The following is a 72,089-nucleotide window of genomic DNA, read 5'->3' as shown; positions in this document are numbered from 1 at the left end:
CCCCCTTTGGTCCCCAAAGGGCCTCTTTCCCTCCATCCCCCCTCCCCACCTTCCCCTCCCCCTCCCCTCCTCCCCCTCCCTTACTCCCCTTCCCTCCCCCATTTTTTAATATTTTTTTTGTGCGTTGAGACACAGAATGACCCCCTCCCCTCCCCCGGCCCCTTCCCCGCCTCCCAAAGGGCCCATGGCACCCCAAAGGCCTGATTTTTCAAAGTTCATTTTGAATTTCTTTCGTTGAAATGCAAGAGTTGGAATATTTCACTAGTGTTTTGTTGTGGTTTACCTTGTCACAGTTACATTTTCTTGATTTTTAAAAGTTCATTTAGGTTTTGTTTCATTGAAATGCAAGAGTTGGAATATTTCAGTAGTGTTTTGTCGTGCTTTACCTTGTCACACTTACATTCTCTTGATTTTTCAAAGTTCATTTTGAATTTCTTTTATTGAAATGCAAGAGTTGGAATATTTCAGTAGTGTTTTGTTGTGGTTTACCTTATCACAGTTACATTCTCTTGATTTTTCAAAGTACATTTTGAATTTCTTTAATTTAAATGCAAGAGTTGAATTATTTCAGTAGTGTTTGGTCATGATTTAACTTGTCACAGTTACATTTTCTTGATTTATCAAAGTTCATTTTGAATTTCTTTTATTGAAATGCAAGAGTTGGAATATTTCAGTAGCGTTTTGTCGTGGTTTACCTTGTCACAGTTACATTCTCTTGATTTTTCAAAGTTCATTTTGAAGTTCTTTTATTGAAATGCAAGAGTTGGAATATTTCAGTAGTGTGTTGTCGTGGTTTACCTTGTTAGAGTTACATTTTCATGATTTTTCAAAGTTCATTTTGAATTTCTTTCATTGAAATGCAAGAGTGGGATTATTTCACTAGTGTTTTGTAGTGGTTTACCATGTCACAGTTACATTCCCTTGATTTTTCAAAGTTCATTTTGAGTTTCTTTCATTGAAATGCAAGAGTTGGAATATTGCAGTAGTGTTTTGGTGGGGTTTACCTTATCACAGTTACATTCTCTTGATTTTCATAGTTCATTTTGAATTTCTATCGTTGAAATGCAAGAGCTTGGAAAATTTCAGTAGTCTTTTGTTGTTGGTTTACCTTGTCACAGTTACATTCTCTTGATTTTTCAAAGCTCATTTGAATTTCTTTCGTTGAAATGCAAGAGTTGGAATATGTCAGTAGTGTTTTGTCGTGGTTTACCTTGTCACAGTTACATTTTCTTGATTTTTCAAAGTTCATTTTGGATTTATTTCATTGAAATGCAAGAGATAGAATATTTCAGTAGTGTGTGTAGTGGTTTACCATGTCACAGTTACATTTTCTTGATTTTTCAAAGTTCATTTTGGATTTCTCACCTTGAAATGCAAGAGATAGAATATTTCAGTAGTGTTTTGTCATGGTTTACCTTGTCACAGTTACATTCCCTTTATTTTTCAAAATTTATTTTGAATTTCTTATGTTGAATATCAGGAGTTGGAATATTTCAGTAGTGTTTTGTTTTGGTTTACCTTATCACTCTTACATTTTCTTGATTTATCAAAGTTCATTTTGTATTTCTTTTGTTGAAATGAAAGAGTTGGAATATTTCAGTAGTGTTTTGTCGTGGTTTACCTTATTAGAGTTACATTTTCACGATTTTTCAAAGTTCATTTTGAATTTCTTTCGTTGAAATGCAAGAGTTGGAATATTTCACTAGTGTTTTGTTGTGGTTTACCTTGTCACAGTTACATTCTCTTGATTTTTCAAAGTTCATTTTGGATTTCTTTCATTGAAATGCAAGAGTTGGAATATTTCAGTAGTGTTTTATCGTGGTTTACCATGTCACAGTTACATTCCCTTGATTTTCCAAAGTTCATTTTGAGTTTCTTTCATTGAAATGCAAGAGTTGGAATATTGCAGTTGTGTTTTGGTAGGGTTTACCTTATCACAGTTACATTCTCTTGATTTTAATAGTTCATTTTGAATTTCTATCGTTGAAATGCAAGAGTTGGAATATTTCAGTAGTGTTTTGTTGTTGGTTTACCTTGTCACAGTTACATTCTCTTGATTTTTCAAAACTCATTTTGGAATTTCTTTCATTGAAATACAAGAGTTGGAATATTTCAGTAGTGCTTTGTTGTGGTTTACCTTGTCACACTTACATTTTCATGATTTTTCAAAGTTCATTTTGGATTTCTTTCATTGAAATGCAAGAATTGGAATATTTCAGTAGTGTTTTGTCGTAGTTTACCATGTCACAGTTACATTCTCTTGATTTTTCAAAGTTCATTTTGGATTTATCACGTTGAAATGCAAGAGTTTGAATATTTCAGTAGTGTTATGTCATGGTTTACCTTGTCAAAGTTACATTCTCTTGATTTTTCAAATCTTCAGTTTGAATTTCTATCGCTGAAATGCAAGAGTGGGAATATTTCAGTAGTGTTTTGTTGTGGTTTACCATATCAGTTCATTTTTAATTTCTATCGTTGAAATGCAAGAGTTGGAATATTTCAGTAGTGTTTTGTTGTTGGTTTACCTTGTCACAGTTACATTCTCTTGATTTTTCAAAACTCATTTGAATTTCTTTCATTGAAATGCAAGAGTTGGAATATTCCAGTAGTGTTTTGTCGTGGTTTACCTTGTCACACTTACATTTTCTTGATTTTTCAAAGTTCATTTTGGATTTCTTTCATTGAAATGTAAGAGTTGGAATATTTTAGTAGTGTTTTTTTGTGGTTTATCTTATCACAGTTACATTTTCTTGATTTATCAAAGTTCATTTTGAATTTCCTTTATTGAAATGCAAGAGTTGGAATACTTCAGTAGTGTTTTGTCGTGGTTTACCTTGTTAGAGTTACATTTTCATGATTTTTCAAAGTTCATTTTGAATTTCTTTCATTGAAATGCAAGAGTTGGAATATTTCACTAATGTTTTTTTGTGGTTTACCTTGTCACAGTTACATTTTCTTGGTTTTTAAAAGATCATTTCGGTTTTCTTTCGTTGAAATGCAAGAGTTGGAATATTTCAGTGGTGTTTTGTCATGGTTGACCTTGTCATAGTTACATTCTCTTGATTTTTCAAAGTTCATTTTGGATTTCATTCCTTAAAATGCAACAGTTGGAATATTTCAGTAGCGTTTTGCCATGGTTTACCATGTCACAGTTACATTCTCTTGATTTTTCAAAGTTCATTTTGGATTTCTTTCGTTGAAATGCAAGAGTGGGATTATTTCAGTAGTGTTTTGCCATGGTTTACCATGTCACAGTTACATTCTCATGATTTTTCAAAGTTAATTTTGGATAACTTTCATTGAAATGCAAGAGTTGGGATATTTTAGTAGTGTTTTGTCGTGGTTTACCTTGTCACACTTACATTCTATAGATTTTTCAAAGTTGATTTTGGATTTCTTTGATTGAAATGCAAGAGTTGGAATATTTCAGTAGTGTTTTGTCGTGGTTTACCTTGTTAGAGTTACATTGTCATGATTTTTCAAAGTTAATTTTGAATTTCTTTCATTGAAATGCTAGAGGTTGAAAATTTCAGTAGAGTTTTGTCTTAGTTTACCTTTTCACACTTACATTCTATAGATTTTTCAAAGGTAATTTTTGATTTATTTCATTGAAGTGCAAGAGTTCGAGTATTTAATTAGTGTTTTGATATGGTTTACCTTGTCACACTTACATTTTCTTGATTTTTCAAAGTTCATTTTGGATTTCTTTCATTGAAATGCAAGAGTTGGAATATTTCAGTAGTGTTTTGTTATGGTTTAACTTGTTAGAGTTACATTTTCATGATTTTTCAAAGTTCATTTTGAATATCTTTCTTTGAAATGCAAGAGTTGAAATATTTCACTAGTGTTCTGTTGTGGTTTACCTTGTCACAGTTACATTTTCTTGATTTTTAAAAGTTCACTTCGGCTTTCTTTCATTGAAGTGCAAGAGTTGGAATATTTCAGTAGTGTTTTGTCATGGTTTGCCTTGTCACAGTTACATTCTCTTGATTTTTCAAAGTTCATTTTGGATTTCTTTCATTGAAATGAAACAGTTGGAATATTTTAGTAGTGTTTTGTTGTGGTTTACCTTATCACAGTTACATTTTCTTGATTTATCAAAGTTCATTTTAAATTTCTTTTATTGAAATGCAAGAGTTGGAATATTTCAGTAGTGTATTGTCGTGGTTTACCTTGTTAGAGTTACATTTTCATGATTTTTCAAAGTTCATTTTGAATTTCTTTCGTTGAAATGCAAGAGTTGGAATATTTCACTAGTGTTTTGTTGTGGTTTACCTTGTCACAGTTACATTTTCTTGATTTCTAAGAGTTCATTTCGGTTTTCTTTCGTTGAAATGCAAGAGTTGGAATATTTCAGTAGTGTTTTGTCATGGTTTTCCTTGTCACAGTTACATTCTCTTGATTTTTCAAAGTTCATTTTGGATTTCATTCCTTGAAATGCAATAGTTGGAATATTTCAGCAGCGTTTTGCCATGGTTTACCATGTCACAGTCACATTCTCTTGATTTTTCAAAGTTCATTTTGGATTTCTTTCGTTGAAATGCAAGAGTGGGATTATTTCAGTAGTGCTTTGCCATGGTTTACCATGTCACAGTTACATTCTCATGATTTTCCAAAGTTCATTTTGGATTTCTTTCATTGAAATGCAAGAGTTGGGATATTTTAGTAGTGTTTTGTAGTGGTTTACCTTGTCACACTTACATTCTATAGATTTTTCACAGTTCGTTTTAGATTTCTTTTATTGAAATGCAAGAGTTGGAATATTTCAGTAGTGTTTTGTTATGGTTTACCTTATCACACTTACATTTTCTTGATTTTTCAAAGTTCATTTTTGATTTCTTTCATTGAAATGCAAGAGTTGGAATATTTCAGTAGTGTTTTGTTATGGTTTACCTTGTCACACTTACATTCTCTTGATTTTTCAAAGTTCATTTTGGATTTCTTTCATTGAAATGCAAGAGTTGGAATATTTCAGTAGTGTTTTATCGTGGTTTACCTTGTCAAAGATACATTCTCTTGATTTTTCAAAGTTCATTTTGGATTTATCTCGTTGAAATGCAAGAATTGAATTATTTCAGTAGTATTTTGTCGTGCTTTACCTTGTCACAGTTACATTCTCTTGATTTTTCAAAGTTCATTTTGGATTTTTTTCGTTGAAATGCAAGAGTTGGAATATTTCAGTAGTGTTTTGCCATGGTTTACCTTGTCACAGTTACTTTCTATTGATTTTTCAAAGTTCATTTTGAATTTCTTTCATTGAAATGCAAAAGTTGGATTATTTCAGTAGTGTTTTTTCGTGGTTTAACTTGTCAAAGTTACATTATCTTGATTTTTCAAAGTTTATTTTGAGTTTCTTTCGTTGAAATGCAAGAGTTGGAATATTTCAGTAGTGTTTTGTCGTGGTTTACCTTGTCGCAGTTACATTTTCTTGATTTTTCAAAGTTCATTTTCAATTTCTTTCATTGAAATGCAAGAGTTGGAATATTTCAGTAGTGTTTTGTAGTGGTTTACCTTGTCGAAGTTACATTTTCTTGATTTTTCAAAGTTCATTTTGGTTTTCTTTCATTGAAATGCAAGAGTTGGAATATTTCAGTTGTGTTTTGTCATGGTTTACCTTGTCACAGTTACATTCCCTTGATTTTTCAAAGTTCATTTTGGATTTCTTTCATTGAAATGAAAGAGTTGGAATATTTTAGTAGTGTTTTGTTGTGGTTTAGCTTATCACAGTTACATTTTCTTGATTTATCAAAGTTCATTTTGAATTTCTTTTATTGAAATGCAAGAGTTGGAATATTTCAGTAGTGTTTTGTCGTGGTTTACCTTGTTAGAGTTACATTTTCATGATTTTTCAAAGTTCATTTTGGATTTCTTTCGTTGAAATGCAAGAGTGGGATTATTTCAGTAGTGCTTTGCCATGGTTTACCATGTCACAGTTACATTCTCTATGATTTTCCAAAGTTCATTTTGGATTTCTTTCATTGAAATGCAAGAGTTGGGATATTTTAGTAGTGTTTTGTCGTGGTTTACCTTGTCACACTTACATTCTGTAGATTTTTCAAAGTTCGTTTTAGATTTCTTTCATTGAAATACAAGAGTTGGAATATTTCAGTAGTGTTTTCTTATGGTTTACCTTGTCACAGTTACATTCTCTTGATTTTTCAAAGTTACTTTTAGATTTCTTTCATTGAAATATAAGAGTTGGAATATTTCAGTTGTGTTTTGTAACGGTTTACCTTGTCACAGTTACATTCTCTTGATTTTTCAAAGTTAATTTTGGAATTTCTTTCGTTGAAATGCAAGAGTTGGACTATTTCAGTAGTGTTTTATCGTGGTTTACATTGTCACAGTTACAATCTCTTGATTTTTCAAAGTTCATTTTGGATTTATCTCGTTGAAATGCAAGAGTTGAATTATTTCAGTAGTATTTTGTCGTGCTTTACCTTGTCACAGTTACATTCTCTTGATTTTTCAAAGTTCATTTTGGATTTTTTTCGTTGACATGCAAGAGTTGGAATATTTCAGTAGTGTTTTGCCATGGTTTACCTTGTCACAGTTACATTCTATTGATGTATGTTGAAAGACCCATCAATTCAAGAATTTATTTCGCTGTAATTGTATTTTTTTTCAATGCTGTAAGAACTGGAAAAGAAAGTGTTTGTAACATAATCCGTTTTCAGTTAAGCGTCAATGACGCACTAGGCTTTTGGTTTTTATTTACACTTAGGAAAGGAGGCAGTATCCAATCACTTGTTTGTAGGGAAAGTATATTCGTCTTTAACAACTTTAAAAAGAGCTAATAAATTAAACTGAATATTTGATGAATAAGGATATTAATTGCTGAAAGCTCATCACTTCAAAATGCTACTATAATTTTTTATTTTTATTTTTTAAGAGATAAGTACAAAAGAAAATATTTGTCACAAAATTGATTTTCAGTAAAGCGCCAATCACGCAGTAGGTTTGAGACTTTTACAGTGAGAGAAGGAGGTCATATCCAAACTCTTGTTTGTGGTGATTTTTGTTCGTTTCAAGCTTGATTTGCATATTCAATTTAAGTTTCACTCGTTTTAAGATTTATTTATTAATTTACATTAATATCTGTTGTATGTTTGTTTGCATTGATTGTTTATTTAATTTCTGTTCGTTTTAAGTTTCATTTGTACTTCAATAGGAAAATATTTTTTTCGTCTTAAGCTTGATTTTCATTTTCAATCTAAGCCTTACTCGCTTTAGGATCTATTTATTCATTTATATCATTGCTTGTTGTTTGTTTGTTTGCAATGATTGCTCATTTAATTTCTGTTTGTTTTGGGTTTCGTTCGTCATCCGATCGTGATGTCTGGCCGTTCTGAGTTTAAATTTCGAAAGGTATTTGTATCTGATTATAGAAATTTTAATATTGGCTTTAAAACTAAATTAAGAACTTATTTTTCGGGATTTTTTTTTTAAATTAATAGCTCATTCAGAAGCTATTTCTCATATCTACGTGATTGTTATAAATTTCACCATACGCAAGTAACATATGGAACTAAAAGTGACACTTTTATGCCATTTCTTAAGGGGTAGGGCTAGCGGGCTACCAGAACATCGTAGGCCATCTTGATAGTATTAGGACTATAGATTAGTTTTATATTATCATAACTTGAAATCCTCTGTTGTATAGAGAAAAATAACCGGATTTGCATAGTTCATAATATGGCTTGTTTGATCTTCATTTCGAGCAATACTAAAGCGAATATCGTACAATTTAAAATTGTATATATCCTTCTATCGGTATTAAAGCCGGCGAGGCCAAAAACACTTGAGGAGTGGCGCCCCTCAAGGAAATTATAGCCTAGTAAACGACACAACATTTACACGGGCTTCTGACTAATGGACAATTCATCTGGGCTTGGTATGTTTTGATGGGCGTCTTCGGGCTGAAAAACTTCTTCCTAGCTAATTTATCTATTATGGGCTGCCTCCCTGTAGTAGCATTATATTTGTAGGCATGAATACATAATGAGCCGGAGGTAATAGGCTTGAGATAGTCTGTTTAGGATTTCGACTCTTGTTGATAGAAGAGCATCGCCAAGTGCTGAAAACCATGTTGTGACCAAGATGGGCCCAGGATTACACAAAGCTTGCATTCATGAAGGTCCCAGGGACTTCTTGCTATCCGGTTCTAAGCCGGCTTAAGCACTTCGGCAGTAGACTAGAACCTTATACTTTTCCGGGACATATAGCAAACAGGTTTTTCTGGTAGGTATTCTATTCTACAGGGGCATTACACCTTTCAAAGAGATTTACGCAATACCGGTCCTATGGGTAATCCTTCTATGACGTTGATTAAGTACAAGTTTTTCTGACGAAATCAGTATTGTCTATAACTTAATTTACGTAGGTTAAACTTCCGATGGTTAAGAAAGCGTAACGAGTAATTAAAGCATGAGGAATGGGATGATATAATTAGAATGGTTTTAAGTTGAAAATTGTGACGTAAAAATAACTAAGTTATTTGCTTGCGTGTATAGGAATTCCCATGTTATTTGCTCGCCTGTATTTTGTGTTAAATAATTAGTTTTTGTATCTTTTAAAAGAGCTTTAGGGGGATTGAGAGACTCAGTTGCCTGATTCCGTGTGGTTTTTCAAAAAGGGGTAATTAGTACTTGGAAAATTTCTTAATGCTTTTACAATCGGAAATGTTTGATTAACCTTTGCAAAAAAAGGGGCAATGGGATTTTGCGAATTGGAGGAGATGCTATGATTATGTATTGTATAATACACAAGTGATGTTTTGGAGAGCATTGTCAATTTAACGAGATATGACTGAATGCAAAAAGGGGTAATTAGTAATTGGAAAATTTTTTAATGCTTTTACAATCGGAGATGTTTGATTATCCTTTGCAAAAAAAAGGGGTAATGGGATTTTGCGAATTGGAGGAGACGCCGTGATTATGTACTGTATAATACACAAGTGATGTTTTGGAGAGTATTGTCAATTTAACGAGAAAAAACTGAATGCAAAAAAGGGGTAATTAGTAATTGAAAATTATTTTAATGCTTTTACAATAGGAGGTGTTTGATTAACCTTTGCAAAAAAAAAGGGGTAATGGGATTTTGCGAATTGGAGGAGATGCCGTGATTATGTACCATATAATACACAAGTGATGTTTTGGAGAGCATTGTCAATTTAACGAGAAATGACTGAAAAGTGTTTTGAGGGAGATGGGTTGCATGGAGGGTTGAGTTGCATGAGAGTTCAGTTAAAGAAAGGTTCTCCGGGCTCCCAAAGGGCCCCCCGGAGCCCCAAAGGCTCCTGAGCCCCCATTATAATACTTTTTAAGGCATTATCATATCTTTTCAGAACAAATTATTATTTTAGGGAATTATTTGGGTGAAACAGTTAGAGACAATTTAAAAGATGATTTAAAAGATGATTTTAGAAGAGGATTTGAGGGTGAAACAGGGAAGGGGGGGTAATGGATGGATGGATGGATGGATGGATGGATGTATGAATGGATGGATGGATGGAAGGATGTATGAATGGATGTTTGGATGGGTGGATGAAAGGATGGATGGATGGATGGATGGATGGATGGATGGATGGATGGATGGATGGATGGATGGATGGATGGATGGATGGATGGATGGATGGATGGTTGGATGGATGGATGGATGGATGGATGGATAGATGGATGGATGGATGGATGAATGGATGGATCGATGGTTCTTTCAATTATTTCGGCGAGAACAGTTAAAGACAATTTAAAAGATGATTTTAGAAGAGGATTTGAGGGTGAAACTCTGCGGTCGTTATAATACACAAGTTCCATTTGAACAGTGTTGTGAGGTCCCCTACCACAACCCAAAAGGTTTCCGATCCCCCCACCCCTATCCCGAAGGAAGACCGCGGTCCTCAAAGGTTCTCCGGGCTCCCAAAGGACCCCCGGCGCCCCTAAAGCTCCTGAGCCAACATTATAATACTTTTTAAGGCATTATCATATCTTTTCAGAATAAATTATTATTTTAGGGAATTATTTCGGTGAAACAGTTAGAGACACTTTAAAAGATAATTTAAAAGATGATTTTAGAAGAGGATTTGAGGGTGAAACTCTGTGGTCGTTATAATACACAAGTTCCATTTGAACAGTGTTGTGAGGTCCCCTACCACAACCCCAAAGGGCTCCGATCCCCCCTACCCCAACCCTGAAGGAAGCCACAGGTCCTCAAAGGTCCCCCAAGCTCCCAAAGGACCACCCAGCCCTCAAGGACCCCCTCAGACCCTCAAAGGCCCTCCCCGGGCTCCCGTCTTTCGTAGGTGAATGTTGTCTGAAACTTATGTTTTAGGGTGTATGGGTTGCTATTTTTGACTTTTCGGAGTTGGATTTCTAGTCTTTCATAGGTATGTGTTGTCTGAAATCTATGATTTGGGATGGGTGGTTTGCTATTTTTGACTTTCCTGAGCTGGATTTCTTACCCTTTCATAGGTGTGTGTTGTCAGAAAATTATGATTTGGGATATGTAGTTTGCTAGTTTGACTTTTGAGAGCTAGATTTCTTAGTCTTTCGTTGGTGTGTGTTGTCTGAAATCTATGACTTGGGGTGTGTGGGTTGCTATTTTTTTTACTTTTCTGAGCTGGATTTCTTAGCCTTTCATAGGTGTGTATGATATTTTCTTGATCAAACATAGCCGTGACTACATCAGATGGTTTTGTGATGCTACTTGAGTGAGTTGTTACTAGTAGTAGCACTTTCGTGTTTCTTGCAAGTCATTCATACTATACCTTAAATGCATTCAGATATTACATCAGGTTAAGTGGCGCGCCACTTAACACCTATGAAAGGGTAAGAAATCCAGCTCAGAAAAGTCAAAAATAGCAAACCACCCATCCCAAATCATAGGTTTCAGACAACACATACCTATGAAAGACTAAGAAATCCAACTCCGAAAAGTCAAAAATAGTAACCCTTACACCCCAAAACATAGGTTTCATACAACATTCACCTACGACAGACAGGAGCCAGGCGAGGGTTTTTGAGGGTCTAAGGGGGCCCTCGACGACAAGATGGTCCTTTGGCGACTTGGGTGACCATTGAGGACCTGTGGCTTCCTTCAGGGTTGGGGTAGGGGGATCGGAACTCTTTGGGGTTGTGGTAGGGGACCTCACAACACTGTTCAAATGGAACTTGTGTATTATAACCACCACAGAGTTTCACCCTCAAATCCTCTTCTAAAATCATCTTTTAAATTATCTTTTAAAGTGTCTCTAACTGTTTCACCGAAATAATTCCCTAAAATAATAATTTATTCTGAAAAGGTATGATAATGCCTTAAAAAGTATTATAATGGGGGCTCAGGAGCCTTTGGGGCGCCGGAGGGGGGCCCTTTGGGATCCCGGAGAACCTTTGTGGACCGGGGGCTTCCTTCGGGATTGGGGTGGAGGGGATCGGAAACCTTTTGGGTTGTGGTAGGGGACCTCACAACACTGTTCAAATGGAACTTGTGTATTATAACGACCGCAGAGTTTCACCCTCAAATCCTTTTCTAAAATCATCTTTTAAATCATCTTTTAAATTGTCTTTAACTGTTCTCACAGAAATAATTGAAAGAACCATCCATCCATCCATTCATCCATCCATCCATCCATCCATCCATCCATCCATCCATCCATCCATCCATCCATCCATCCATCCATCCATCCATCCATCCATCCATCCATCAATCCATCCATCCATCCATCCATCCATCCATCCAACCATCCAACCATCGAACCATCCATTCATCCATTCATCCATTCATCCATCCACTCATCAATCCATCCATTCATCCATCCATCCATCCATCCATCCATCCATCCATCCATCCCTCCATCCATCCATCCATCCATCCTTCCATCCATCCATCAATCCATCCAATCATACATCCTTCCATCCATCCATCCATCCATTCATCCATCAATCCATCCATCCATCCATTACCCCCCCCCCTGTTTCACCCTCAAATACTCTTCTAAAATCATCTTTTACATCATCTTTTAAATTGTCTCTAACTGTTTCACCGCAATAATTCCCTAAAAAAATAATTTGTTCTGAAAAGATATAATAATGTCTTAAAAGTATTATAATGGGGGCTCAGGAGCCTTTGGGGCGCCGGGGGGCCCTTTGGGAGCCCGGAGAGCCTTTCTTTAACTGAACTCTCATGCAACTCAACCCTCCATGCAACCCATCTCCCTAAAAACACTTTTCAGTCATTTCTCGTTAAATTGACAATGCTCTCCAAAACATCACTTGTGTATTATATGGTACATAATCACGGCATCTCCTCCAATTCGCAAAATCCCGTTACCCCTTTTTTTGCAAAGGTTAATCAAACATCTCCGATTGTAAAAGAATTAAAAAATTTTCCAATCACTAATTACCCCTTTTTTCTGCATTCAGTCATTTCTCGTTAAATTGACAATACTCCCCAAAACATCACTTGTGTATTATACAGTATCATGGTATCTCCTCCAATTCGCAAAATCCCATTACCCCTTTTTTTTGCAAAGGTTAATCAAACATCTCCGATTATAAAAGCATTAAAAAATTTTCCAATTACTAATTACCCCTTTTTGAAAAACCACACGGAATCAGGCAACTGAGTCTCTCAAACCCCCTAAAGCTCTTTTAAAAGATACAAAAACTACTTATTTAACACAAAATACAGGCGAGCAAATAACATGGGAATTCCTATACACGCAAGCAAACAACTGAGTTATTTTTACGTCACAATTTCCAACTTAAAACCATTCTAAGTATAGCATCCCATTCCTCATGCTTTAATTACTCGTTACGCTTTCTTAACCATCGGAAGTTTAACCTACGTAAATTAAGTTATAGACAATACTGATTTCGTCAGAAAAACTTGTCCTTAATCAACGTCATAGAAGGATTACCCATAGGACCGGTATTGCGTAAATCTCTTTGAAAGGTGTAATGCCCCTGTAGAAATGTTTACCGATATGACCGGTATTGCGTAAATCTCTTTGAAAGGTGTAATGACCTGTAGAATAGAATACCTACCAGAAAAACCAATTTGGTACAGGGGCCCCAGCAAATTCAATATAAGCATTCTACTGGTATTCACGTGATGGTAAGACAGCAAACCTTATTGATTATGTTGTACTAAACAGAATACTGGCAGGATCAATACAACATATTAGGGTATATAGGAGTGCCGTTAGTGATGTTAAAAGTAAAAATCACCATCTAGTAGTGTCAAGGATTAATATAAAGCTGAAATATCAGAAGGGTAAATTTTACCTCCCGGGGAGTTATGATGTTGGTAGACTCCAGGATGAGAATTTGAGAGAAACTTTCCAGGAACAGTTGAATACCAAAAATGAGAATTTAAAATTTGATAACGTTAAAGATGGTTGGAATATTTTTATAAAAAAAATTTGTGAACTTGCTGAAAGTGTCGAACGGATGAAAGCTAGGACTGCAGCTAAGAATATTATTGAAAAAGCTTTATGTTTAATAGAAAGGAGAAAGGACTTGTACAAGAGTTATCTGAGTGATAGATCATATGAAAACAAAAGTAATGTAAAGAAAGTGGAGAAAGCATTAAACAATGAACTAAGGAAGTGTGAAGTGGAGGCCAAGGATAAAATTACCAAGGATCTGGAAGATGCAGCTAGACGGCATAACAGTAAAATATTGCGCTAGCATGTTAAAAAATTGAGAGGGAGTAGTCATTCCGAACTTGGTCCAGTTAAAGATAGACATAGGGCCGCAATCAGCGATAAGGAAAAAACTAAAGATAGATGGGTCGAACATTTTGAGAATTTTCTTGCAGGAAAAGATACAGAGGAAAATAAAAAAGTTTGTGATACCTTGGATGTGAAGGAAGATTTGTTTTGTGAGGAGGAATTAGCGACAGTACTAAAAGGATTAAAAAATAATAAGGCTCCAGGTGCTGATAGTGTGGTAAATGAGTTTCTTAAATATGGTGGCTCTGATGTTAGAAATAATTTACTGAAGATTCTGAATATGATTTTTGAAAAAGGGGAAGTACCTAACGATTTTAGGAACACAGTAATTAAGCCACTTTATAAAATAAGTAATAAAAGTGAATGTGGTAACTATCGAGGCATTAGTCTGGTCTCTGTAGGTAGCAAATTACTTAGTAATACAATAGCTTTTAGACTGAGAGATGCCATATACAAAGGTTTAAGAGAAGAGTAATGCGGTTTTGGAAAAGGTAGAGGAGTTGTCGACCTAATTTTCACTCTTAGGGTAATAATTGAGAAGTGCCTGAGTTTTCAAACACCTTTTGGTCCTCAGTTTTATAGATTATGAGCAAGCGTTCGATTTTGTTGATAGAAGAGCTTTAGTAAAGGCTTTATCCTTGTATGGTATACCAGGCAAATAGATTAAAATGATTAGTACTATGTACGAGAATAACACTGCTGCGTTTAAGGTAGGATATGAGGTTAGCAGCTGGTTTTGTATTAAATCAGGAGTTAAGCAGGGTTGTGTTCTATACCCCTTAATACGGATTATTTTGACGGATTTTGTCGTAAGGAGCACATGAGAGGCAATGGGAGACCACGGAATCAAATGGGGAGGAAAACGTTCCCTGGACTTTGATAATGCTGATGATTTAAGCATCCTAGATGAAAGTGTGAGCAAAATGAATGAAGTTTTAGAAGTTTTGCGATTTCAGGGGGCTAGAATAGGTTTGAAAATTAATGTTAAGAAGACTAAGTCACTAAGGCTAGGAATAAGTGAAGATGAAAAGGTGACGTTGGGTAATGAAATGATTAATCAGGTGGGCAGCTTCACTTACCTTGGTAGTATTATTAGTAAAGATGGTGGGAGCATTGAAGATGTTAAAAGTAGAATAGCCAAGGCTTAGGGTGTTTTTTCACAGTTAAAAAATGTTTGGAAGAATATGAAGATAAGTCTGCAAATCAAGATTAGAATATTAGAAGCTACAGTGATGACAGTGGTCAAATATGGCTCTGAAGCATGGACGCTCCGAAAAGCGGATGAAGATTTGCTGGATGTTTTCCAGAGAAATTGCTTAAGGATTGTTCTGCGTACCCGGCTGACTGGCCGTATTTCAAACAATAGGCTTTACGAAAAATGTGGTTCAATACCGCTTTCAAGCGCTATAATGAAAGAAAGGTTGAGGTGGCTAGGGCACATTGTGCAAATGAAGGATGACAGATTGCCAAAGATTGTCCTTTTCGGCCAACCATCTAAGGCTAAATGGAAAGCAGGGCGTCCTCGTCTGGGGTGGAAGGAGGTCAAAAAGAAAGATTTAAAGGAAAGGGGAACTTTGTGGGCGGGTGTAAAAAGGGAGGCTTTGAATAGATTGGTGTGGAGGAGGAGCGTGCGTAGCTGTGTTGGCCTCAGCCGGCTTGGTTCTGCGGTGAATTGTTAGTAGTAGCAGTAGTAGTAGCCCAAAATGTTACCAGATAAATATATTTGTATGCTGTTCGATGACTTTGCGGTTATTAAAAAATATATTAATTTTTATGCTTATGTTTTTAAGATAATTTTAATTGTATTCTGAAAGCTACCGATATCATAGATGGTGTAAGACTATGAAAAGCTTTATGGATTAGTTTGTTTTTGGCAGGCTATGCACTCACTTTTGACTCCTAAATCAATATTTTTGCTTTTTATACTTGTTTATGTCTTTTCAGTAACGCGCTACTTTTCTATAGTCCTACAAACACAGGGAAATATAATTAGTTGGTTTATTTGTGCTAGTTTTATTAATATATGTTAGAAAGACTGTGAAGCAATAATCATTGTTAGTTTTAAGCTTCAACTTCGGTTTTTACTTCCCTCAGAGAATCTTTGTTTTTTAAAATATTTGATTTTAAAAAAACAAAGTTTTTCCGAGGGAAGTAAAGAGCGAAGTTGAAACTTAAAAAGGGACTATTACTTCACAGCCTATTTAATATATATTAATATAACTAGTACAAATAAACCAATTAATTATGTTTGTTTATGATTTTATGATTATAAAAAACTACCATTTTACTGAAAACATAAAATAATATAGGAGTTTGGGTACGGTAAAATTAAAGCAACTAAGGATTCTTTTTATAGAATCAAAATATTATCAATCCCTTTTAGGATCAATCTCTTTTAAAATACAGCAACAATTCATTTTAGGATTGCCTTTATTTTCTTATGTTTAATTTGGTATCACTTTTGCACAATGGCTCAGTTCAAATACTGGCTCTCGTTTTGGTTCTGAAAAGGACATGTCATGATCAGTTTGTAGAAAAGTTTAAATTAAAGCCATCTTGATTGTACTATGACTATAGAATAGCTTTAGAATTTGTATTATGGCTTGAAATTCACTGTTGTATAGAGAGGAATAATCGGATTTCCAAAGTTCATATTATGTCTTATTTGGTCTCCATTTCAAGTGATACGAAAGTATATTTCTCACAATTTAAGACTATATATTACCCACTATTGGTATTATAGCTGGGGAGAGCAAAATGCTGCTTAATAAATCAGTCCAATATTTCTGTATGATGTTTAATTACTTCGCGGTTGTTATATAATATTTAGTTTCACGCCTATGTTTTTAATATAATTTGAATTGTCTACTGGATGTTGCTAATGTCACAACTGTTATAATACTATAAAAAGCCTTACAGGTTAGTTTAGTTTTGTCCAGCTACTCACTCACTTTTGACTCTTAAATCGATAATCATGTTTTTTACACTTGACTTTTGTGTTTTCAGTAAAGCGCTAGTTTTGTATAATTATAAAAGCATAGAAAAACATAATTAGGTGGTTTATTTGTACTAGTTATATTAATATATACTAAATAGGCTGTGAAGTAATAGTTTTTGTCCGTTTTATGTTTCAACTTCGCTCTTTGCTTCCCTTGGAAAAACTTTGTTTTTTTAAAGTAATCTTTGTTCGTTTTTTATTAAAATTTAATGCAGAAGCAACGCTGCCATGATCTTTTTTATTTATACCGAATAATGTATGTTGGTTTTAAGTTTTGATGGCATTCCTTAGTTTCAATTGAAATTTATTTTTAATATAGTTTCTATTTATCACTGATCTAGGGGAGATATCTCTAAACAATACTGCAAACAACCTTGAAATCTAAGACAAGTTTTAGTCTATAATAAAGTTCTTTATACATACTTCACAAAACAACATATGTTTTTCAGGAATGTTTTATTTTCAATGAGCAAAAAGCTGTTTTTACTTGGCCGACTTCACCTGAAAAAGCCATACTGAAGACAGTGCTTTATAAATCCCCTACTGTCTAGCAGAAGCTAGAAGGCTTCGGTAACAAAACAAAGCTGTTTAAGTGCTCATTTGAAAGCTTATATTTATACTTAATCGCATTTTATAAATTTGACTTGATAGCACATTCCCACAAAGTGCACTTCCGGTTGTTTCCCCAACTTTTTTAAATGAAACAAGTGCCTTTTCCAAAAAAAAAAGACCAAGAAAAGGTTATTTCAAAACCTAGGCAAGAGCAAAAACTAAGGGGATAAGGACGTCCCTTCCCCTCAAATACCGCCGTTAGAACTGACACAGGCTTCATCACAGAGTGAAGTTTGAAGGTTCAATTCAAAACTGTCGATCAATCAAGCTTAATTTTTGGTAGATGTTTTGTTGAAAAGTTTTTAGTTTCAGTTAATTGGCTTTCGCAATAATCTTTTACTATTTGATTTATGAAATTTACTAAAAGGGTCTGAATGGGGAGTATATGTGAGGGGATCTTACAAGCCTCCACTTACCGGCTATGATGCATAATTATTTCACTGGTACCGTTTTATAATTCCGAACTCCTTCACTTAAGAAGTGGTACTTAAAATGCCGTTTTTAGTGCTATGTGGCATTTTTGGACGGTAAAATTTATAACAAGCACGTAGATATGAGTAATAGGTTTAAAATCTGCCTTCCCGGGATATGCCTTAAAAATGAGTGCGATTAAAAATAACTTTAAAGTTCTGCTAGCCCAATAGCCCCACAGTGTAAAAAAAACGTTTGAGATTCAATAAAATTTTTTGTAATGTTTATCAACAGCAAAATTTGAATTTCAACAGCTGAAATTGAATATTGAGACCATTTTGGAATTCCATGGTCATTATTGAATTTCCAATTTTTTGACAAAACAACATGTTGGATTTTTAAGATCCTTGTTGGATTTTCATTTTGATTGCTTGATTGCTCATTCTCTTACTGGATATCCATCAATAGTGTTGTTCAATTTCCTAGGTCTACAGTCTAATATCTAGTTCTCAGGATTCAGTTTCCATTTCTTCTTTCTGAAGTATCAATAAATACCAAAAAAAATCTCGTTTATTTTACAAGAACAGAAAATTACAACAAAAAATTTCACCCAGATAATATGACACCTCTTAACGGCTGAATTTTTTCATGGTGGAAATCAGTAAATCAACGGCGTAGTAGTAGGCCGACAGAAGATACACGAGTCAGAAATATCTTCCAATCAGGAAAACAGTGACACTTGGACCTGAAGTGAAGATGAAATCAAATCGAGGCACAAATAAAAGAAAGACTTCCCCCTTTTTCCTACCTCCAGAGGTGTATGGTTGCAATAATAATGCCACGAATCCTGTCTTTTCTGAATACCTTTGACTTACTCATCAGATCTCATCAAATTTCTTGTTCGCCACCTCATAAAATCTGTGTGTTATAAAACGGAAACCTTGCAAAATAGATCTTCTGCTTAGATGAAATACAATAAAATTATTTTTAGCTTCACATTTTTGCTCAATCCCAATTTATAAGGTTTTAAAGATATGCAAATACATTTCCTAAATTTTGAAGAAAAAAAAACATTGATTTGACTTAAAATTCTACTCAAATAACAGGAATTGCATTTTTGAACTAAACCTTGAAAATAAGAAACTGATAACTGAAAATTAAGGTAAAATGTTGTTTTGTCAAATTTCAATAAGTATAGACCTGTCATGTAGGCAAATTTAAGGATCCTCTAGCGGGAGAAGGAGCGGAGGTAGGCACTTCAAAATATCTTCCCGGGACATGCTTCGATACTTATGTACTATCTGGTACACATGCGCTATATTATATAGGGAAGATACGGGTTTCTTTCGAACGGGTTTCTTTCAATAGAGAAATGGATTGTAAAGCGTAGTTTGTTATTGGGTTTACAGTATTTAAACTATTGTTCTATGGGGTTTAGGGGAAAAAGGTACCTAGGTTTGGTTAAGTTTTTAATATATGCTATGCTTTACCCCCCACCCCTCAACCCTAATGTGCAAATATATAACCGAAATTTGTTTCTAAACTATTATTATTTTGTTGTACTTCATTAGCATCAACCAAACTTCATTTTTCATGTATTTTCCAGATAGTTCATAAGTACCCATACTTTAGCCTGTAGACCCATCCCTGAAAGTTTTGTTTTCCTAACCTAACCCCTTTCCAAGATAGCCAAAAGTAGCTAAAGTAGAATTGGTATTGCTCTATTAGCTGTAAGCCACGCGAGATAGATGATAAAAGAAACTAGTCAAACATGTTCTCTCAACGGGGGATTGGATTACAAAAATTGGTTTCTAACTGCGTTTAAAATATTTAAACTTTAGTTTTTGGGGGTTTAGGGGGAAAAGGTACTTAGGTTAGGTTACGTTTTTTAATATATGCTAAATTTTACCCCCACCCCCCTAATGTGTAAATATATAGCTCAAAATTGTTTATAAACAATTACATTTTTATTCTATTTTTTTTTATTTTATTACCATTAACCAAACTTCACGTCCTGCATGTTACAGCTAAGTACTGTAGAATTTTAGCAACTTTTTTTCTATCTATAAAAATGTACTGTCTTAAACATTTTGGGAAATATAATACACAAGTTATCAATATTAATAGATTAAGCTGAAAACTTGCAATCACAATCAGAATGTCTTCTCTCTCTGATCTGAATGCCCCCTAGGTAAAATCGTCGCTTTGTCGTTTGAAGGTATTAACATTAAATCTAAATCTACTTCTGTATTATACGTTTGTGGATATTTGAAGGAGAGAATTTTTTTGGTTTGTCAAATTGTCTCAAATCATAACATTTGAAAACAAAATAAGAGACAAATTAGGTCTTGGGAGGAGGTTTAGTTGCCCTCCAATCTTTACGGTCTCTTATAAAGGACACTGGAACAAAAACAACAAATAGAAACGCATCCGTGATCAGTCTTCTGGCAAAATTTAAATTCCACAATTGTGCAGATAGGAGATCATAACTCCCACAATAAAATTTTCTGATACGCTGAATCTGAAGGTCTGATTTACATTAATATTTATTGACTTTTTAGAGGGTGTTTGTCCCTTTTTCGAAAATCAGGCTCCCTGTTTTCAAATTCTCTTAATCCATCAAAATCCCTTTTTCTTCTGAGGCTTGGAGCCTTTGGTGAGTAGATATTAAACGTAATGACATTTGTATATTTGATATCTGCATAAAAACCCAATTCTTATCAATTGATATCAAAATTCAATTTTTGAGTTTCTGTTACAATTGAGCTGAGTCACTCCTTGATTACAGTTTAACACTATGAACTGTTTGATAAAACTTATTGGGCTAACGTCCTATTTTTTAATTAATCCTGTAGCAAACCTGAGTTTTTGAAGCACGATTCATGCTATTAAAGTGTAGTATTTCTGAGTCCAGTTGAAATGTGCACCGTTTAAGGAAATTCTCTTTTTGGGGGAAGCTTTTAGTTCCTTTACGTGTACGTCAAGGACTGAAATACCCTTACAGGCGTCTTCTTTTCTTCTTTTCTTCTTTTCTTGCTTACTTGGTTATTCAGCGTAAGCATTTATGGCAAATCCAGGGAAGATTTTTTTTGAAACGCTTTTCGGGTCTCATTACAAAAATGACATTCATCGCAAAAACATAAGTTGTTCCCACAAAAGGATTTTCGTTATTAATTAGAAAAAACTGAATTCAGAAAGCAATATATTTTCACCGTTAGTACTGTCAAGATGAGGATAGCATCTTAAGAAATTTTCTACCTGCAGAAACTCACAAAAAATGTATTAAAAAAAGCGATTGTAAAAGCTAAATGACAATTTGTGTTCATAAATTGCTGCGGGTTCATTCTGCAGACAAGAAAGCTTAACTAATTTCAAAGTAAAAATATGTTTCCTTATTTTTATAATTATCTTTTAATGCTCAAAATTCAACTAGTATTCCCCTTTTTCTGCTATAATTCAAATATTTGAATTGAACTTATACTGAACATATTACTTTCAATGGTCCTATAGTCAAATTTAAAATGATATTCAAGAAACTTCAAACTACTGTTGAAGTTCAAACCGTGTTGATTGATATAGCCTATTTACGGTGAAAATTACATTTTTTCTACTGAAAAGTACATAAATCTTAATAATTTCAATAATTTGTTGGAGTTCAATAAGCAAGTCACAATTCCAACAGAAAAATTGGATTTTTTGTGACTTTTTTGAATTAAATAAGCAAGTCACAATTGTGGTAAAAATTTCTAATTTAGTTAATTATTAATTGGGTAAAAATATATTAAGACGCCAAAGCGAAGTGTTAAAATACCACCTTTTGGGTTAGGTAAGTACCTCATTGAAAGTGTATGTATTAAAGGAACTTTTTCAGGACACGAGGACCTGGCTGAATTTATAAAAGTACTGAACTATAGGTTTGATCTGGATCACCAGACGAAAACATTGATTGGGACGTAGGGTAGACTGATTGATTCTACGGATTACCCTACGCCCGTTTTTTTCTCATTGTAAATACCTTTGCGTTTGTCGGATCATTGTAAGTGACTGTCTCTTATTTATATATTATTGTTGTTTTCGAGACTTGTGGTCTACTTGGGACAGCCAGTCCCAATATATAGAATGTATCCGATTATATTATATGTTAAATGAATAAAAGTATTGTATTTTATACAACCTTTCAACAATCTACTTTTAGCTTCTCGAATATACCCAGTCGGTACGCCTCATTAGTTTGATCATAGCCTAAGGCACGCTACCAAAGTTTAATTACCTTAGGGCCAGAGTTTATCTCCCCTATAAAGGGAGAATAAAGGCATCTACGACTACAACCCCTAAATACCACAAATAACACTTCACAACAACTGGTGGTCGCTAGAAAAACTGGGTCGAGAAGGCTACATAAAAATAGTAGACTGAAATAGAATGGTTTTACCAGAGGAAAAAATGACTTCCCTATCAACAGTACTTGAAATTGCAAAAATTATACCAGAATACGCAGGAAATTCAGATGTAGATGAGTTTATCGAAACATTAAAAATCTTCGATGAACTAACTGAATCATTTGAAGATAAGGGCAAAGAGCAATGCGTTGCAGCCAGATTAAAGGGAAGCGCCCTTAAACATTTTGAGGCAATTAAGGAAAAAGAGCCAAAGGACATCAGTACTCTAATTGAATCTTTTAAAACAAGATTCATTGAGACAAGCATCTCCGAGAGGCTAAGAACAGAGGTAGTCATATTCGATACCTCAACTAGTATCAGGGAATATGTAGACAAAATTTGTAGATCCGTGTGTTTACAATTAGAGAAAGGAGGAAATGACGAGACAGTACAAAAAGTACAACTACTTACTTTTACTCAAGGGTTACCGAAAAAGTTATCAAGACTAATATTATCGCGGAAACCTGAAAATTTAGAGCAGGCTATAATACTAGTCGAAACAGAGGTAAAAATTGACGAGGCTATGAAAAGGTTTGATCAGATGTCAATAAATAACACAGGAGCCCAAGAAAGTAAAAAATATGAAAGGGGACAGAAGAGGATGAACTTTGAGGAGCCGAATCGTGAACCAAAAAGACAAGAGGAAGGCCAATCCTTCCCAACATGGACTGACTCCTCCCCATTTGACGACCAATCCCATGGTATTAGATCCTTAATGACTTGGAATACCAAGTATTATGGATACCAATCTCCTCCTCCCGAGAAAAATTATAGAGCAAACGGGGGCAGGTCAAAAATAAATAAAATGAGACATAGACCCCATGAGGAAGGGCAAATTACCAAGCAATATAGGAAAAGATTCAATTTCTATAAGTGTGGCAAACCAAACGACTATGTAGTAGATTGCTGGCATAGAATACGCAAAGAAGGCCAGACCTACAAGACAAAATGTACCATGAGTAAGATGCGATGTATTTTTACCAAAATAAAGTTCCTTCTTTCTAAAGATAATTCCGACTTCTTATAATTAAGTTAAACGTAGTTTCAAAAATGAAGTCCTTAATCAGCAAAGAGAAAAAGTGCAGTCACCCCAGACAGAGAACGGCACTATCCAGGCTTAAGATTTCGCTAAGAGAGTGAGAAATAAAAAATATGCTACTTACGATATTTGTAAGGAAGTTTAAATGGCAAAAAAACGTGTGAAGGCTTGAATCATCAAAAATATTTAAAAGAATTCATTGGACGAAAGATTTACATCCTGGGTCCACTCGGGCCAATGGTGAGCCAGTCCTCACGGCGCAGGACTGAAAAGCTATGTTTTGATAGTGGGGTAGATGTGATTTTTAAGATGATTCGTAAGTCAGATTAGGAGGATTTCGTAAGTCAGATGAGGAGGTATTCGTACATCAGATTTGGGAAGATTCGTAAATCAGATTTGGAAGGATTCGTAAATCAGATTTGGAAGGATTCGTAAATCAGATTTGGAAGGATTCGTAAATCAGATTTGGAAGGATTGATAATGTAGATTCAGGACCATTTAGACAGAATTCTTATATTCTTTCATCGTTGTCACTGTTATTGTCATTTGAAGTGACCCACTTCTGTGCACCTAAGCATATAAGTTCAATAAATCTATTGCCTTTTTTATCTGTGTTTATTTCATTTTATATGTCTGTATTTAATTCAGCCTAATGATAGCTAATTTGTTCGCATTGCAACAAATTTTTTGTAGCAAATCTAATAAAATTTTTCTATCGCTACAAATGACGCGAGTCGGAAATTATAGGAAAACTGCGAACTAATTAAGCTATTAAAACTTTGTAATTTAAATTTAATTATTGGAGAGATACAGACATATAAGAAAAGTGATTAGGCCTATTGCCGCTAGGCTACTACAGGGAAACCCTTTAGATATCTCATAGGAGATAATAGCCTCCCCCAAAATAAATCAAGCGAAAAAAATTAATTTGTTTTTGAGTTGATTCATTGCTTGTATACATATATACTATATTTTTATTTTCTTTAAGTTTTAACTGGTGGAAGTTGGGAAAACTGAATCGAGTTGACGAAATAAAAATTGTATATTGAAACAGAAATTGTCAAAAGAGAAAGGTAAATGGACTTCGCTTTTAGTGGCGCTCGAATTAGCAAAACTTCGAGCAGCTTTGCTTGAACTTTGGCTATTAGAAATAAATTTGTATCCCCTCAAAGAGTTGGGTACAATAGAAAAAATGGAGAAAAGGCTCAATGAAGAATTGTAAAATGAAAAAAAAAATAGTATTCAGTTTTTAACAAGTATAAGCAAGTGTATAATTAGAAGTTTTTTTTAGTGTTAGTAATAAATGCAATGTAGTAGTGCCGTATATTACTAAATAATAAAATGTTTGTACAGTGAATTGAAAGAATAAAATAAAAGATAATACGTGAAGAAAAACAAAATCTAGCTGGACCGATGAAACGTTGGTAGAAACAAAAGAATTTTAGGCATAATAGTAGCAAATGGGGTCCTAATTCAGACTTACTACAGGTACAGGCTATAAATTTATTGTTCAAGGATAACACTGCTACTGTTGGGGTTCCACCCCCGTTTCTTTTCCTTTCAGATAAATGACCTATTTTCGTTTCTTTAATTACATTTGTGACCCTTTTGGAAGAATGCAAGTAAGGTATTTTCTACAAACTGTGTAGTATTTTCCGTAACCCAGGCAGGGTAAGAATAGAGCTACAAGGCACCGTCATTATTATATTGACAGGGAGGGTTGTTACCTCCAAGGAGAGAGTAGAGATTTTCTAGCCGTAACCCAAGGCGGGTACATTTGGCTTTAGAAAGTGGCCATTTGACCACTCGATCGCGTTACCATACCCTGGGACAGGGTATACTGTAAATAGGGTTGTACTAAACCCGATATTTGCAGAACCGTTGGGGTAAGAGCGGGAATCTCACTAACATTTGGGCCGACAAGGGGTTCTCCCATTCGAGTAAGTGGCATAGCAATCTTTTTGCGTCATTCGAGTAAGTGGCATAGCAATCTTTTTGCGTCATTCGAGTAAGTTGCATAGCAATCTTTTTGCGTCATTCGAGTAAGTGGCATAGCAATCTTTTTGCGACATTCGAGTAAGTGGCATAGCAATCTTTTTGTGTCATTCGAGTAAGTGGCAAAGCAATCTTTTTGCGTCATTCGAAAAAGTGGCATAGCAATCATTTTGCGTCATTCGAGTAAGTGGCATAGCAATCTTTTTGCGTCATTTTTTGCCTTTAAAAGTAGTGACCCCGCACATACACCCCAATAAGTGGTGCCAGCGGTAGCTAGCACTACGAACATTGGCGGCAGCGGCATAAGCACACATCCAATAGGAAGCTTAGCAATTAGCTCCGCAAAATGAGTCACAAGAAATTCAAATTTGAATTTTAAACCATGGCTGCTTTAGAGCCATGTAGATGTAAAACAAGCCAGTGTTCATGCTTGTTTACAAAGAATAATTAAAAATACATGAATGTATTTTTTTTGGTCGAGTGTCATTTGTATTGCTGGGGTCGACTCCCCTCGCACACGTTAGGTCCCCTAGTGAATAAATATCCGCGTTATTTGCACTTATTAATTTTATGGCTTATTTGTAATGATGGCAAATATCAGACTTAACTTATTGCTTTTTTTTATAAACAGATACCATTCAACACAATTAAGAAAGGTCGTCAAAAGTCTGTCTATTGTTCTTAAAAACTGCTTATTTGAAAATGTCAATTTTCTTTTTATGTTGTTCTATTTATTTAAGAGCGAAAGAGGATGAGCATATGTAGGTTTTATTTTTGTAGCTAGACATAAGACATACCTTATTACTTCAGTTTAATTAAATCTACGTTCAATGTTTTGTTACAACAAGCATCCTTGATTGCTAAGCTGACGTATTTTCTGTAAAAAAAAAAAAAAAAAAAAAAAAAAAAAAAAAAAAAAAAAAAAACTGTTTTGCTTTGCTCTATTGGTATAATAGAACAGAGATAACATTTGTCAGCAACCCCCCCCCCCCCCAATTAAATCATTTTTTTGCACACCTTAGACTAAATTAGTCTATGTTACTAAGGATTTGATTAAGTTTTAGATGTCTTATTTTTGTTAGTGTTATTTCTATGCCCTTTCAAAAAATAATAGAAAGGTTGGAACAGAAAATAACCAAAGGTAGGAAGATCGTGGTTGACTGAAAACGACAAATGGAGTTGGACCACATTCTGTGGGAAGGCTGGGGAGGAACTCAAGGCTCATGACAGCTATTGGTTTAGAGGAGAGAAAGGCGTAGTTTTTTATTAATCGTTTAATTTTTACCAATAAGAAGACTGCAAAGGTGATGACGGTGTCATCTTTACTAATGGTCTTATACATGGATTAAGACGAGGCGAAATCTCATCTCTACAATGGGCATAAGAGCTTTCTAAGATGTAGAATCCCTACAACCATTATTAAACTCATTAAGACAGGGTTCTTCGTGTATGTTTTGCAGTACTGCTTTGGTATCTACCCCTTTCTTAAGTTCATTTGTATGAAATTGCCTTCCACGTGCAGATTGAAAAAAAAATTTTAAACTATGAAGAAAATTAATGAAAAGTAAATCAAATATGCCTAAATTGACTTAAAAATTCGATAATCTGACACTATTCATAGCTAGAGCTTGATCTGAATCGTATTTGCTCTGATTTTTAGGTTTTAAGTGTTTAATCTTCCTTTTTTTTACTTGCCGTTTTGTTCGTTTTTCTTGCTTAAAATATCAGTCAAATTCTTATTTAATTATTCTAATAATCAATTCGAACTCAATTTTTTACTTTAATTATTTATTAAAATATAATTTCTCAATAAGTTATTAATTAAAACTCAATTATCTCAATTAAACTAATTAGAACCTGATAATTTATTCAAGTTAGAGTAAGGTTTATTTTTAACTTGAAAAGTGAAAAACGTTTATTTTTGTCAATTTTTTCCTGTTTCCCCCCTTTTTTTTAGTTTATCCAAAATTTATTTGAGCAACATGTATATTAAAATATCCAATTCTGATATAGTGACTACTAAAGAGATTTCCTCTTGAAACCTATATTTCTTCACCCCCATTATACCCGTACAAATTTCAGCCAGTTTTCAGTATATTTTGATAGAGCGAATTTGTTTTTATTAGCTGAAGTAAACACGACTAGTTCGGAGCGTCGGGTATTTTGAAAAGAAGTTTAGTTTTTAAACTATACAATTCAGTAGGCTATACCCTTCTATCTGGCAGCTTTATAAAATCAAAAAAAACTACCAGTACAGAAGCGTCTAATTATGAGCTGATCCTGTTCATATTTATGAACACTATCACGATTCTCTGTTCCAAGAGAAACTGTTGAAACTTTATTTTTTTACAATAAAACAGAGAGAATAGACCCAAGTTACAAAACAGAATTACTATTACAAAATGTGGGTACGATAACCATAAAACAAGGGTGTCGACTCGTAACTAAAGAGTCAACCGTCCGAACGCCATTAATTACCACAAGCACAAAGATAATAAGTCCCAAAATAACTAACTAACTTCAAGGCGATCAACCTGTCGTACACTATTCCCAATCTAGAAAACGAGGAAATAAAAACCTCGATATGGTCAAAAATAGAGAAGAATAAAGGGACGATAAGGCTTACAAAAATAAGAGAAGCATTAGATTCGCAGATTCCCCTATTTACAAATGAAGACCAAAGATCAGCGTATGTAGATAATAAATACGGATTGATCTCGACCAATTTCTGGTGGAACATATTATTGGCCGTATGTTTCGTATTCGCAACCTCCCTGACCATAAGAACACTATTGACTTTTAATTACGGAAAAATCCTAAGACTAAGAAAACGAAAACCAAGAGAAGAACACGGGGGAAACAGCTGAAATACAGAGGTTAAACCCGGAGCCCCCGGAGAACGTCTAAGCCAAAAAATAGGGAAGACATTAGAAAACGAGTGGGTATAGAGGTCTCCACTCGTCCTCGCTGTGTCTTTTTCCCTCACTGTAGTATCGTTTACGTAAAACCGTGTGGTTATGACGCTGCATATGCGTTTCTTAAACAGCACGGACTTGCGTGAACAATGCAGGCATGAAATATGTTGTAAAATTAGACCTAAAAAATTAACCATGTAGCATAAACTCTGTTTAAATGATTATTTTAAATCTAATGTGAAATTAACTAAGTGTTTAAAGAAGTTAAAATAAAGTGTATGTAGTAGTGTATATTACAAAGTATAATAAGAGATCATACCTAAAGTTGAAGAATTAATATTTTATAAGAAAATTCTATGTATTGAATTTCCCAATGGGAACAATTTTGTTTTATTATAACCAAATTAATGCGTGAATTATTTTATGAGTATTTACTATAAAGAACGTGTGATTCTGCCTCGTTATTTTTATTACAGGAAGTAAATGGACACATTGGTTATTGAGCATTACAATGAGCTGCCCAGTACAGATACGACCCAGTAGCATCTATTTTCATCATATCTCAACCAAAGAAGAGTACTCACCATAGAATCCAGGCAATTTTCATCCCAACTTCGTCTACAAAAACAACAGTTACCTTCGATCGTCGTTTCTTCGACCATAAACCATATTACGTATCAGGTAACACTATATTTAAAATTTAATTCTGACAACCCCATCGATCAATACAAGATAAACGATATTTTACGATATTTGAAGTTAAATGATATTTAAAGACATTTGAAGATATTTGAAGCTGAAGTTAGAGACAATTTTAAGTTTAATTCTGAGAACCCCATTGATCAATACAAGATAAACGATATTTAACAATATTTGAAGATAAATGATATTTAAAGACGTTTGAAGATATTTGAAGCATAAGTTAGAGACAATTTGAAGTTTAATTATGAGAACCCCATCGATCAATACAAAACAAACGATATTTAACGATATTTGAAGTTAAACGATATTTGAAGATGTTTGAAGTTCAAGTTAAAGACAATATGTTAAAAGAATCACTATAATTTGATGACAACCCATTCTAAATCCAAACTTCAATTACCCCATGATTAACCTAGAAATCACCGAAAAGGCTAATTGACGGAAGCCATGAGCTAAAAATTTTATAAAAGGCACAAATAAACAATTTTACGCGAGAATACAGTCTCTATGTACCTCCAAAAATCCTAAGAATAATATGCTGAGAAGAAAAAACACCAACACCTGTAGTGGGAAGCATCATTTCTTAGTTGACTATTAGAAAAAACTTGTCGTGTGAAGACAGTCAGGCTCGAACTGTTCCATGAAGAAACCATAACGTAAATGCTTCAAAATTTTTGCCAAGTCAAAAAGAGTGATGGACAATAATTTACAACAGAAGGGTGTAGTACACTAAGGACTCGAAGGTGATGAATAGATGTGAATCTACATGTGTTACTTCCTAATAACTTTGATAATTCAAAAATCCCAATAGTGAAAGCGTTTTAATGTTACCAGTGAATATGATAAACCCAATATTGTATGTTATAAATCATTCATGTATGTACCGCTAGACGTTCAAGTAGAATTAGGTGTACTATTATCATGTCATTCATTTAATGTAGCGTAGATAGAATGTAGTATGCCATATAGACAGCAAAATAAAAAAAAGACCTTGTAAAAATTGAATTAAAAAAATCTGTAGTATAGTAGCTAGCCTAGAACCATGAATAATCTTAGTCCAGTAGATTAATTTTAAATGGGGATGTAGAATAAAATAAGAAAGGTAATAGGGAAAATTTCTAGCATTCCTGATTAAGTCATAACATATATATATAAAATAATTATGCAGAAGAAATAGTAAATGGCGAACATTTTAAAAAGATCAAAGGCTAGCAGTTACTAATGACGGGACGTCATTAATTGATGGGAAGGGTGATATGTACCATGAGTAAGATGCGATGTATTTAAAATACCAAAATAAAGTTCCTTCTTTCTAAAGATAATTCCGATTTCCTATAATTAAGTTAAACTTAGTTTCAAAAATGAAGTCCTTAATCAGCAAAGAGAAAAAGTGCAGTAACCCCAGACAAAGAACAGCACTATCCAGGCTTAAGATTTCGCTAAGAGAGTGAGAAATAAAAAATATGCTACGTACGATATTTCTAGGAAAATTTAAATGGCAAAAAACTGTGTGAACGCTTGAATCATCAAAAATATTTAAAAGAATTCATTGGACGACAGATTTACATCCTTGGTCCTCTTGGGCCAATGGTGAGCCAGTCCTCATGGTGCAGCACTGAAAAGCTATGTTTTGATAGTGGGGTAGATGTGATTTTTAAGATGATTCGTAAGTCAGATTAGGAGGATTTCGTAAGTCAGATGAGGAGGTATTCGTACATCAAATTTGTGAAGATTCGTAAATTAGATTTGGAAGGATTCGTAAATCAGATTTGGAAGGATTCGTAAATCAGATTTGGAAGGATTCGTAAATCAGATTTGGAAGGATTGATAATGTAGATTCAGGACCATTTAGACAGAATTCTTATATTCTTTCATCGTTGTCACTGTTATTGTCATTTGAAGTGACCCACTGCTGTGCACCTAAGCATATAAGTTCAATAAATCTATTGCCTTTTTTATCTGTGTTTATTTCATTTTATATGTCTGTATTTAATTCAGCCTAATGATAGCTAATTAGTTCGCATTGCTACAAATTTTTTTGGAGCAAATCTAATAAAATTTTTCTATCGCTACAAAAACACCAGTTCAGAACGCAGGGGGACAGAAATTTAGGAAGACAGGGAACAAATAATACTTGGCAAACATCTAATAATATTCCTGAATTTAAGCCTAGAAGGCAAACGGTTAACAATAACCAGGGTCAAAGTAGCAGCGCTGAAGAAAACTGGGATAATCCCAGAAATTTTTGGCCAAACAGTGGGCATTTAAACGGAGAAACCAGACTGTGAGGGTCGACAGAGCTGTTTCCTTACAAAGACCCCTTTATAGTTTAGAATGTTGTGATACAAATGCAAATAATAATAATCTACCAATTCTGCGTTGTTTTAAAATTGAGTGTTTTCAAAATTTACCATGTTTACTAGATACAGGCACATCTAAATCATTAATTCGAGAGGAAGTCTTTAATAGATTTCCTCCTAGTATCAAAAATCGAGTAAGCAGATGCCAAAATACCCTAACATCAGTGACAGGGCACAAGCTGACAATTTTGGGAGAATGTCCACTAAAATTTAGTGCAGAGGATAAAGAAATAACAGTAACAGTAATAATATGCAAGCAGCTACCATTTCCCTGTATTCTAGGAGTAGATGCCATCAGAAAATAAGGGATTGTATGGGAACCCATATCCAATACAATCACAATAAACCAGGCAAGTGAAAGTAATAGGCAAATTTGCGTAACAACAAATAAAGAAAGTGAAGATTCGAATTATAACCTAAAAATAAGCGGAAAAATCACAATAGAAGGGGGAACGACAGCTCAAGTTCTAGCTACATTAAATGAAAAAGATGGAAAGGTTAAAACGATGGATGCCGTGATAGGGGGGTACACCATAAAAGAATACCCAATGATTTTCGTGGAAAATCAAGTTATAAAAATTGAAAAAGGTATAACATACTTAAAACTATCAAATCTAAGTAATGACAAAATAAAACTGAACCAGGTAGAACTTGGATCAGTAGAAAAGATTTCAAAGTCAGAAATAAAATCTCTAAGCAGTCCAGAATTAAGCGTAAACTTCACTTCCAGCCACGAACATTTATCCTCATTAAAACCGCAACCACAAGAAGAGTATGGAATGACGAAAACGGATTTTTTGCAACAATTTGATTTAAAACATTTACCGGAAAACGTAAAAACTAGGGTGGAAAATATTCTTTGGGATTTTAAATGGACTTTTGCAAGACACAAATCAGATTACGGATTAACTCACTTAATCACGCACAAGATATCAACAGAGGGCCCTCCAATCAAAAAGTCACCGTAGAAAACACTTTATCATTTATAGCCAAGGTGAGAAAGCCAAATAAAATAAATGGAAGATAAGGGTATAATTAAAGAAAGCTTTAGTGACTGGTGCTTTCCATCAGTGATAGTCTGAAAAAAGATAGTACCTGGAGAATATGTATAGACTTTAGAGCACTAAAAGTCGTCATGGTTAAAGACGTAATGAAGCTATCAAGAATTGATTCGATTTTAGATTCCTTAGGGGGTTCAAAATATTACACTAGTTTTGATTTAATAGCAGGATATTGGCAAATCGCTTTAGATGCAGAAACTAAGCATAAGGCTACAGTAATCTTAGACGATGGGAGAACTTTCACGTTTGAACGTATGCCATTTGGCTTATCATTTAGTCCAAATTTTTTCAGTAGGCTAATGAATTTGGTGTTAAAAGATATCGAACAAGGATGGAAAAAAGATACCTTGGCTTATTTAGATGATGTAATTCTGTTTAATGAAAACTTGGAAGACCACTTGGCCGGACTTAGAAAAATACTGGAAAAGTTTGAAAAAGCTGACTTAAAATTAAAACCAGAAAAGTTAAAGATAGTTGTACCAAAATTAGTTTTTCTTTGAAACCTGATAAACCAAAGGTACTATTTCACCAAATCCAGAAAATTTTACAGTCATAAAAAATTTACTGCATCTTAAAGATAAAAAAAGCTGCAGATTGGTTTTTGGTCTATTAAGCTATTTCAGACGATATATTAAAAATTATGCCACAATAGCACAACCTTTGACAAACCTTCTAAAGAAATCAGGTAAATTCAAATGTCCAGAGGACGCAGAACAAGTGCTAAATGAAATAAAAAGGCAATTATTACTGGCACCAATACTAACACTTCCAGATTTGTCACAAGACTTCTGTTTACAAACAGATGCTTCGGGGTACGGTATAGGGGCCATATTATTAAACATTAATTCTGAATGAGTAGAATCAATAGTTCAATACGCCAGTAGGTCACTGACGGAAGCATAAAAAATACTCGACAGTTGAAAGAGTGTTTATCAGTTGTAGTATTTACAGAATATTTTCAACAATTTTTACTTGGAAAAAATTTATTTTAAGGGCAAACCAAAAATCATTAGTTTGGCTACATACGATGCAAAATACTTCAGCCTGGCTGACACGGTGGATACTGCGTCTGCAAGCATATTCATATACTCCAATATATATAAAGGGCCGTACAAATATTTTACCAGACTATTTATCGTGAAATCCAGATAAGAAAGAAAATGTGATAGCAACCATCCAGAACGAACAGGAAGGGGTAAAAATACTGTCTAATGAAAATTTTTCAAAGCATCAAAATGAAGACGATTTCTGTTTAGCACTGAAATCCTTTTTATCAAAAGGAACGGAATTGCCAGAGCACTTTAAACATTTTTTACAGGACTTAGATAATTTTGATCTGGACGAAAGTAAAAATCTTCTAGTAAGATACCATAGACCATCGCAAGAATATAGAAAAAATAGTTAAAAATTATTCCAGTAATTCCAAAATCTCTGGAAGGAGAAGTTTTGCATATGGCACATGCAACAATTGGCTGTCACATGGGAGAAACAAAACCTATGTGGGGGTTAAAGGGGAATTTTCATTTTCCAAACGTGCACTCCGAAGTGTAATTTTCTATGTTAATCCTTCGAGAGTATGTCAACAGGAATTTACAACTGACGACCCCTAGAACTGTCTGAGCTAATACCCCACCCCTCCAGGTGGCAAAGAAAGACTTTCAACTGGCGGGTTGAAATCAGGGGGACGTTAACCTGCTTCCAGGAAAGGAAACAGGTTGCACTCACCATAGTAGACCATTTTAATTCATATTTATACGCTGTTCCAATTAAAGATGAAAAGACAAAAACCATTGCGAAAGTTTTGGTCAATCGCCTATTTTTGAACACGGGGTTTTCCCTAGAGTTTTACTTAGCGACAATGGGCCATGTTTTAGAGCCAAATTATTAGACGAAATTACAGAAGATCTGGGGGTTACACCATGGTTTACTCGTCTTACCTTGCAGCAGCTAATGAGAGGATTGAACGTAGACATATGGAATTAGCTTACTGGCTGGGAATGCATGCAAGAGAGTAAAACGAAAAGTGGGATGAGCATTTACCATTTATAGTCTTTGCAATAAATACGGCTTTTTCACGTACCTTAAAAGAAACACCATTTTTTTTGCAACACATAAGAGATCCCAGAATTTGTTTAAATGAAATAGAAAATGACAGAATATTTTATAACATAGACCAATATAATCAAGAGATGGTAATGCGAATGAAAAAGCAATGGAACAAGTTAAAGAAAATCTGGAATATGCGAAAACAGAACAAAAAGAAAAATAAGACAAAAGAAGCAAAAATGAAACGAGCTACTGTCTAGGAGATTTGGTTTATGTTCACAAAACGAATCTGGAAGGAACAAAAAAGTTAAAACCGAAATGGGATGGACCTTATAGGATTACAAAAATTCTACCAAATAACTTAACATATGTTCTAAAACATCAGTATAAGGAAAAAGAAGAATTAATACACAATAATAGAATGAAAAAGGGATATTTTTTATAATTATGGAAAGAAGAGCCTATATTTTCAGAAGAAGAAATAGAAAAAACGATCCCACCTGTATATATCAGAAGAGCATATAAATTTTACGACCTTTTTAATGACCACAAAAGTTGGGAGAAGCGGAAGAAATATTTAGCAAAGATTTGGCTGCAAACGTTCCACAACAAACAAGAGAAAAAAAGAAAAGTTCAATCTACATCGGATACAAGTGATGAAAGCGACATAAAAGAGCCTCAAACACAACCTACTGGTTTTAGACATAATAAACAAGAGGTTAAATCCAAAGAGGAAGAAAAATTGGAAGAAACCAAAGAATTATCTGATTTTCATACGCTCGACTCACCTACAGTCGTAGCGCAAAAATGGCGTTTGGAGCAAACGCCATCTACCAGACGCGAGCTAACAGAATGTGACACCGAAAATTCTTCGACAGAAATCGATATAGCTAAACCTGGACCATCGTCAAGAACACCTTCTTTGAGAGAATAATTATGGAGAACAGTAAAGAAACCAAAGGGGCAGCAAGAAGTTCCTTTGTCAGCTGCAAAAGTCGCTAAAACACTTATAAAAAAGGCCAAACATCAAGAGAAAGAACGATTAAAGAGATTTGACGAGGCTGCAAAACAGCAGTTGGACTCGGAGCCTTGTAAGCCACACTATAGGAACCACTGTAAAATTTGCCAAAACTATAAGGAAGAAAAGCAAAAATTTGGAGTCCACAACTTGGACTAGAAAACGGTGAAATGCAGAACAAGTGCAACCCCCAGCAGAGTAATATTTGAATAAAACAATAATAACAAAAACAAATATATTAGATAAAAATCAAACGAGCATAACAGCCACTAAATAAGTATCTATATTTTCTTTTTAATCGGCACATAGATAACATCAAGTTTTCCTTCAAATACATATCGCCAGTAAAAATTATGAACGTCACATTCCAACGCCAGATTATTATTTCCGATCGGAAGTGACATCGTAAGTTCTTTCAACAAATTTTGTTTCAAATATGATATAAGAATTCGCGTGCGATGAAGTGTCAAGATTAGAAAAACGTATTAGGCTTCGTTTCATAAAAAAAGAAAATAAGTGAGGCCAAGTAACTTTTAATTAGGTAAAATAAACCAACCTAATTTATATATATTTAGGATCAGCATTAAAATGCGATTCTTTTGATATGTATATTGAAAAAAAAATATTTTTTTTCTTTCGGGGGGGATAATTTAAAAAAAACGAAGGAGGATGGTTTACTGAAAAAGGGACATTGGAAGCTAGCAAATTTGGAGTTGAGCTCAACCACTGCTGACCTCTCGTTGTTAAGTACATGCAATGCATCTACTGACCTTTGACTCTCTGAAGTGACATTTTCAGTCGAATTTGAAAAAATTGTTTTTGAAGAATTTTAAAATAATTATAATAGGAAAAACAGCAAGAGTTTACATTATGTGGCCACTACATGTACAATCTGGCTGTAATCTTATTATAATTAGTTTTAGTCTAAGATAATATTTTTTTTATTAGTTACAAATGGTAAAAAGAAAAAAAAAGAAATTTTAAATAATCACTATAAATTTTTAATCAAAAATTATAATAAGCTTAGAAAGTAAAAAGAATGCTAGGTAAAGGAAACGAAAAGCGAAAAAAAAATTATAACCTAAAAAAAAAAATTACCAGGAGGTAAAAGCCAACAACAAACTCCATTAAAAATCAGCCAAAAATTAACCCCATCGTCACAAGAAAACCACAGTAGTTCAAGATAATTATTTTAACTCTAGAGATGTTTTGGATCTGAGAAAACGAATTGGTACAGGAAATCCCTAGTTTGAACAATTGGGTTTCACCTGTGCCAACCCAAACATCCAAATCCCAAGCCGTCGAACCCTAACAGAAACTAAACGTATCCACATTTTATTTGAAAATAAAATATAACCTTTCACAACAAAAGAACTCACAGTAATGATAAATTCACTCTTGTAATTATCCCAGACTCAAGCTTATCAATAAACCGCAGATACGGAGTACGGCATTCAAAATTATTTAGCCTTGCAAAGGAATTATTGCCTCTCTTTTTTTGGCAAATAAAATAGTAATTAAAGCTAGGATAAAATTGGCAACCAATATATCGTAAAAATTGCATTTTAAGGAGGAAATGAGAACTAGCAAAGGCAAGGCAAAACTTAATTAAAAGTGTTAAGAAAAATAGCTGAAAAACTTCAATACTTTTCTAACACAAAAACTTAAGAAGAAAAAATTTGAATAATTTCAAAAAATACAGGTTGCAAAAACTAGACAACACCCCCCCCCACCTCTTAGAAATATGGAGATAATGAATTTGATCATAAAGGACTCAAGTTAAAAATACAGCCAGACGGAAGTAAAGTAAAAGATATTGGGTGACAAAAAGACACAAGTTGACGTCAAAATTTAAGGCAAGACAACTTAAAGTTGGGAAGCTAAAGCGAAAACAGTTAAGTTTGCTTATATATCTTAAAAAAAAAACAAAAAAAAAAAAAAAAAAAAAAAAAAAAACTACCGTACGTAAAAAAAAATATGGAGATAATGATATATTCCTTGGAAAATAACCACCTTTTTACTAAAGGGAAGAGCCTATGGGAAGATTGTAGCTACAAATAAAAGGTGTAGATATACATAATATATTGTTGTGTCTCGTGTTCTTAATAAACCTATTAGATTGAACAGAATCACAAGGAAAACTGCTGTGGAACCTACCAGACGCTTTTTATGGTGATCAAGCACCAAATAGATATTACTGAGGTGAGGGCACAACAAGAAGGTAAAAAGTCAGAAAATTCCATCTCAAGCTTTTTCAAACTGATTCTCAAGCTACAAATTTAGCTATTGTTGAATATAATTTTGAAAAAAAGATATATATTCTTTTAGAAAAGATTAACCTTGAATATGTGAATTACTACAGTTAAACCTAGTATTATGCAAAAAAAACTTGTCTCAGGTTTTTGACAACCCTTGAGGACACGTAGCGCGTAGCACATAGACGTAGTGAGACTTTTTTTGCGCATCATAGCGCATAGAACTGTAATTATATTTGCAAACTCGTTTTACTAAGAAATGAACAAAAAATCACTCCCCGGGAAAAAAAGACTTACCTAGACGGAAGTGGAAAGAACCACTTATTATAAAGGCTTATTAGCCTGAACTTGAGGATATTTCATAAGTGCTTTAATGATTATGGGATTGATTATATATGTTTTTAAATATTGGTATTACAGGAAACATCAAACCCCAGAGGGAAGGATGTAAGAACCCCTGTCTGCACGAAACCATAATCTCTCGCAAAGAAATTAATTAATTAAAAAAAAGAACTTTTATCTGCAATCACAGACAACGGTTGGCACTACGAGTGCATAAATATGAAAATAAAAGAGCACGATAAATAGTGAAGCGAATTCTTCGCTATGACAGTAGTAATACTTTTTATTGTAATTAAATAGGTATTTTGAGCGTTTTGCTTATGGAAAAAAAGAGTTATAACACATTTTAGTGTTGCTTTTTGAGTAGTTTACTTTGAAAAAAAATGCTTTGTGTATATTTAAATTACTATATAGTGTTTTAAAATAAATTTTAAAACTTTAACCAAATGTATTTATTGGTAAATGTTGTATCTAAGTTTTGTTACTTAACAATGCTTGTGTAAATTTATTACAAAATGCTTGTGTATAAACTATGTTTTTAATTTACTTTAAATTTTAACTAGTGATGTAATGTTATATGTAAATGTTTGACCTCGAGTCAAAGTATTAATAATTTTTTTTATTGTAAAATAATCAGTTTAGTATTTAAGTTTGAAAGAATAATCCAGCAAGGAACATAATGTTTCAATTTAAGCGGGATATTATTTTTGGAGTGATTAAAAAAAAGTGGAGAAAGTAATTAAAGTAATTAACTTTCGAATGCTGAGTGTTTCATTCTACTATGTATGTAAAAACATAAGCTTTATATGTATACTAATGTGGATATTTATTTTAGAGACAGCCTTAGCTATTTTTTTGGAAATCAAATTTTTCATAAAATCCTTTTGGATGCATTTCTCAACCATTCTTTGACGCATTTTTGGAAAGTAACAAATTTCAAAGCCAGTTCATATATATCCTGATACTATCATCACATACCATCGGAAGCCAAAACATTCTTGATCAACTGATATTTGGAAACTATAGCAGAAATACAGACTTTACTACAAGTTCATCAAAAGTGAGACAAAATCAGAACTTAATTTAGGCCTAGAGAATGTGCTACATAGCCCAATGGATTATGTTATTGAAATATGTGAAAATGCTTTGTGAAAATTTAAAAATCAAAATGTTATGTGAAATTTACCAAGGCATTTCTAAAACGAAAAATAAACGGTATATCAGCCACGTCACACAGATAAATTAAAATATTAAGAGGAATTAAATGTAAACTCAAATGATTCAAAAACTTGTATAATATAACTTGAAATATAATTTTAGAAAAAACATTGATATTATTTTTAAACCGCGTGGGGTCAAGAAAAACAGAAGATGCATATGAATAGGGTAAAAGGGTAATTGTCAGTCCTAGAGACAGAGAAAAAGAGAAACAAGGATAAATTTCAAATTGTAATCCTTCGACAAAAAAAAAGGAACATAGGCAATATGGGACCAGAAATATAACCCTAAGGAAACCCATTGAGGGTAAATGCACATAATGACCCAAAGATGGCAGCATAATAGCTTTAAACGAAATTAAGTTGTTTTAAAAGTAAAATATTGAGAATTGGAGCAATTCTTCTTTAAATGAGGAGTATTGTGGTATAGCTTTCTAATTTAGTTAATTATTAATTGAGTAAAAATATATTAAGACGCAAAAACAAAGTTTCAAAATACCACTTTTTAAGATAAGGATACAAATCGTGGAATGTGTGGGCTTGGAGGGAACTTGCTCAATAACCAATTTCCTGGCTAAATGCGTCAATTTACCGGAAGGACGTGGTTAGGTTTTTCACATATATACCCCGATTTCTGAGACTGAAGGCAGACTTATTGACTCGCCGGGTGAAACTATGCCCGTTTGTTTTCTCATTAGAAATACCTTTGAGTTTGTCGGATCATTGTAAGTGTCTGTTTCTTATTTATATATTATTGTTGTTTTTGTGACTTGTGGTCTTCTTGGGACAGCCAGTCCCAGTAGACAGAATATATCCGATTATATTATATGTTTAATGAATAAAAGTATTGTATTTTAGACAAACTTTCTACACTAAACTTTTAGCTTCTCGAATATACCCAGTCGGTACGCCTCATTAGTTTTGTCATAGCCTAATGCACGCTACCAAAGTTTAACTACTTTAGGGCTAGAGTTTAACTACCCTATAAAGGGAAAATAAAGGCATCTATAACTACAACCCCCAACTACCACAAATAACACTTCACAACACAATTCCAATAGAAAAATTGGATTTTTTTTTGACTTGCTTGAATTCGAGCAAAAACTTTTTGTTGGAAATGAATTTTTTTTTACCGTGCAGCTTTTCCACTTGAGACACGACACCAAAAGTGCCGTTTTTATTGTCATATTAACTTTATAGTGGTGGAATTTATGAGAACGGCATATATATATGCAACATCTTTTATAAGACTTATAAAAGATCTACCTACGATGCTCTGGTAGCGTTCTAGTGACATCCTTTAAGAAATAGCACAAAAACTGCTATTTTAGTGCCATATGGCACTTTCAGATGGCAGAATTTATAAAAAGCTCGTATATATGAGAAATAGCTTTTGAATGAGTCATTAAGAATCTCTTTATGGTGTTATGGTAGCCCGCTAGATCTGTTGAAAAAAACGTGAGACAGATCAATGCTACCGATGCAAAAAAGCGATATTGCTTGTTGTTCAGGGAGGGGAACTGTAACTTCCCTGTACAAGGTTTTGACCATGTTGACTCCAATGGTACAATTTTCATTTTGATATGACGCCATTTTTGAGGGGTGTGGCTTTTTTTCGAAATCAACATAAATTTCTTTTCGCGATAAACTTTTACTTTTAAGACGAACCGAAATAATAGTTAACGTTCCTGAGTCAGTGTCAGATGGGAATTTTTTTCACAAGGCACTTTTTTTAAAACGCGTTTTTTAACTTTTGGTTACTACGGGCTGTGGTTCACTCTTTACTATGTTGCAGCTGCCGCTGCGACCGCGATACCTTGCCGGGACATGATTTATAAAAAATGAGCCTAGGAAATGACGTAAAAAAAAAAACAACAACAGCGGATACCAATATTCCCGATACGATGCATGCAATACCAATACGCACGATACCGATACGTGCGATATCGAACAGCCGTTATCACATACAGCCCTTCCCCAGGGAATATGGGGGGGCATATAGTCATCAAAACTATATATATTGGACCTTTGAACTATTTTAAATAAAATGACTATCTCAAAATTTTTATAGGACTAGCTGGGGGGAGGTGGGCATGAAGGGAGGGGGGGGGGCTATTTGCCCTTCAATCTTTTTGGTCACTTAAAAAGGGCACTTAAAAATTTCATTCCCTTTCGAATGAGCTATTACACACCACTCTATGATACTCTGGCCATCCCCTAGCCCTTCTAGAAAAAAAGAAAGAAAAGAAAGGGAGACAGATCAGTGCTACCCATGCCAAAAATTCATTTTCCTTGGTGTTTAAGTTGGGGGACTGTAACTATCCTACAAAAGGTTTTCGACCATGCTGATTCCAATGGTGCACTTTATTTTTGATTTGACGCCATTTTCAAGGGGTTTCGGGCTCTTTTTCGAAATCACTATAAATTTCTTTTCGCAATAAAATTTTACTTTTAAGATTAACCAAAACAATAGTTACCATTCCTGATTCAGTGTCAAATGGTAATTTTTTCTCACAAGGCAGTTTTTTTGAAAACACGTTTTACAACTTTTGATTACTATGGGCTCTGGTTCGCTCTTTATTAGGTTTCAGCTGCCGCCGCAACCATGATTTAGGAAAACATCGATAAAAAGAAGAAAATGTCCCTACTAATTACGCCTAAGGGAAAGCGAAATATTTCTTAAAAAGATTATATTCATGGCTTTTGAGTTGTGGTACCATTTAACAAAAGTTGTTGGACGGGGGGATTTTTTCCGAATCTTGAGGGGGGGGTATTTTATTGCATTTCTTCAGTAGTAAGTATCTATGGAATTTGTGCGAAGCTATAGCAATTTCTATGTTATTCTGGACCTTGTATACACCTTTTCAAAGAGATTCAGAGCTCCCTCACATGGCCTTCTTTATTTGCGCTGAGCTATAGCAATTTCAGTTTTATTATGGAATTTGTATACCCCATTTTAATCTGATTCAGCGCCCCCTCACTTGGCCTTCCGCAATTGCGTAGAGCTAAAGCGATTTCAATGTTATTATGTACCTTGTATACACCTTTTGAATGAGATTCAGAGCTCCCTCGCATTGCGTTATACTATGTTCCATCTTGTACTAGTTAGGGCTTTGCATAACATGTTATGAAGGACAAGTTTTTCTGACACAATTTACATAGACCAGATTTCTAGTTCATGGTATACATGTCTTTTAGGGTAAACTTCGCGAAAAAGTATTCCGTTTGCACAACTCTGATCTGATTGAATTGTCGCCCGACAATGAGATGTAATCACTACAAAGCCTTTTGTTATTGCAAGAGGGTTACCCAATTCACTTCTTAGTGTTAACTGACAGAGTTCCAAATACGAACATTTTGAAAAGCAGACAGGTTAATTTTTTTTTGTTTAGCATTTGCAAAAAAGGGGTAATTAGTGATTGGAAAATATTTTAATGCTTTTAAATAGGAAATGTTTGATTAACCTTTGCAAAAAAAGGGGTAATGGGATTTGCGAATTGGAAGAGATGGGATGATAGTGTACTGTCTAATGCACAAGTGATGTTTTGGAGAGTATTGTCAATTTAAAATAGTTCAGAAATAAAAAAAAATTAACAAGAAATGGCTGAAAAGTGTTTTGAGGGAGATGGGTTGCAGGGAGGGTTGAGTTGCACGAGGGTTCAGTTAAAGGGGGTACAGTTACACAGGGGTTTAGTTAAATTGGGTAGAGTTGCACGAAGGTTCAGTAGCACGAGGGTTCAGTAGCACGGGGGTTCAGTTGTACAGGGTTTCCGTTATACAGGGGTTCAGTTACATGGATGGTTCAGTTGCACGAGGGTGGATTTGCGAATTGGAGGAGATGGGATGATAGTGTACTGTATAATGCACAAGTGATGTTTTGGAGAGTATTGTCAATTTAAAATAGTTCAGAAAAAAAAATTAACAAGAAATGGCTGAAAAGTGTTTTGAGGGAGATGGGTTGCATGGAGGGTTGAGTTGCACGAGGGTTCAGTTAAAGGGAGTACAGTTACACGGGGGTTTAGTTAAATTGGGTTGAGGTGCACGAGGGTTCAGTAGGGCAAAATTTCAGTAGCACGGGGGGTTCAGTTGTACAAGGTTTTGATTATACAGGGGTTCAGTGACATGGAGGGCTCTGTTTCACGAGGGGAGATTTGCGAATTGGATGAGATGGAAAGTTAGTGTACTGTGTAATGCACAAGTGATGTTTTGGGGAGTATTGTCAATTTAAAATAGTTTAGAAAAAAATTTTAACAAGAAATGGCTGAAAAGTGTTTTGAGGGAGATGGGTTGCATGGAGGGTTGAGTTGCACGACGGTTCAGTTAAAGGGGGTACAGTTACACGGGGGTTTAGTCAAATTTTTGTCTGAAAAATAGGAGTTCACACTTAATAAGTTCTATTAAGAGCTATTTTTATGGAAATGATTCATTTTGAACCAAAACTACGCTCTTCTGACTGAAGATACACATTTGAATCAGAAAAAGTGAAAATGTACACAACTGAAACAGAGAAGTGTGTTTTGACTGTATTTTCTATAATTTCGTCTGAAAAATAGGAGTTCACACTTAAAAAGTTCTATTAAGAGCTATTTTTATGGAAATGGTTCATTTTTGAACCAAAACTATGCTTTTCTGACTGAAAATACACATTTGAATCAGAAAAAGTAAAAATGTACACAACTGAAACAGAGAAGTGTGTTTTGACTGTATTTTCTATAATTTCGTCTGAAAAATAGAAGCTCACACTTAAAAAAGTTCTATTAAGAGCTATTTTTATGGAAATGATTCATTTTGAACCAAAACTACGCTTTTCTGACTGAAGATACACATTTGAATCAGAAAAAGTGAAAATGTACACAACTGAAACAGAGAAGTGTGTTTTGACTGTATTTTCTATAATTTCGTCTGAAAAATAGGAGTTCACGCTTAAAAAGTTTTATTAAGAGCTATTTTTATGGAAATGGTTCGTTTTTGAACCAAAACTATGCTTTTCTGACTGAAGATACATATTTGAATCAAAAAAAGTGAAAATGTACACAACTGAAACAGAGAAGTGTGTTTTGACTGTATTTTCTATAATTTCGTATGAAAAATAGGAGTTCACACTTAAAAAAGTTCTATTAATAGCTATTTTTATGGAAATGGTTCATTTTTTAACCAAAACTACGCTTTTCCGACAGAAGATACACATTTGAATCAGAAAAAGTGGAAATGTACACAACTGAAACAGAGAAGTGTGTTTTGACCGTATTTTCTATAATTTCGTCTGAAATATAGGAGTTCACACTTAAAAAAGTTCTATTAAGAGCTATTTTTATGGAAATGGTTCATTTTTGAACCAAAACTACGCTTTTCTGACTGACGATATACATTATAATCAGAGAAATTGTTTAAAAATATGCTAAAAGGTGATTCCCGCGAAACTATTGCAGTTTTCTATAAAAAATTAATGATTTTCAAAATCAAAGAAAATGGCCCCATCTTTAACAAATATAGCCTTAGCTAGTTAAAACTGCGCATAAATTCTTGATTTTCATTCTAACTTAACTTGTAGGAATATGACTTCATTCAAACAAGTAAATCAGCTTTATTTAATGTATAATAGTGCACAAAAAAAGACTATTATTTTTCCTAGTTCTTCCCTCCATGACCAGGTGCTAACGCCTCTATCTCGCTTTCACTTAGTTTCCTTCTTAGTATACGGTAGTAATTATGATTACGCCATCGCCATACTTCATAATAGCCATCATGCGTTATGTAATGATCATCATCCAATCCATCATCCAATTTTTAATTTTCATGTTTTTTGATTTTATGTTGATGAAGAATTTAAACACATCTTCAACTAGTTTTTTTTTCGGCATAGATGAAAGGTCCAAACTTTAGTATTTTATGGTTTTACGTACCTGAAATCATGAATTAGAATACTTAATTACCTGTTTAGGTTTTCAGACCTAGGTTTTTTTTTAGATTTTCGTGTGTGTTTGACTCCTGGGGTTTATTATTTGAGAAGTTAACTTTAGTATTTTGTTGTTTGCAAGTCCAAGTCGGGTTTTCAGACCTACGTTTTTTAGATTTTCGTGGGTGTTTGGTTCCCGGGGTTTATTATTTGAGAAGTTAACTTTAGTATTTCGTGATTTGACGTGCCTGAAATCATGAATTAGAATAGTTAATTAGCTGTTTGGGTTTTCAGACCTAGTTTTTTTTTAGATTTTCGTGGGTGTTAGGTTCCTGGGATTTATTATTTGAGAAGTTAACTTTAGTATTTCATAGTTTGACTTGCCTGAAATCAGGATATAGAATATCTAATTGGCTGTTTGGGAATTTTCAGACCTAGGTTTTTTAGATTTTCGTGTGTGTTTGACTCCTGGGGTTTATTATTTGAGAAGTTAACTTTAGTATTTTGTGGTTTTACGTGCCTGAAATCATGAATTAGAATAGTTAATTTTGCTGTTTGGGTTTTCAGACCTAGTTTTTTTTAGATTTTTGTGGGCGTTAGATTCCGGGGATTTATTATTTGAGAAGTTAACTTCAGTATTTTGTGCTTTTACGTGCCTGAAATAATGAATTAGAATATTTAATTAGCTGTTTAGGGTTTTCAGACCTAGGTTTTTTTTAGATTTTCGTGGATGTGTTTTCAGACATAGTTTTTTAGATGTTCATGGGTGTTAGGTTCCTGGAGGGTTTTATGACTCCTCCCCACAATGAATTCAGATGATTTTAGGACTCATCCTCCTAGCCATAACTCCATTCAACCTTGAACGAAGATATAAAAGTTTGATGAAGTGTTTTTCTACTTAACAACTACATTAATAACTTCCAAGATGATGGGACTGTATGACACAGAATTTATCAGTTACCGAGAGTTCAATGACTCCTCCCCGCAATGACTTCCAGGGGTTTTATTACTCCTCCCCACAATGAATTCAGATGGTTTTAGGACTCATCTCCCTAGCCATAACTCCATTCAACCTTGAGCGAAGATATAAAAGTTTGATGAAGTATTTTTCTACTTAACAACTACATTAATAACTTCCAAGATGATGGGACTGTACGACACAGAATTTATCAGTTTGAAAAAATCATCCTGTGGTGTTATATTTGAATGTGCATTTTTATTATTGTCTATGGAACTCGAAGAAATTGACTGTTATCATTGGATAGTGAACTATAACACGTTTGAGTATGATAAAAGCTTGTGGAGTACTACATTACGTCCTATAAACAGACTGGGATTCTACGATAGAGTGATTACACCACGTAATAATGCTGGTCAGGAACTGAGAAATGTTCAGGAGGAAGTCAGTGAAATTTGCAGCTTTTTCGGGGTTGAAGCGCTCTACGTAAAGGGCAATGGACCTACAGATAAAGTTTTAATTCAAAAGTGTGACCCTAGGATTCCATTTTTCAATCTAGAAGAGTTTAAGTGTCCTAAATTTGAAGGGGGTTATCACCGTCCTGAAGACGAGGTTAGGTTGTTCGCACAGTGGATACCTAAGAACATACCTGATCGTGATAAATCCATAAGACATGGTAAAAACTATTCTATATCATGGGACCATCGTTTGTGGATGTTTAAGAGTGAACTCTAAGTACTATTTTTATGTAAAGATTTGTTGTTGTGTTTTTTTTCTAAAAAAATCTGTTAATACGTTTAAGCAATAAATATCTTTAAGCTTAACCTGTCTTTATTCTTTAGAATAGTTCTATTGTAAGCAAGTAACAAACTCTTTCCAGAAGTCACCTCCTGGATACGCAATACACAATACAGAAATTTCATTTAAGAAATTATGAAAAAATTGTAAGCAAGTAAAAGACTCTTTCTTGAATTGACCTCTTAGATGTACGATAGAAAATACAGAAATTTCATTTAAGAAATTATGAAAAAATTGTAAGCAATTAAAAGACTCTTTCCTGAAGTCACCTCTTGGATAACCTGAAGTCACCTCTTGGATACGAAATACACACTAGGGAAATTTCATTTAAGAAATTATGAAAAAATTTTAAGCAAGTAACAAACTCTTTCCTGAAGTCACCTCTTGGATACACAATGCAAAAACTTCATTTAAGAAACTATGAAAAAATTGATTTCATTAAAAAAAATTATGAAAAAATTGTAACTAAGTGGCAAATTCTTTCTTGAATTATCTTGTTGGATAAAAAAAAAGACATTTCGTTCAAGAAATCATGACAAAATTCTAAGTAAGTAACAAACTCTTTATTGTTTTCACGAGTTAGATATACAATGTAGAAATTTAATTCAAGAAATTATGAAAAAATTCTCAGTAAGTAACCATTTCTTTCTTGAAGTCAACTCTTGGATACACAGTACGGAAATTACATTCAAGAAATTATGAAAATATTTTCAAGTAAGTAACAAACTCTTTATTGATTTCACCTCTTGGATATACAGTACAGATACTTCATTCAAGAAATTATGAAAAAATCGCAAGTAAGTAACTTTTTTTTTCTCTTTATCACAAACAATTTTCACTTAGCTACACGATTTAGAAATTTAATTCAAGAAATTATGAAAAAAATTCTCAGTAATTAACAATTTCTTTCTTGAAGTCAACTCTTGGATACACAATGCAGAAATTTCATTCAAGAAATAATGAAAGCATTTGTAAGTAAGTAACAAGCTCTTTATTGATTTCACCTCTTGAATATACAGTACAGATACTTCATTCAAGAAACGTGATTAAACACGTTTTGAAACTACATGCTATTTGCATGCCTTTCCCTGGCACCTTTCCAAACGAGCGGGGATTCCCCACTGGTTCCTACACATTGCAAAAAAGTGAGCAGTACGAAAACTCCACGTTTTCAACCAGACTGGTTTTTTAGACAACACGAGAGACATGCAAAGTCGACATAGCACTATTTCATTTTTAAGGTTAATTTGGACGAAGTTAAGGGCGCGCACGTAACCTCGTCTAAATTAACCTTAAAAAAATGAAATAAAGCTATGTCGACTTTGCATATCTCTCGTGTTGTCTAAGAAACCAGTCTGGTTGAAAACGTGGAGTTTTCGTACTGCTCACTTTTTTTGGAATGTGTAGGAGCCAGTGGGGAATCCCCGCTCGTTTGGAAAGGTGCCAAGGAAAGGCATGCAAATACCATGTAGTTTCAAAACGTGTTTAATCACGTTTCTTGAATAAAGTATCTGTACTGTATATTCAAGAGGTGAAATCAATAAAGAGCTTGTTACTTACTTACAAATACTTTCATAATTTCTTGAATGAAATTTCCGCATTGTGTATCCGAGTTGACTTCAAGAAAGAAATTGTTAATTACTGAGAATTTTTTCATAATTTCTTTAATGAAATTCCTACATACTGTAGACAAGTGAAAATTGTTTGTGATAAAGATAAAAAAAAGTTACTTACTTGCAATTGTTTCATAATTTATTGAATGAGGTACCGGTACTGTATATTAAAGAGGTGAAATCAATAAAGAGTTTGTTACTTAAGTAACTTTTAGTAACTTTCTAATTAGTGGAAGCAAATAAATTGCCAAGTTTGAAATAAGTTAAATTTATATGGAAATAGTTTGATTCTTTAACCAAGGCTGTGCTCGATTTGGAATCTGTGATCCCAGGAACAGTAAGGAAACATAGTTCTCAATTCTTCTCATATAATTTGTGTTGAAGAATAGATTTATTTAATTAGAGTTGCCTTATAACATTATTACTAATTTATGCTCTTTGCTTGGAAGCAAAACAGCGCTATCTATAATAATTCTTAATGGCGGATTTAAGAGTGCGTTCATATTGCTATTTCGAATGAACTGCTAATCCCCAATCCTCCCGAAGCGGACTTATAATCGAGATTTATCATGGCTAATGTTACGCAAAAATCGTTCGACGAGTTCAGAAAAGTTTTGAAAGGAAAACTGGATTCTATTATTGCTACGCAGACAGAATTAAATAATAAGCTTGACGGAATTACTTCTGAGATCGCGTCGCTGAGAACGGAGGCTGCTGACCGAGATGTGAGGCTTAATAACTTTGAGAAAACTATCGACGAGTATGTCGACAAGTACCAGGCCCTGGAAAAACAGCTACTACTTATCGACGTGAAAGATCGCCGTCTGAACCTTATTGTGCATGGTTTACCGGCAGAAGAGCCTAACAAGAAAGTTGAAGATAGCGTCATTAAATTAGTTAGCGAAAAGCTGGGTGTAACTAGTGACATATCTATGACTAAGTGCTATCGGATTTCTTCACGGGCTGAAAACATCACAAATAGGCGCAGAAAGCAAAATAGCCGACGCAAGTAGTCCCCCGTATTTATTTCACTAAGCTCGGAGAGTGATGTCCAGTCGATCATGAACAATGTTAAAAAGCTAAAAGGTAGTGGGATTATAATCTCTACAGACCTGCCCCCTGCTCTCAACGTGATTCGAAACTCCCTACTCTCGAAAGCACAAGAAATGAAAGAGTCGAAACATATCGTTTCATCCAGAGTGCGTCATAAGGGTATTAACTTATGGCTAGAAGTGAAAAAAAGTGATTCTTCTGACTGGGAAAAGATTAATTAGTTTGTTTGTAGTGTATACGCGGACCATTATTTGTTTTATTTGTTTAATGAAATACGTCCGCGATCGAGAGATAAAACAAGTTCATTTTGTTGGTGTGTGTCATGATTGGGTAAATGAACACTAGTCAGTGTTGTTTTTTTTCTTTTCGTTGTGTTTTTCTTTCTTATTGTGTTCAGTGCTCAACGCGACTTTGACTTGTTAAGTCTCCCATGCCAGATTATGCTTCATTGTCGCTATTCTTTTTTTCTATTTTCCCAAGGCCAAGAAAACAGGGTCGGGTTTTTGGTCAGGTGTTTTTTTCAGTTTTATATAAGATATTTAACAAGACGTGCCGTACTTTTCCACATCAAGGTTTGGTTGATGATTTATTGCCGCATCACTACAGACTCCCACCAGATGGTTTGGTAAGTCAAAATGATTATGATTAATTCTGCTGGTGATGGGACATCGAGTAGGTTGAGAGATTTTGAGAGAGACCCATTCGATTTAATAAAAATTTCTGCAGATTGTGGTTTTTCGGATGATGAATATGATATTTTTATTAGATCCCTCCCTATTAACAAATATTTACTCCCTAATGAGATTAATGGACATGTTTCTCCTGGTAGTGTGAGGGTGGCGAGTTTAAACTGTTGCGGGTTGATGAGTAGTTTGGACCATTTATCTTTGGTCCTTCCATGCTGCCGAGTTGATGTTTTAGCTGTATGTGAGACTTTTTTAAATGAGTCAACTAGTCATCTAGTGAATATTAACGGTTACAATTTTACTTCTAATACTAGGAATGACAGATCGAGAGGAGGCCTTGGTTTTTTTATTCATAATGATATTACTTACAGGATTGTTTTGGATTTTGATTCTATGTATGAAGAAATGTTGTTTGAATTTTTGGTTGTCGAGCTTGATTTTGGTAATGAAAAAGTGTTGTGTTGTTTGTTTTATAGACCACCTAGCTCTTCGGTGCAACATTTCATAAGTAAGCTGGAAGCGTTTTCTTCGATCGCAATTGAGCGAAGTCGGAAGATTATGTACATTGGGGATTTTAATATTGATATAAGTAATGCTGGTCATGATCTTTCATCTACACAATATTTGCCTTCGGCTGTTGATTTTCTGACACTTTGTCTTTCGCTGGGGCTTCTCCCAGCTTGTCGTAATCCAACTCGAGTTGTAAGCTCGACAGCAACGATAATCGACAATATTTTTCTGAATATGGAATTTGATTCGTGTCATGTTATTATCGATGACACGACAGACCACTTTATGCTTTTGATGGAGATAAAAACTGGGCGACCAACGGCGACTCCGATCAAAACAACTAGAAGGCTTGATGCTACATCTGTTCAGCGGTTGAATGAACTGCTGCTTAAAATTGACCCCTCTCCGTGCTTAGACTGCGAGGATGTAAATCAAGCTTCACAGTATTTTGTCAACGAATTTACCACAGTACTTAATGTGGCTTGTCCGATGTCTTCGACCCGTCTAAGACGTTACAACAGACCTAAAAAGCCTTGGGTTACACGAGGACTACTAAGGTCGATCCAATCAAAGAACAGGCTGTATAAAATATATCTATCGAATCCCGATGAAACAAATCAAGCCTTTTTTAAAGCTTACAGAAATTGCTTAACCAAGGCTCTCAGGTCTGCTAAACAGCTCTACTATATGAAGGCATTCAATAGCGCGCATGGATCTCCTAAGAAGGTATGGACATTAATAAACGATTGTATCGGCAAAAAAAAGTTGAATTCTTTTCCGGACGAAATGATGCCCCCAGGTGGTGATACAGCTGTTAAAGGAAAATTTAACGTCGCCAACATGCTCAACACGCACTTCGCTAAAATAGGTGAAAAGACGTCGGAAGAGGCATCCCAAAAATCAACGCCAAATTCTGCTGATTTCAAAAGTTTTCTACCCTCTTCTACTGACAGATCCATATTCCTCACTCCAGTCTCGTCTGCTTAATTGATGATTGTACTTCATCAACTCAAAAATGGACACTCAGAAGGAATCGACGGATCTTCTACGAACTTGCTTAAATCGATTATGCCTAGTATAGTAAATTTTCTTGTGCACATAATTAATCTTTGTTTCAAGAATGGTATCTTCCCTTCATGTATGAAGTCCGCCCGTGTCATTGCACTACACAAAGGGGGAGATATAAATGATCCGTCCAATTATAGGCCCATATCTATTCTATCTGCTTTCGGAAAAATTATTGAACGTTGTTTGTACATAAGGGTTGTAAATTTTCTTGACAAGAATAGTTTTTTCAGTAAGTCCCAATTCGGGTTTCGAAAAGGACATTCTACTGAGCATGCTATTTTGGCAGTAACCCAGTTTATTCATGATGCCTTGGATAAGGGTGAAATTCCAGCTTCTATATTCGGGGATATACGGAAAGCGTTTGACACTATTTGTCACATGATTTTAAATGAAAAATTGTCTAATTGTGGTATACGTGGTCCGGCTAAATCGATAATATTGTCATATTTAAGCGATAGAGTCCAGTGTATTGATGGGGGCGATGTTATATCAACGTCTTCGAACCAGTCAAATAAAGTTGGAGTGCCCCAAGGTTCAATTCTCGGCCCTCTGTTGTTTCTAATTTATGTTAATGATATTAGTAATTCAGTTGAGGACCTAGGGCTGACCGTTCTCTTCGCAGATGACACAGCCTGTAGTGTCTCTGGAATCGATGAAGATCGTGTCAAACATAATTTAAGTCTAGTATTTGATAGACTAGTAGCATGGTTTACGGCAAATAGGCTAGCTCTGAATACTTCAAAAACAAAGTTTATGATATTTTCGCGTACGTCACGGGCACTTCCATGTCTGAAGTTGATTGAGTCATCTGTTTCAGGTATGGATATATCACGTGTTGAAATTATTCGTTACCTTGGTGTGCTGGTTGACTCAAATTTGAGTTGGAAGCCGCATATAAATGGTATAAGATTGAAGCTTGGAAGGAACGTGGGTATTATGCAACGTATGAAATTCATTTTGCCGTTCGAAGCTATGCGTTCTATTTATTTCGCTCTTGTTCATTCTTATCTAAATTACTGCCCACTTATTTACTTGAATACTTTCAGATCCCATTTAATTCCGCTTCAGAGACAACAAAATAAGGCGCTTCATATTTTAAAAAGTTATCTTCCTTCCCCAGCGTCTTTCCCCAGTAAGTCTTCTACAAAGAGTTTATATTGTTTATTGAATATTCTTCCTGTTGAACTTGCAGTTACTTTTAACTCGATTTTATTCAAGGTTAATCATAATCTCCTGTCACTGCCCAGTTATTTCTTTTCTTTTGATTTGTTCCCAGTTGCTCCGCCATCTTCTCATCTAGCTCGCAGCATACGCAAACTACGCCAGCCGTTGATAATTTCAGAGAGGTCCCGGTTTTCTCTACGAAATAGTGTGGTCTCCGCGTGGAACCAATATGAATCTATTTTTGATTTTGATGTGTCGATTGGAATTTTAAAAAATAAAATAAAATCATTCCTTTTGGACATTTATTAGTCAATTATTATTTTATTTTTAATATATTCTCCTTATAATAATATTCTTTTCTTTTTTTTTCGATCTCTCTCGGATCTTGATATCCTTCTTCTTGTCCCATTGCTGGTTGAGAGTTGTTTTTGTATCGTCGGGTGGGTGTCTGCCGTGATGTGGTGAGTAATTAACCTTACATTTATTGATTTATTTATATTTGTTTGTGAAGTCTACCATTTTGAATGAAAATCCGTATATTTCTTTATTGTTTTTCTTTTTTTGTCTGTGCAAAACGAGCTTGTCTCACTGCCAGATATCTGTATATATTTAGTGTCATTATGTAAGATTGAATAATAAATGAACCTGGACCTGAACCTGAACTTACTTACAAATATTTTCATAGTTTCTTGAATGAAATTTTCGTACTGTATATCCAAGAGTTGACTTCAAGAAAGAAATTGTTACGTACTGAGAATTTTTTCATAATTTCTTGAATTAAATTTCTACATTGTATATGTAACTCGTGAAAACAATAAAGAGTTTGCTACTTACTTAGAATTTTGTCATAATATCTTGAACGAAATGTCTTTTTGTTTATCCAAAAGGTGAATTCAAGAAAGAATTTGCCACTTAGTTACAATATTTTCATAATTTCTTTAATGAAATCAATTTTTTCATAGTTTTTTAAATAAAGTTTCTGCATTGTTTATCAAAGAGGTGACTTCAGGAAAGAGTTTGTTACTTGCTTACAATTTTTTCATAATTTCTTAAATGAAATTTCCCTATTGTGCATTTCGTATCCAAGAGGTGACTTCAGGGTATCCAAGAGGTGACTTCAGGAAAGAGTCTGTTACTTGCTTACAATTTTTTCATAATTTCTTAAATGAAATTTCCATATTGTGTATTGTGTATCCAAGAGGTGACTTCAGGAAAGAGTTTGTTACTTGCTTACAATTTTTTCATAATTTCTTAAATGAAATTTCCGTATTGTGTATTGCGTATCCAAGAGGTGACTTCAGGAAAGAGTTTCTTACTTGCTTACAATTTTTTAATAATTTATTGAATCAAATTTCCGTATTGTATATCCAAGAGGTGAAAACTATAAAGAGTTTGTTACTTACTTGTGATTTTTTCATAATTTCTTGAATGAAGTATCTGTACTTTATATCCAAGAGGTGACTTCAAGAAAGAATTTGTTACTTACTTACAATTTTTTTTTCATTGTTTCTTAAATTAATTTTATGCACTGTGTATCAAAGAGCTGAGTTCAGGAAAGAGTTTGTTACTTGCTTACAATAGAACTATTCTAAAGAATAAAGACGGGTTAAGCTTAAAGATATTTATTGCTTAAACTTATTAACAGATTTTTTTTTTTTAGAAAAAAAAACACAACAACAAATGTTTACATAAAAATAGTACTTAGAGTTCACTCTTAAACATCCACAAACGATGGTCCCATGATATAGAATAGTTTTTACCATGTCTTATGGATTTATCACGATCGGGTATGTTCTTAGGTATCCACTGTGCGAAGAACCTAACCTCGTCTTCAGGACGGTGATAACACCCTTCAAATTTATGACACTCAAACTCTTCTAGATTGAAAAGTGGAATCCTAGGGTCACACTTTTGAATTAAAACTTTATCTGTAGGTACATTGCCCTTTACGTAGAGCGCTTCAACCCTGAAAAAGCTGCAAATTTCACTGACTTCTTCCTGAACATTTCTCAGTTCCTGACCAGCATTATTACGTGGTGTAATAACTCTATCGTAGAATCCCAGTCTGTTTATATGACGTAATGTAGTACTCCACAAGCTTTTATCATACTCAAACTTGTTATAGTTCACTATCCAATGATAACAGTCAATTTCTTCGAGTTCCATAGACAATATTAAAAATGCACATTCAAATATAACACCACAAGATGATTTTTTCAAACTGATAAATTCTGTGTCATACAGTCATATCATCTTGGAAGTTATTAATGTAGTTTTTAAGTAGAAAAATACTTCATCAAACTTTTATATCTTCGCTCAAGGTTGAATGGAGTTATGGCTAGGGAAATGAGTCCTAAAACTATCTGAATTCATTGTGGGGAGGAGTCATAAAACCCCTGGAAGTCATTGCGGGGAGGAGTCATTGAACTCTCGGTAACTGATAAATTCTGTGTCATACAGTCCCATCATCTTGGAAGTTATTAATGTAGTTGTTAAGTATAAAAATACTTCATGAAATTTGTATATCTTCGCTCAAGGTTGAATAGACTTACGGCTAGGGGGATGAGTTCTGAAATCACCTTATTTCATTTGGGGGAAGAGTCATAAAATCCTCAAAGAACATAAGACCCATGAACATCTAAAAAATAATGTCTAAAAACACATCCATGAAAATATAAAAAACCTAAGGTCTGAAAACCCTAAGCAGCTAATTAAATATACTAATTCATGATTTCAGGCAAGTAAAAGCACAAAATACTAAAGTTAACTTCTCAAATAATAAAACCCAGGAACCTAATGCCCACGAAAATCTAAAAAAACTAGGTCTAAAAACCCAAACAGCTAAATTAACTATTCTAATTCATGATTTCAGGCACGTAAAACCGCAAAATAATAAAGTTAACTTCTCAAATAATAAACCCCAGGAGTCAAATGCACACGAAAATCTAAAAAACCTAGGTCTGAAAATCTCCAAACAGCCAATTAAATATTCTAAATCATGATTTCAGGCAAGTCAAACTATGAAATAATAAAGTTAACTTCTCAAATAATATATCCCAGGAACCTAACTCCCACTAAAATCTAAAAAAAAAAACTAGGTCTGAAAACCCAAACAGCTAATTAACTATTCTAATTCATGATTCCAGGCACATCAAATCATTAAACAATAAAGTTAACTTCTAAAATAATAAACAACATGAACGTACCACCTACTCAAATCTAAAAAACGTAGGTCTCAAAACCAAACTTGGAATTGCAAACAAAAAAATACTAAAGTTAACTTCTCAAATAATAAACCCCAGTAGTAAAACACACACGAAAATGTAAAAAAAACCTAGGTCTGAAAACCCTAAACAGGTATTTAACTATTCTAATTCATGATTTCAGGTACTTAAGACAATAAAATACTAAATTTTGGACCTTTCATATATGCCGAACAAAAAAAAAAAAAAAAAAAAAAACTAGTTGAAGATGTGTTTAAATTCTTCATCAACATAAAATCAAAAAACATGAAAATTAAAAATGTAAATGCGTATTTCAATGAAATAATAGCCTTCTCAACAACTTAATGTCGATAATTGACGAATGAAAGATCTTAAGCCGAACTGGCCAGCCATGACAAGAAACCAACAAAGAGAAAAATCTCTAAAAAAAAACAAACAAACGAGACTGTGGCCAGTGGAAAGAAAAGAAAAACAACGCGGATATTTCGCCTGTATACAAACAAGGCGTCTTCAGCACGAAAGACACAAAAAAAAAACAAAATAAAACTAAAAACCAATAAAACCGCCACCAAAAAAAAAAAATGTACACGCGGCGAACCCGCCTACCCGTATTGAAAATATGCTAAGATAGAGATACTTCCGTGATGACAACATATTAACTTATTAAAAATAAAACAAAACTGTAAAGTACTTTAATTATTCAGTTGAGAAATAATCCTTTTGTTAGCTATTACTGAAGCAAATCGTTTTGGTCTAGCAGGTAAAATAGTCCCCTGGTGATTATTTAAAATCTTTACTCCCTTATTGACAATTGATTCACTCTTTAGAAGGTTATCATAAATTGGGTCAATATTTAAATTACCCGTGTCCCTATTTATGGAAAGGTTAGCAAACATATGTTTTTTAATTTCTATGGCTTCCCTGGCCCATTGGAGTGTACCCCTTATCATTAGAAATAGCCAAGGCTTCATCAAATTTTACAAAATGATCTGGTTGAAGCCACATATGCTCTGCTAAAGCTGAAACGAAAGTTTCTGGAGGCTTGCTTAATTGTAGGGTTTTTTTCTATTGAGTTACGGTGTTCAATAAACCTTTCAAAAAATTGTTGGTGAGTCCTAACAATATAAAACTTCCCAAAAGAACACGGAATTTTATACACCCCAATTACTAAATTTCCCTGAGTTAAATCCTTACCAGAACTAAAAAAACTACCCATTGGCCTCAGCGATTAGAAACATGTATCAATACCAAATTTACGTAAAACCCGTGAAAGTTTCTCCCCCAAACCAGGTACATATGGTAATGAAATGAAGCTTTTTGATACAACTAAATCTAAAGACTTAGAAACCTCAATAACCCTACTACTATGTTTGGCCCGTCTATTTTCAATTATTTTATCAATGAACTTAATTGGATAACTTTTACATAATAAAATATCCCTCAAGTATAACAATTCCGAATCCAGAAATTCCTGGGAACAAATTTTAAAGGCTCTATCCACTAGTGAAATTACAACCCCCCGTTTCACCGACATAGGGTGGCAAGAATGAAAATTCAAATACCTATCATTGTGCGTAGGTTTTCTATAAATCGAGAAAAGTAAATGGAGATCCCTTTTAATTAATAAAATATCCAGAAAAGGTAATTTATTATTATCCTCAAATTCAACTGTAAATTTAATATTATTATCAAAACTATTTAAATGCTTACAAAAAAGGTCTAAGGAGTACAACACATGTTTCCAAACGCACACCACATCATCCATGAACCTACCCCAGAAGCAAGGGGAGATTCTAAAACTGCTTATAGCGGAGGTTTCAATGGCATCTATGAATAGATTTGCCAATAAAGGAGAAAGAGAAGCCCCCATAGGTAACCCTAAAATTTGTCTATAAAAGTCCCTTCGAAAACCAAAATAAAAAAAAATTCATTTACCAGAATAATTAGTCTCATAATGACATCAATATCCAAACTGGCTAACGTCACATCCTGTATTAAATCAAAGTGTTTTTCTAATTTACTTTTTAAAATATCATCGCATCTTTTTCAATCAAAATTTGAATGCATGGACACAACATCAAAACTGCAAAGAATTGAGGTATCCTCCAGCGTGAAATTTCGCAATTTATTAGTAAGATCATTCAAATTTTTTAAATATGACTTTTGTGTTCCCAAAAATGGACGCAATGCTACCGACAACCATTTTCCTAATTTCGAAACAGGTGACGGAAAAGTTGACACAACGGGGTGGAGGGGGATCCAGTCTTATGAATCTTAGGTAAACCATGGATCTTTGGTGCCGAACAACCCCTAGGATAATATTTGTTATAAAACTGTGGGGTGATATGAAAATTATTCTTCATTGACTCTAATTCCTTTCTTGTTGATTTTACATATTTATCTGTAGGATCAAAATCAAGTTTTTTGTATGTAATAGTGTCCAAAATAATGGATTTCATTTGATTATTATAGTCTTCAGTGTTCATAATTACGATCGTGTGTCCCTTCTCGGCTCTGGTGATAGTAAGGAATTTATCCTTTTTCAAATCAGAAAGGATTTTAATGTCATTTTTTTTGTGAAATGTCTTTACCAATGAAGTTCATATTAAAGGTGTTTAGTTTTCTTACGATCTCAGCTCTGAGTTCTTGAGGAGTATCAACCTTATCGATAGAAGCCATAATTCCTGACTCTACCTTTGAAATTATTTTTGAATAGGAGACTGGTGTTGGAAAACAAAACTTAGAACCCTTCGACAAAACGGCCTCCTATTGAATGTTAAGAGGCTTAGAAGACAAATTCTTAATTGCTGGACCCAGACAATAACGAGGATAAAAAATAACTGAATCTTGGAAATTCTCCAACAAAAGTTTATTAAACTTGTCAACCAAACGAACCTTGGACAAATGAAAATCATGGCGAAAAGATCTTATGGCCATTTCCTTATTCGTATAAAAATATCAGATGGAAGGTTATTTCTTAAAAAGTTTTCAACAGAATTTAAGTCCTTAGACTGTTGAAAAAGTCTCTGTTTTTGTTCATAAATTACGTGATTTAAAGCTATGAGGCTTAATTCATTTTTTAATTTTGTTTCATTTTCAGTTCCAAAATGGGTACATATTTTAAAAGATTTCGGAATCACTGATTCCTTCTTGCAATTTTTTAAGAAAATTTGTTGATTTAATAGATTTGCATGTTTTTTAACTAAAGACAAGTAATAATTGACAGAAGCGGCTAATTGTTTCCCGTACAATTGACGAATTAAATATCTTAAGCCTACCTGGCCAGCAATTACAAAAAACCAACAAAGAGAAAAATATCTAAAAAAAAAACAAACAAACGAGACTGTTGCCAGTGTAGATAAAATAAAAAAAACATGAAAAAAACACCGTGTAAATTTCGCCTTTATAAAAACAAGGCGTATTAAGCACGAAAGACACTAAAAAAAAACAAGATAAAACTAAAAACCAATAAAACCGCCACCAAAAAAAAAACAAAAATGTACAATCGGCGCAAACTGATCCACGTAGGGAAAAGATCTTAAAATAGAGTTACTTCAGTGAGGACACCAGAGTAACTGAGGAAAAATAAAAAAAACTGTAAATTACTTTAATTATTCAGATTCGAAATAATCCTTTTGTTAGCTATTACTGAATCAAATCGTTTTTGTCTAGCAGGTAAAATAGTCCCCTGGTGATTATTTAAAATCTTTACTCCCTTATTGACAATTGATTCACTCTTTAGAAGGTTATCATAAATTGGGTCAATATTTAAATTTCCCGTGTCCCTATTTATGGAAAGGTTAGCAAACATATGTTTCTTAATTTCTATGGCTTCCCTGGCCCATTGGGTGTACCCCTTATCATTAGAAATAGGCAAGGCTACATCAAATTTTACAAAATGATCTGGTTGAAACCAAATATGCTCTGCTAAAGCTGAAACGAAAGTTTCTGGAGGCTTGCTTGATTGTAGGGTTTTTTCTATTGAGTTACGGTGTTCAATAAACCTTTCAACAAATTGTTGGTGAGTCCTACCAATATAGAACTTCCCACAAGAATACGGAATTTTATACACCCCACTTACTAAATTTCCACGAGTTAAATCCTTACCAGAACTAAAAAAACTACCCATTGGCCTCAGCGATTGGAAACATGTATTAATACCAAATTTACGTAAAACCCGTGAAAGTTTCTCCCCCAAACCAGGTACATATGGTAATGAAATGAAGCTTTTTGATACAACTAAATCTAAAGACTGAGAAACCTCAATAGCCCTACTACTATGTTTGGCCCGTCTATTTTCAATTATTTTATCAATGAACTTAATTGGATAACTATTACAGAATAAAATATCCCTCAAGTATAACAATTCCGAATCCAGGAATTCCTGGGAACAAATTTTAAAGGCTCTATCCACTAGTGAAATTACAACCCCCAATTTCACCGACATAGGGTGGCAAGAATGAACATTCAGATACATATCATTGTACGTAAATTTTCTGTAAATCGAGAAAAGTAAATGTAGATCCCTTTTAATTAATAAAATATCCAGAAAAGGTAATTTATTATTATCCTCAAATTCAACTGTAAATTTAATATTATTATCAAAACTATTGAAATGCTCACAAAAACTGTCCAAAGAGTACAGCACATGCTTCCAAACGCCCATCACATCATCCATGAAACTACCCTAGAAGCACAGTGAAGGTCTAAAACTGTTTATACTGAGGGTTTCAATGACCTCTCTAAGTAGATTTACCACAAAGGGTGAAAGAGAAGCCCCTATACGAAACCCAAAAAATTGCCTATAAAACTCCCCTCAAAAACCAAAATAAAAAGAAAATTCATTTACCAGAATAATTAGTCTCATAATGACATCAATATCCAAACTAGCTAACGTCACATCCTGTATTAAATCAAAGTGTTTTTCTAATTTACTTTTAAAAATATCCTCGCATTTTTTTAAATCACAACTTGAATACATTGACACAACATCAAAACTGCAAAGAATTGAACTTTTCTCCAGCGTGAAATTTCGCAATTTATTAGTAAGATCAGTCGAATTTTTTAAATATGATTTTTGTGTTCCCAAAAGTGGACGCAAAAATACCGACAACCATTTTCCTAATTTTGACACAGGTGACAGAAAAGTTGACACAATGGGACGGAGGGGGGATCCAGTCTTATGAATCTTAGGTAGACCATAGATCTTGGGTGCCGAACAACCCCTAGGATAATATTTGTTATAAAACTGTGGGGTAATGTGAAAATTATTTTTCATTGACTGTAATTCCTTTCTTGTTGATTTTACATATTTATCTGTAGGATCAAAATCAAGTTTTTTGTATGTAATAGTGTCCAAAATAATGGATTTCATTTGATTATTATAGTCTTCAGTGTTTATAATTACGATTGTGTTTCCCTTATCGGCTCTGGTGATAGTAATGAATTTATCCTTTTTCAAATCAGAAAGGATTTTAATGTCATTTTTTGTGAAATGTCTTTACCAATGAAGTTCATATTAAAGGTGTATAGTTTTATTTTTTTTATGTTTTATTTTAATTTATGAGCAAAAACAGAGACTTTTTCAACTGTATAATAACTTAGATTATGTTTTAAACTATTTAAGGAATAAATGTCCATCTGACTTTTTTATAAAAATTAAGGAAAAGTCCATTATATATTTCCGCCATGCTTTTCTTTTTTACCATGGGAGGTTGGTTGACAAATTTAATAATCTTTTGTTTGGGAAGTTTCAAGATTCAGTTGTTTTTTATCCTCTTTATTGTCTGGGTCCAGCAATTAAGAATTTGTCTTCTAAGCCTCTTAATATTCAACAGGAGGCCGTTTTGTCGAAGGGTTCTAAGTTCTGTTTTCCAACACCAGTCTCCTATTCAAAAATAATTTCAAAGGTGGAGTCAGGAATTATGGCTTCTATAGATAAGGTTGATACTCCTCAAGAACTCGGAGCTGAGATCGTAAGAAAGCTAAACACCTTTAATATGAACTTCATTGGTGAAGACATTTCCCAAAAAATGACATTAAAATCCTTTCTGATTTGGAAAAGGATAAAGTCCCTACTATCACCAAATCTGATAAGGGGCACACGATAGTAATTATGAACACTAAAGACAATAATAATAAACTTAAATTATTTATTTCGGACACTATGATATACAAAAAACTTGATTTTGATCCTACAGATAAGTATTTAAAAACAACAAGAAAGTAATTAGAGTCAATGAAGAATAATTTTCATAGTACACCACAGTTTTATAAAAAATATTATACTATGGGTTGTTCGGCATCTAAGATCTATGGTCTACCTAATATTCATAAGACTGGATCCCTCCTCGGCCCCATTGTGTCAACTTGTCTGTCACCTGTTTCAAAATTAGGAAATTGGTTGTCAGTAGCTTTGCGTCCACTGCTAGGAATACAAAAATCATATTTAAAAAATTCGACTGATCTTACTAATAAATTGCGAAATTTCACGCTGGAGGAGAGTTCAATTCTTTGCAGTTTTGATGTTGTGTCCATGTATTCAAATTGTGATTTAAAAAGGTGCGAGGATATTTTAAAAGTAAATTAGAAAAACACTTTGATTTAATACAGGATGTGACGTTAGCCAGTTTGGATATTGATGTCATTATGAGACTAATTATTCTGGTAAATGAATTTTTTTTTATTTTGGTACCAAAACGATTTGCTTCAGTAATAGCTAACAAAAGGATTATTTCGCAACTGAATAATTAAAGTAATTTACAGTTTTTTTACTTTTCCTCAGTTACTCTGGTGTCCTCACTGAAGTAACTCTATATTAGCATCTTTTCCCTACGTGGATTAGTTTGCGCCGTTAGTATATTTTTGTTTTTTGTGGTGGCGGGTTTAGTGGTTTTTAGTTTACCTTGTTTTTTTTGTGTATTTTGTGCTGAAGACGCCTTGTTTGTATACAGGCGAAATATCCGCGTTGTTTTGTTTCTGTTGTTTTTCTTTTCTCTCCACTGGCCACAGTCTCGTTTGTTTGTTTTTTTTTAGAGATTTTTCTATTTGTTGGTTTAATGTCGATAAAGAGTGGAAATCGGTTTTATTCAGTATTGTTTGTGAATAATTAAAGATGGTGACGGACAAAAACATTTTTGAAACTAAAGAAAACCTTAAAATTTAGAAAAGAGCTCTTTCTAGAGCATTTTCCTAACACATGCTTTATGTTTTCAGGTCAAAACTAAATATACAGGAATTTTGCCCCCTGAAATTTTTACTCTCAGAACCCCAACAAATATACCCTAATAAATTTTACATAAAAATGTAAAAATTTTATGTCTCTGGCCTGAATAGTTTAGCTGCATATGTTAATTTCTGCTCGTTTTGAGTTTTTTTTTTAGATCGGGAGCCTAGATTGGATGATGATCCTTACATATCGCATGATGGCTATTATGAAGTATGGCGATGCCGTGATCATAATTACTACCGTATACTAAGAAGAAAACTAAGTGAAAGCGAGATAGAGGCGTTAGCACCTGGTCATGGAGGGAAGAACGAGGAAAAATAATAGTCTTTTTTGTGCGCTATTATACATTAAATAAAGCTGATTTACTTGTTTGAATGAAGTCATATTCCTACAAGTTAAGTTAGAATGAAAATCAAGAATTTATGCGCAGTTTTAACTAGCTAAGGCTATATTTGTTAAAGATGGGGCCATTTTCTGTGATTTTGAAAATCATTCATTTTTTATAGAAAACTGCAATATTTTCACGGGAATCATCTTTTAGCATATTTTTAAACAGTATCTCTGATTATAATGTATATCTTCAGTCAGAAAAGCGTAGTTTTGGTTAAAAAATGAACCATTTCCATAAAAATAGCTCTTAATAGAACTTTTTTAAGTGTGAGCTCCTATTTTTCAGACGAAATTATAGAAAATACGGTCAAAACACACTTTTCTGTTTCAGTTGTGTACATTTTCACTTTTTCTGATTCAAATGTGTATCTTCAGTCAGAAAAGCATAGTTTTGGTTCAAAAATGAACCATTTCCATAAAAATAGCTTTTAATATAACTTTTTAAGCGTGAACTCCTATTTTTAAGACGAAATTATAGAAAATACAGTAAAAACACACTTCTCTGTTTCAGTTGTGTACATTTTCACTTTTTCTGATTCAAATGTGTATCTTCAGTCAGAAGAACGTAGTTTTGGTTCAAAATGAACCATTTCCATAAAAATAGCTATTAATAGAACTTTTTAAGTGTGAACTTCTATTTTTCACACGAAATTATAGAAAATACAGTCAAAACACATTTCTCTGTTTCAGATGTGTACGTTTTCACTTTTTCTGATTCAAATATGTATCTTTAGTCAGAAAAGCGTAGTTTTGGTTCAAAAATGAACCATTTCCATAAAAATAGCTTTTAATAGAACTTTTTAAGTGTGAACTCCTATTTTTCAGACGAAAATTTAACTAAACCCCCCTGTAACTGTACCCCCTTTAACTGAACCGTCGTGCAACTCAACCCTCCATGCAACCCATCTCCCTCAAAACACTTTTCAGCCATTTCTTGTTAAAATTTTTTTTCTAAACTATTTTAAATTGACAATACTCCCCCAAAACATCACTTTTGCATTATACAGTAAACTATCATTCCATCTCATCCAATTCGCAAATCCTCCCTCGTGCAACTGAACCCTCCATGTAACTGAACCCCTGTATAACCGAAACCCTGTACAACTGAACCCCCGTGCTACTGAACTCTCGTCCTACTGAACCCTCGTGCAACTCAACCAAATTTAACTAAACCCCCGTGTAACTGTACTCCCTTTAACTGAACCCTCGCGCAACTCAACCTTCCATGCAACCCATCTCCCTCAAAACACTTTTCAGCCATTTCTTGTTAATTTTTTTTAATTTCTAAACTATTTTAAATTGACAATACTCTCCAAAACATCACTTGTGCATTATACAGTACACTATCATCCCATCTCCTCCAATTCGCAAATCCCCCCCCCTCGTGCAACTGAACCCTCCATGTAACTGAGCCCCTGTATAACCGAAACCCTATACAACTGAGCCCCCGTGCTACTGAACTCTCGTGCTACTGAACCCTCGTGCAACTCTACCCAATTTAACTAAACCCCCGTGTAACTGTACCCCCTTTAACTGAACCCTCGTGCAACTCAACCCTCCATGCAACCCATCTCCCTCAAAACACTTTTCAGCCATTTCTTGTTATTTTTTTTATTTCTAAACTATTTTAAATTGACAATACTCTCCAAAACATCACTTGTGCATTATACAGTACACTATCATCCCATCTCTTCCAATTCGCAAATCCCATTATTTCTTTTTTTGCAAAGGTTAATCAAACAATTCCCGGTTTTAAAAGCATTAAAAAATTTTCCAATCACTAATTACCCCTTTTTTGCAAATGCTAAACAAAAAAAAAATCTGTCTGCTTTTCAAAATGTTCGTATTTGGAACTCTGTCAATTAACAGTAAGAAGAGAATTGAGTAACCCTCTCGCAATAATAAAAGGCTTAGCAGTGATTACATCTCATTGTCGGGTGACAATTCAATCAGATCAGAGCTGTGCAAACGGAATACCTTTTCGCAAAGTTTACCCTAAAAGACATGTATACCATGAACTAGAAATCTGGTCTATGTAAATTGTGTCAGAAAAACTTGTCCTTCATAACATGTTATGCAAAGCCCTAACTAGTACAAGATGGAACATAGTATAACGCAATGTGAGGGAGCTCTGAATCTCTTTGAAAAGGTGTATACAAGGTCCAGAATAACATAGAAATTGCTATAGCTTCGCACAAATCCAGATGTCCCTGTGAGGGAGCTCTGAATCTCTTTGAAAAGGTCTCAACAAGGTACAGACTAAAATAGAATTTGCTTTAGCTTCGAGCAAATCAGGAAGGCCATGTGAGGGAGCTCTGAATATCATTGAAATGGTGTATACAAGGTCCAGAATAACATAGAAATTGCTATAGCTTTGCGCAAATTCCATAGATACTTACTACTTTCTTCCTAATTTTCCAATAAAAATACCAAAAATACATTTTTGAACGAAAACAAAAAAACGGCATTTTGGAAATATAAGGAGGAGGAAGAAAAATATCGGTCGCAAATAATTCCTCCCCCCCTGTTTGTAACCCCACTGTCAAAGAGGTTGGGAAGATGTCATAAAGTAAATTCATAGGAGGGGAAAGGGTGTTGCTTTGTGTAGATTAGGATGGAGGAGAAGTGTGCGCAGGTAGGATGGAGGAGAAGTGTGCGCAGGTAGGATAAAGGAGGATTGTAAGCAGGTAGCACGGAGGAGAAGTGTGCGGAGCTGTACTGGTCGTAAACGGCTTTGGCAGTGAGCTGTTGTTATTAGTAGTAAAAACTAGTTAATATGCTGTGTAAGAAAACTCTTGAAGCATTATATTGCCCTATAAAATCTTATTGACATTAACCTTCTGATAATGCTACATTTTTTCCAATTCAGCACTGATAATCAAGGCCGGATTTAAAGCTTTGACGCTTCTAGGCCCGGAGTTTTTGCCGCCCCCTATTGGGACATTTTTTCGGGGAGAGACAATGATTTTTCGGGAGAATCCCCGAAAGTTCGGGGATAGTGGAAGCACTTTGAAAGATATAGGTGATAATGAAGTCTCAGCTGCCATTCTTGGGAGACATTTGACAGTTCATAAGTGACCACGGATATCCTATGTTGTTTTAAAACCACTTTTTTTGTGAATAGGTAGCACGGCGGCGTAGTGCGCCTTGCACTTGGATGATAAATCACATCAGTCCAGCTTTTTTTAGAAAACATTTCTGTGATAATTACCGCACCCCTTGGCATCGTGAGCCCCTAGGCCCGGGCCTATTGGTAAATCCAGGCCTGTAGATTATGCTAGAAGACAGCCCAAATCTTTGAGTACCCATGGTTCACCATGAGCATATATGATTTAGCCCTAGGATAGGATAATCTAGAAAGATTATCTTAAAAATCCAGTAAATTATGGGAACTCCTATAAATCCTGGTATAACAGGGTGTATTCTTGAATGTATCCTTCTTCCCACAGGATTACCCTCTATGCCTCTGAACCACAAGACAGAGCCCCGTCTCTTGTCTCTGTAAAGTTGTAACTACAGTAGAAGTGACCCTAAAGATCCCGTACCCACACCATATATGGGCATAGAATACTGTCAGTACACCAAATAAGGGCATAGCCTCCCTAGGGAGAAAGATTGCGTAATGGGGTCAATGACCTCTTTTTCCAAGGTCGATTTATTTGATGTTTCTATGTGTAATAGCTCCGGGACGAAGGTTGCACATGCGCATTGAATTCTAACGGGAGCAATGTTATTGATCTAGGACTCGAGGGGGAAGTAAATTTCCGAGAAATTGATTGCGTAATCGAGGGGAAGTGAATTTCCTAGAAATTGATTGCGTACTCGAAGTGGAAGTGGAGTTCCAAGAAATTGATGGCGTAATCGAATGGGAAATTAAGAAACAAACATGCCTTCTTTAATCTGTGATTTACATAATCGATAGGGGAAATTATTTATTCACGAAGGGTAAATTATGAAACAAACATGGCTTCATTGTTGTTTTGCTAGCTTAACCTGAGAAATTGATTTACATAATCGATAGGGGAAATTATTGATTCACGAAGGGGGAATTAGAAAACATTAAGGCTTCTTTAATCTTAGGTCTGAGGAAGGGGGGAATTAAGAAACAAACATGGCTTCATTGTTGTTTGGTTAGCTTAACCTGAGAAATAGCACCTGAGAAATTGATTTACATAATCGCTAGGTGGAATTATTGATTCACGAAGGGGAGAATTAGAAAACATTAAGGCTTCTTTAATCTTAGGTCTGAGGGATAAACGTTCTTTAGGTCAGAGAGAAAAATTAATATTCTATTTTCAAATAGGGCTTCATTGATCTTTAGTGTCAGGAATTATAATTGACATCACTTGTTATCTTGGACTTATGCGGGAGTATAAAGAGATAGAAATTCTATTTTTAAATACGGCTTCACGGAGCTTTAAGTCGGAGAGGTAAATTGATATTCTAACGAAACCCTAATAGTTTAGCTAGGAAAATTTATGAGATGAAGAGATTAACGTAGGAAAGGGTTTCCAAATAATTTGAAATGCATTGGCGCAGAGATGCCAAACAAAAGGAACATGCCGAAATTCCGTTTAGGGATAATTTTGGCGAAACCGTTTTAGCTATTTTATGGAACTATTTCGGCGAAACAGCTAGAGACATTTTAAAACGTGATTTTTGAAGAGATTTTGAAAGAGAATTTGAGTGTGGTCGTTATAATACACAAGTTTCAATTGAACAGTGTTGTGAGGTCCTCTACCCCAACCCCAAAGGTTCCGCTCCCCCAACCACAACCCCCAAGGAAGCCACCCGTCCTCAAAGGTTCTCTGGGCTTCCAAAGGACCCCCCGGACCCCCAAAGACCCTCACCCAGTCCCCAAAGGTGCCCAGGCACCCAAAGGGCCCCAGACCCTAAAAAGGCCATACCCGAGCCCCAAAGGCCCTCCCCGGTCCCCAAAGGTCCACCAGACCTCCAAAAGCCCTCCCCGGTCCCCAAAGGTCCCCCCGAACCCCAAAAGCCCACCCCCGGTCCCCAAAGGCCCTCCCCCGGGCCCAAAGGCCCTCCCCGGGCTCCCAGGGCTCCCCAAGGGCCCCGATTACTCTACCGCTACCCCGAAGGTAGCCTCCGGTCCTCAAAGGTCCCCCAGGCTCCCAACGGCCCTCACCCGGTCCCCAAAGGTCCACCGGGCTCCCAAAGGTCCCCCGGGCTCCCAAAGGACCCACCGGGCCCCAAAGGGCCCAATCCGTGCTCAAGGGCCCCCCCCGGACCCCCCAAGGTCCTCCACCCGTCCCCAAAGGCCCTCACCCGGTCCCAAAGGTCCACCAGGCCCCCAAAGGGCCCCCGCCCCTAAAAAGGCCCAACCCGAGCCCCCCCCGGGCCGCCACCAGTCCCCAAAGGCCCTCTCCCGGGCCCAAAGGTCCACCAGGCACCCCAAGGGCCCCAGACCCTACAAAGACCATACCCGAGCCCCCCAAAGGCCCTCACCGGTCCCCAAAGGTCCACCAGACCCCTAAAGCCCTCCCCCGGTCCCCAAAGGTCTTCCCCTGGCTCCCAGGGCTCCCAAAGGGCCCCGATTGCTCTACCCCAACCCCGAAGGAAGCCACCGGTCCCCAAAGGTCCCCCGGGCTCCCAAAGGACCACTGGACCCCCAAAGGCCCTCACCTGGTCCCCAAAGGTCCACCGGGCTCCCAAAGGGACCACCGGACCCCAAAAGGGTCCCCCGGACCCCAAAGGTCCTCCCCAGGTCCTCAAGGGTCGCCCAGACCCCCACCGGGCCCCAAAGGGCCCAATCGGTGCTCAAGGGCCCCCCCCGGACCCCCAAAGGCCCTCACCCGGTCCTCAAAGGTCCACCGGGCTCCCAAAGGACCAGTCGGTCCTCATGGACCCTCTCAGACGTGCAAAGACCCTCCCCAGACCCCCAAAGGCTCATCCCGGTCCCCAAAGGTCCCCGCAGGCGCCCATATGACCACTCCACCCCACAAGGGCCACGGGATCCCCCCACGCCCTCCCCCGCCCCCTCCCAAGAACCCCCGCGCCAATTTTAACACATTTTATGGCGTTATTATATACTTTTAGAACAAGTTCCTTTCATAATGTCCCTCCTAAACCCATTTTCCAACTTGAAGTACTTATCTTTTTCACCCACTTTCTCAATGAAAAAGAAATTAGTTTTTAATCAATTCTAATTTTCCAAATAATATAAAAATTTTCCGCTTTAGTTCAGATCTGTCTCGAAGAGATGAAAAATTTAAAATACTGTTCCAAATTTTTCGCAGAAGATAAAAAAGTTCAAGTTTTCTTCTGAATTTTACCAAAGAACGTGCTCCAATTCTAATTTCTCCAGAGAAAACAAAAATCTTACACTTCAGTTCTTTATTTCACAAAGAAATAAAGAAATTTAGAGTTCAATTCTAAATTTTTCGGTGGAAGATAGAAAAAGTAATACAATACTTGTGAATATTTTCACGGAAAATAAAAAGTTCTAGTTCAATTTACAGTTTCCTCAACGAAGTGAAGAAAGGTTCAAGTTCTCTTCTGAATTTTACTAAAGAACACGCTTCATTTCTAATTATTTCAGAGAAAACAAAAATCTTCCACTTCAGTTCTTTATTTCACATAGACATAAAGAAATTTAAAGTACAATTCTAAATTTTTCGGTGGAAGATAGAAAAAGTAATACCTTACTTGTGAATATTTTCCCGGAAGATAAAAAGTTCTAGTTCAATTTACAATTTCCTCAATGAAGTAAAGGAAAGTTCAAGTTCTCTTCTGAATTTTACAAAAGAACAAAATTAAATTCTAATGTCACCATAGAAAATAAAAATATTCCACTTCAGTTCTCTATTTAACAAAGACATAAAGAAATTTAAAGTTCAATTCTAAATTTTTCGGTGGAAGATAGAAAAAGCAAGACCATACATGTGAATATTTTCCCGGAAGATAAAAAGTTCTAGTTCTATTTACAATTTCCTCAAAGAAGTCAAGGAACGTTCAAGTTCTCTTCTGAATTTTACCAAAGAACAAGCTTCAATTCTAATTTTTTCAGTGAAAACAAAAATCTTCCACTTCAGTTCTTTATTTCACAGACATAAAGAAATTTAAAGTACAATTCTAAATTTTTCGGTGGAAGATAGAAAAAGCAATACCATACTTGTGAATATTTTCCCGGAAAATAAAAAGTTCTAGTTCAATTTAAAATTTCCTCAATGAAGTGAAGAAATGTTCAAGTTCTCTTCTGAATTTTACTAAAGAACAACATTCAATTCTAATTTCACCAGAGAAAACAAAAATCTTCCAATTAATTTATATAGTTCGCAAATAAATTTTTAAAATTAAATTTCTAGAATAATTTTTCGGTTGAATGTAGAAACACTAATACCATACCTGTGAATATTTCAACTGACAGTAAAAAGTTATAGTTCAAGTTAAACTTTAATAAACGAAGTCACTTACGTTTCTTGATTTATTCTGAATTTTACTACAGAAAAAAATTCAATTCTAATTTCACCAGAGAAAACAAAAATCTTCCACTTCAGTTCTTTATTTCACAAAGACATAAAGAAATTTAAAGTTCAATTCAAAATTTTTCGGTGGAAGATAGAAAAAGTAATACCATACCTGTGTATATTTTCACGGAAGATAAAAAGTTCTAGTTCAATTTACAGTTTCCAAAATGAAGTCAAGGAAAGTTCAAGTTCTCTTCTGAATTTTACCAAAGAACAAAATTCAATTCTAATTTCTCCAGAGAAAATAAAAATCTTCCACTTCAGTTCTTTATTTCACAAAGACTTAAAGAAATTTAAAGTACAATTCTAAATTTTTCGGAGGAAGATAGAAAAAGCAATACCATACTTGTGAATATTTTCCCGGAAGATAAAAAGTTCTAGTTCAATTTAAAATTTTCTCGACGAAGTGAAGAAAAATTCAAGTTCTCTTCTGAATTTTACCAAAGAATAAAATTCAATTCTAATTTCACCAGAGAAAATAAAAATCTTCCACTTCAGTTCTTTATTTCACAAAGACATAAAGAAATTTAAAGTTCAATTCTAAAATTTTCGGTTGAAGATAGAAAAAGAAATACCATACTTGTGAATATTTTCCCGGAAAATAAAAAGTTCTAGTTCAATTTACAATTTCCTCAACGAAGTGAAGTAAGGTTCAAGTTCTCTTCTGAATTTTACTAAAGAACAAAATTCAATACTAATTTCACCAGAGACAATAAAAATCTTCCACTTCAGTTATCTATTACACAAACAAATAAACAAAATTAAATTAAAATTAGAAATTTGTCTGATGAATATATAAACATTAAGCCCAGACCTGATATTATTTCCCCTGAAGATAAAAAGGTCGAGTAATATTTTCATTATACTCAAAG

The sequence above is a fragment of the Artemia sp. Qi Xiang Cuo genome, chromosome 2, assembly GCF_049724085.1.
Source record: "Artemia sp. Qi Xiang Cuo chromosome 2, ASM4972408v1, whole genome shotgun sequence".
NCBI lineage: Eukaryota > Metazoa > Arthropoda > Branchiopoda > Anostraca > Artemiidae > Artemia > Artemia sp. Qi Xiang Cuo.
This window is presented reverse-complemented; position numbering follows the sequence as displayed.